At 47.4% G+C, this 56551-nt stretch overlaps 1 protein-coding gene across 2 annotated transcripts; it reads right to left on the bottom strand.

Moving 5' to 3' along the window:
* Nucleotides 1-7409: 7409 nt before the first annotated feature.
* GALT (galactose-1-phosphate uridylyltransferase) lies at nt 7410-49529 on the bottom strand. 2 transcript variants are annotated; one of them, XM_077490552.1, is made up of 11 exons: nt 49438-49529; nt 35179-35348; nt 34240-34315; nt 32581-32629; nt 20886-21015; nt 19119-19175; nt 18859-18981; nt 17783-17915; nt 16225-16308; nt 12521-12675; nt 7410-7725 (listed from the first exon to the last, which is right to left on the bottom strand). In XM_077490552.1, the coding sequence occupies exons 1-11, from the start codon at nt 49475-49477 to the stop codon at nt 7645-7647; spliced, it is 1098 nt and encodes a 365-aa protein (XP_077346678.1). In that variant the 5' UTR covers nt 49478-49529; the 3' UTR covers nt 7410-7644. The 2 variants fall into 2 exon arrangements, with proteins under 2 accessions (XP_077346678.1, XP_077346679.1); XM_077490553.1 differs by lacking the exon at nt 49438-49529 and adding an exon at nt 37523-37829.
* Between the last annotated feature and the right edge of the window lie 7022 nt (nt 49530-56551).

The raw sequence follows: 56551 nt of genomic DNA on the forward strand, positions 1-56551 counted from the left end.
CAGTTCGGGTTTGGAGTCATGCGTCCGGGTTTCAGACTGCTTGAAACCCGGACACATTATTCAGACTGGACTATGGCTTCCCAGCAGGGCTGCTGGCTGCAGTTGTGTAAGCTGAGTGTCTGTTACATTCTCTTTCGCACTGGACAAAGCCAACACTAACAATCCCCCCATATACAGTTGGGAGAGGAGAGAGGGATCGACCTGCACCTCGTCCTACCCCTCTGTGTCTGCCCACGCACCAATCCTGTGCCTCAGAAAAGGAAAGTGGGGGCCAGAAATCTGAAGTCCAGCAGCCTCAGATACATCTGGATGAGAGGTGCTGACTGCCAAGGGGTGAGTGAGCTCACCATCCATCCCTGTCTGTGACTGAAGTCTCCCCCCTTCTCTTTCCTGCCTCTGAGTGAGTCAGGGTTCTCCCCCTTACTTCAGAGTTTCACTTTACACCAGAAGCCACAGTGTTCCCCCTTTCATCAGAGTTCTCAGTGTCCCCCCTTAGATCAGGGTTCCCAGAGCAACCCTTATGGTAGAGTCTCCAGAGTTCTCCCTTACATCAGAGTCTGCAGAGTCCTCCCTTACAGTGAAAGGGAACTCTGCGAGTTCAGATGTAAAAGAGGAGCTCTGTAGATTCCGATGTAAAAGGGGAACTCTGTGGACTCTGATGTAAAGGGAGACTCTTGTTTTTAACTTCATATGATTAGGAATGTTATTTAATAGCAAAATATATGCATGGTTTATACTATAAAAAAAAAAGAAAGTTGCTGTGCGCCGCTAAAGTGTTCGGGTTTGACTTGAAGAAAAGGTGGCAACCCTAGGTCCTCTCCGTATCTCAGTTGAGGAAGCACATAGTCAACCAGAGGGATACCTAAACAAAATGGTCCACTAAGAGAAAAGCAGATGAAGACATTGCTGAGGAGCGCTGTGTTCTCTGTGAGAGGTAATACAGTGCCTTGAAAAAGTATTCATACTCCTTGCAATTTTCCACATTCTGTCATGTTACAACCAAATACGTAAATTTATTTTATTGGGGTTTTATGTGATAGACCAACACAAAGTGACACATAATTGTGAGGTGGAACGAAAATGATAAATGGTTTTCCAAATGGTTTACAAATAAATATGTGAAAAGTGTGGGGGGTACATTTGTATGGCGCCCCCCGGAGTCAATACTTTGTAGAACCTCCTTTCACTGCAATTACAGCTGCGAGTCTTTTTGGGATGTCTCTACCAGCTTTGCCCATCTAGAGAGGGACATTTCTGCCCATTCTTCTTCTTTAAAAAATAGCTCAAGCTCTGTCAGATTGGATGGAGAGCGTCTGTGATCAGCAATTTTCAAGTCTTGCCACAGATTCTCAGCTGGATTTAGGTCTGGACTGTGACTGGGCCATTCTAATCCCTTGAACACACGGTCAGAGATTCCGACGGAATGTGTCCTATCGGACCGTTTTGTCAGATAATCCGACTGTGTGTGGTCTCCATCGGACTGTTTCCGTTGGAGTATCTGACGGACCAAGTTTTCCAACTTGTCCGTAAAATTTTCCGACAAAATGCTCCGATCGGACATACTCTGATCATGTGTAGCCTACTCCGACGGACAAAGTGCCATGCATGGTCAGATCAAATTCCTACACCAAAGCTATTGGCTACTAGCCTGAACGTAGTCCCGTTGTAACAAAATAACGTCATCACGTTATGTACAATCGGATATTCCGACAACTTTGTCCGACCGTGTGTATGCAACAGTTTCGGACAAAATCCAACGGATTTGGTTGTCAGAATGTCCGACCGTGTGTACAAGGGCTGACACATGAATAGGGTTGCCACCTGTCCGGGATTCACCCGGACAGTTCGGGTTTGGAGTCATGCGTCCGGGTTTCAGACTGCCTGAAACCCGGACACATTATTCAGACTGGACTGTGGCTTCCCAGCAGGGTTGCTGGCTGCAGTTGTGTAAACTGAGTTTCTGTTAGATTCTCTTTCGCACTGCCCAAAGCCAACACTAACAATCCCCCCATATACAGTTGGGAGAGGAGAGAGGGATCGACCTGCACCTCTTCCTACCCCTCTGTGTCTGCCCACGCACCAATCCTGTGCCTCAGAAAAGGAAAGTGGGGGCCAGAAATCTGAAGTCCAGCAGCCTCAGATACATCTGGATGAGAGGTGCTGACTGCCAAGGGGTGAGTGAGCTCACCATCCATCCCTGTCTGTGACTGAAGTCTCCCCCCTTCTCTTTCCTGCCTCTGAGTGAGTCAGGGTTCTCAGAGAACCCCTTACTTCAGAGTTCCACTTTACGCCAGAAGCCACAGTGTTCCCCCTTTCATCAGAGTTCTCAGTGTCCCCCCTTAGATCAGGGTTCCCAGAGGAACCCTTATGTTAGAGTCTCCAGAGTTCTCCCTTACATCAGAGTCTGCAGAGTCCTCCCTTACAGTGAAAGGGAACTCTGCGAGTTCAGATGTAAAAGAGGAGCTCTGTGGACTCTGATGTAAAGGGAGACTCTTGTTTTTAACTTCATATGATTAGGAATGTTATTTAATAGCAAAATATATGCATGGTTTATACTATAAAAAAAAAAAAAAGTTGCTGTGCGCCGCTAAAGTGTTCGGGTTTGACTTGAAGAAAAGGTGGCAACCCTACACATGAATATGCTTTGATCTAAACCATTCCATTGTAGCTCTGGCTGCATGTTTAATAGAACTTTGATGGGACTTTGAATGAGGTGTGCACAATTGGCTGAGAAAATTGACAAATATAAATACAGTGGAACCTTGATTAACGAGTAACGCGATTAACGAGCGCTTTGAAAGATGAGCAATTTAAAAAAAAAATTCTGACTCAGATTGCGAGTGTTGTCTCTCAAAACGAGTAGAAGTTAAGCTAATGGGGTGTGCAGTACCACATTTGGCCAGAGGTGCAGGGGTGCCGGTGACACTCGCAGCCGTTCGGAGCCACTCGGAAATACTTAATTCCCGAGTGTTTCCGAGCCTTTCTGAGGCTTTCCGAGTTCAGCCAAGCTCTCCTTGAGTAATAAATGATGAATGAATGGTAAGAAGGGCCTCACAGAAAAAAAAAAAAAAAGAAAGACCCCAATACTGACCAATCGGCAAGGCCTAGGTGCCTGTGGCTATGTTCACAGAGGATGGCAGCAATATATGCTTGGAAAGGGAGCTGAGGAAGCAGTGACAACAAAAAAAAACCAGACCAAGAACAATGGGAAGGTGGACATGGCATGTCATGGGTAGAAATGCATGACCTTAGAGATCCTAAATGATCTGTTCAGCAGGTCCTCAGCTCATTAGTACCCTCGTTCAGCAGGTCCTCAGCTCAATAGTACCCTCGTTCAGCAGGTCCTCAGCTCATTAGTACCCTCGTTCAGCAGGTCCTCAGCTCAATAGTACCCTTGTTCAGCAGATCCCCAACTCATTAGTACCCTCGTTCAGTAGGTCCTCAGCTCATTGGTACGCTCCTTCAGCAGAACCCCAGCTCATTAATACCCTCCTTTAGCAGGTCCCCAGCTGATTGGTACCCTCGTTCAGCAGGTTCCAGCTCATAGGTACCCAGCTTCAGTAGATCCCCCAGCTCATTAGTACCCTCATTCAGCAGGTCCCCAGCTCATTGTTCATGAGGTCCCCATCTCATCGGTTCCCTCCTTCAGCAGCCCCCCAGCTCATTAGTACCCTTGTTCAGCAGTAGAGATGGCCTTGCGGTTCGCCCTGTGGTCGGTTTGCGGCGAATTTTGCCTGTTCGCGATTTGCCAAACCGGCAGACTTCTGGCACTGTTCGCCCGGAGGACATATGCGTTTACATTGTGAAAGTAATTTGACCCATGATAACACATCCATCATGGGGTACAGGACAGCCAATTGAGACATTTCAGCACATGAACAATTGGACATTCCCCCTACCTTATAAATAGACCTGATCTGGTGGCCATTTTACATTCTGTCTTATGTCATTATAGGGAGAGGTTGCTGTGTGGAGCAGGGACAGACTGTAGTGACATAAATTGCTAGCTATTAGGTCCACAAAAGTCCTTTTAAGGACTGGTATAGGTGTAGTACAGTATATAGGGTTCTGGTGCACTGCTGTGCTGGTGATTGCTGAGTGCACTGCTGACCGATTCTGCAGCTGTCTTTTGTCAGTGTAGGGACAGGACGCTGTGTGGAACAGGGACAGTCAATTTAATCACTAGCTATTACTATTAGGCCCACAAAGGTCCTTTTAAGGACTGGTATAGGTGTACAGTATATAGGGTTGTACATGTATAATCAGGGGTCGAGTCCTGGGGAAAAAAGTGTGGGAACTCCCACCAAAGATCCACTCCCCCACCAAAAAAATAAAGAAAAAAAGTACGCTCATATGCATATATATTTCACAGAAAATACAGTACAACATTTACTGTAAAGTGCCAGTTTACAAAAACAAAATAAGTTAACTTGTCAAACAAAACAATCAACACAATGGGAATTTCTAACACAAATACAACCTGTTCCAAATTCTGTTACACAGCCCATTAGAAAATATCCTACAAACTGGAATAACGTTGCCCTTGCCATTTAAGATTATCAACTTTGAGCGGCCGTTTACCGTGATCCGTGATGCGACCCGGCGGTCACAGATGCTCTCGAGTGCGCACACCTCGGGGCACGCGAGAGCAGAATTCTGGGAGGCCGTTAATTAACGGCCTCTCAGAGTTAAACAACCCCCCTGAAGCCGTTAATCGGCAATGGGCAGTTGTTAAGTGGTTAAAGATAGATCACTAGCTATATAGGTGAGGTGAATATAGTGGTGTATACTGCAGTCAGGGCACAGACAACAACCACTACACAGCAGCAAGATAGGAAATCAGCCAAAAACGATTGGTGTGTACTGTGTTGAAGGTACACAGAACACCCACTGCTTCAGATGCTAAGTAACACACTACACGAGGCCGCCTCAAAGGCGGCCTTATATAGTGTGGGGCGTGCACTACACAGCCTGAGCTATGATTGGCCACAGGCAGGATGCCTGTGGCCAATCATGGCTCTCCTCGCTGCCGGCGCTGCGATTGGCCAAGCATGCGGGGTCACAGTGCATGCTTGGCCAATCATGGGGCAGCAATGCACTGCGCCACCGCAGTGCATTGTGGTCCGCGCGCTCGTCACTCGAATTTTGACGCGAACGGCCCAAACGTTCGGAATTCGCCGAACAGCCAATGTTCGAGTCGAACGTACGTTCGACTCGAACACGAAGCTCATCCCTATTGCAGAGTAATGGTAGGGTATTGCAGAGTATTGGCAGGGTATGTATTGCAGAGTATTGGCAGGGTATTGCAGAGTATTGGCAGGGTATTGCAGAGTATTGGCAGGGTATGTATTGCAGAGTATTGGCAGGGTATGTATTGCAGGGTATGTATTGCAGAGTATTGGCAGGGTATTGCAGAGTACTGGCAGGGTATTGCAGAGTATTGGCAGGGTATGTATTGCAGAGTATTGGCAGGGTATTGCAGAGTATTGGCAGGGTATTGCAGAGTACTGGCAGGGTATGTATTGCAGAGTATTGGCAGGGTATGTATTGCAGAATAATGGTAGGGTATTGCAGAGTATTGGCAGGGTATGTATTGCAGAGTATTGTCAGGGTATGTATTGCAGAGTATTGTCGGGGTATGTATTGCAGAGTATTGGCAGGGTATGTATTGCAGAGTATTGTCGGGGTATGTATTGCAGAGTATTGGCAGGGTATGTATTGCAGAGTATTGTCGGGGTATGTATTGCAGAGTATTCGACTTCCTGCTGCTCCACACTGCACACCAGATGTGATGTTTGCAGCAGACAATCCCACAGTAGCGGGGTGCCCTCTCTCCACTCCCTCTCTCCACGTCACCCCCTACATGCAATGGATAGATTCATGTATAGCATGAATCTATCCACGGCAGCTACGGCCACCACCTATTCATGCTTCTGGTCCCTTTCAAGGCACCGGGTGCATGAATTACCATGGCCAGTGTTTTGTTTTTTTTAAGCACCTGATTAGAGCCAGAGGCTCTAATATGCTTCAAAATAGGATGGGCTCGGGTCGCAAAGAATGCGCTCTGATCCCACCCAGGTGTGTCACGACAGCAAATGAATATCCGCTGTTGAAACACTGATCCTCAATCTGGCCAATCGGGAAGCAGGTGTGAGCCCCGTTTTCCGATTGGCTGAAAAGAGAAGACTCCCGATTGGCCGCCAGGGAGGAGGGAGGAAACAGAAGCCGCTGCCGTGATGACTCATGGAGAGCAGGAGGCCGCCGCTGCCGAGTAGGGGAAGCCACGTTGATGGGGTAAGTGCTACCGACCGGGGGGGGGGGGTGGCATACTATTTTCCGCACCCCAAGAAAAAATTCTACCAACCGCCACTGCACTCCCAGAATATACAAACATGAACCCCCGGAAGGGACTGCTGATGACGGGTATATGGATCACTTGTTGGTTTCCCAGTGCATCCTGGGATATCTCATACCTGCAATACCTACAAAACAAAGCGAAGCTTTAGGTGCTGTAAGCGAGCGAACGTTGTCATAGACTTCTATGGAGGCTTCAGAGATGCTTTGAAGCACCAAGAAAGCCACATGGGGATCATTTCTGAAGTGAAGCGAAGCAAACACAACGTATGAACAGGACTGTAAGGGAACCATTTTATTTAGTGACAGAGGCTTTGATTGGCATTCAGAGTGCTTTAAAAAAGCGTGTCCACTTATGTCCAACTGGAACTACCAAATTCAACTAAAAACAGAGGAGGGGAGTCATAGACGGCCCCTCCCCACTCTCTCCTCCCATACCTTACCCCTCATCCCCCCCCACCGCTCCTCCTGCCCCCTCCTTCTTCACCCCCACCACACCCGCCTCAGGCACCCACTTTAAATACCCATACACCCGCATCACATACCCACTTCACACACATCTCAACCACCCGCCCCAGAAGCCATGCACAGAACTAACTCATAGCTAATCCTCTCTAACTACTGACCACGCTTGTACCCAAATGGAATTATACTATAACCATATCCCATATCCATTGAGCCTTCACCTTCCAACACAATACCAGCAAACTGAACGTATTTTGGACACTCCCCTAAGGGATCGCAAACTGGCGAACTTTAGAATATGAAGAATCACACGGCGGGTCCAAATCCCCCCACCATGTACAAATTTTGTCCCGTGAGCTGGAAAATCTCTGTGTAGAATGAAGATGTGAATTGAATCCATGATTTATTTATAGTCGGGACACATAACCCTCTTCCAGAAACTCGGGTCATTAAATATTCAAACCACGGCCCCTAGTGATCCAAAATCTGCCAAAAATGTGTTACTCTTACAAACCCCAGCTGTCCATCAGAGGGAATCTCAATGATCAGGATACCTTTTTGTTTTAATTGTAACAATCACATTTATAAAATCTCTTTAAAAAATAGTATTTTATTTTATAGTAGCTTTAATATCCCTTTGATACAATTCCTATAGAGCAGATCAGTGTGACCCGGAGATAAGCGTCCGCCGATACGACTGGCCCAGGGTACAGACGTTGTACCCCGCTGCATTTGGAAACGCACATCCTCAAGCAGGTAGAATTCCATGTCCGGCTGGAAAATTTTATCTGATATTTCCATCTCTAACGTTTCGAATCAGGAGTACTACTCTGTATCTTCACCCTTCGGCTCCGTCTGCCTCAACTTGTAATGCTCCTCCGGTAAATTCCGAAGGCGTTCAGCTGCCTGGAGAAAAAAAAAAAAAAAAAAAGAAGAGGAAAAAATAAATATTATTATTATTATTATTATTATTATTATTATTAAGAATTAATATATAATAATATTGGATGACATTTTGGACAAAATGTCATACGCATGTAAATTTAGTTTTTGTCTCAGAACAGTAGTGGGGTTCTAAGGGTTAATTACATAGGTTGGCCTTAACATCAGTCTGGCCGGGCTGTGTTTGGAAGTTCTGCCTGGTCATGTGTATGTTGAGGTGCACATGACAGGCCAGAACCAGGCCTGGTTGGACGTTTTGAGTGTCAGCCTTCTCAGAACCAATCAGTGGGAGTGCCGGGGCCCGCTGAGGAGTCTGGGAAGGGGTACTTAAGAGGTGTGGGTCACATGTTGAGAGAGAGGAGTTTGTGAGGCCAGCGGGGTCTGTTCTGGTTCCAGGACCGGGGTAGCCCCATGAGGGGTCCCGGTCATGGGGTGTCTGACATCCCACAACATGTTCCTGTTGGAGGCCCCTGATAGACCTGTCTGGTCTGGGGTAGGGATTCGTCTGTTCCCGAGTCTCGGAACCAGCCGATCCGAGGCGCAGTAACTGAGGGAGGATTCAAGGTGTCCGGGTGTGCTCTCGGCTTGGAGGGACAACACAGCTCATGGAAGTGACCAGGGGGAGGACTCTTTGGAGGAAGGCCGGCAAGTGGCATCCTGAGAAGTGCCTGGGTACTGAGTTGGGAAGGACATTGACGAATTCACGTTTTTCAAGTACCATTGAGGAGACGGGAAACGTTCCAGGTACTGATGAAAAAGGTTCCTGTTCACCCTTAGTTACAACTTATTCACGTTCATAGAATTGCTTCAAGTTTTGAGTCAACGTGCGGACAGCCATGATCTCTGGCTAGAGATCTGTTCAGCCTTGAAGTACCCAGCTGCGAGTGGCTACTCTCTGGGTGGAATTAGAAACTTTGCTAGACCTGCAGTTCAAGGTGCCTGAGTTCTCCACCCGTGCCCTCTGTTCCCACAAGAGACTGTGTTATTGGATGTTATCACTGCAAAATACAACCTTTGTTAAAAGGACTTTATCTGTGTCAGTGTTCAAGTCGTTGGGTATCAACCCTGGGAACCCCTAGACGTGGAAGAGCAGGCCAAGAGAAGGTAACTGGTAAGCCCAATAAGTCAAGGCCGCCCTGCAAGGGCTATGGCTGCTACACACACACACATATATACAATATAAATATATATATATATATATATATATATATATATATATATATATATATTATGCATTGGGGATTGTTCTGCTCAGTTGTTAGATGTGTTTTGTTTACAGGCATTTATAGTAAAAGACCTGGTAGCCCACGTTTAGGGAAAAACAAAAAAGTCCATCCAGGAATCCAACGCAGGGGTCCAAGCTTCAATTAATTACACTACATCCAAATGAAAATACTAGCCCACCTGGCCACTCCTCAGCAGTACTGCAGCTATAGGTACTTGCCCCTCAAATAAGCTGCTTGGATGCACACAGTCTTAGGCTCCTTGGACGCACACAGCTTTGAGCTTCTTAATGCACACGGCATCTATCCTCACACAGAGGCACTTACTAGCAGCCACTGCTCCAACTCCACCTTCCTTCCCCCTCTGCTCTCAGCAGCCCCTCATTATATGGGCTGTGTGTACCTGGGCACACACCCTGCTGGCTGTCCACAAGACCCGGACACAGGGTTGGAGATCCCCTCCAACCCAAGACTTTGAAGGATCTCCAAACTACAGAGCCACCCCCCCCCCCCCCCCAATTATTCTTGTTAAAAAAAAAAAAAAAAAAACTACAGAGCCCCTTTCAGAAAAAGCAAGATCTGGAGAAAAATGCCAGAGCAGTTATCTCTGTTTCAAATCTATGCTCTGTAGCTCTGAAATCCGCTGATATGCAGACTCTGTGTCCACTTTAACCCCATTTTCATAGGGACAGAGCCTCACTCTGCCAGAATATTTATGTAATATATATATATATATTATATATATTATGCAGTGCTTTACAACATAAAAAGGGAGACAATACAGTTATAATGCAATAAAATACAATAGGATTAAGAGGGCCCTGCTCAGAAGAGCTTACAATCTAATAGGGTGGGGCAGGTGGTACAAAAGGTTGTAACTGAGGGGAATGAGCTGATGGAAGTGGTAGGAGATTGGTTGGAGACGTGGTAGGTTTCCCTGAAGAGATGAGTTTTCAGGGATCACCTGAAGAGTAGGGGTTAGCCAGACAGGTTAAGGTAACGAGTTCCAGAGGATGGGAGAGGCTCTGGGGAAATCCTGGAGATGAGCATGGGAGTAGGAGACAAGGATGCTTGAGAGGAGGAGGTCTTGGGAGGAGCGGCTTCAGGGTGTGTGTGGATGTAAACAGAGAGGAGGGGGAGGTGGTCTGAGAGGCCTAGATCAGGGCAGTGGACGGTGTCAGCGGTGCCGCTATCCATGGGTGTCACCCCTCTGGCGTCCCGCACCCAACCCCCCCAGCGACGCCACTGCTTTCCAAGACTACAAAATTGGTTGGATTTTGAATTTAAGGAGCTGCAGTGATGGGACATTCTAGTGTAAGGACCTTGCCTTAAGATGGAGTGTCCCTAGGCAAATTTAGTGCTTGCTGCTAGGCTGTAGCCAGCCTGAGCTTTGTCTATATTTTCTGTGCTTGTTGGGTTTCTCCTAAGCTCAGGACATTCATTATTTCTGCCTGCTGAGGTTTGTCAGGTGTCTGGGGTAGCGAGCCCTTGTAGATCGCCAGCTGGGGGTTCCCCGAGGGTGTGGAGTCTAAACTCCAACCTGCTTCTTCATCAGGGCTCCTGATGGTGGGGGATGGCCTTGCAGAAAGCTGCAACCAGGTTGTGGCCCCCAGGTGTGCACAGGTGAGGATGCAGAGACCACTCATGCAGAGTACAACGGAAGACGACAAAAGGAAATCCAGGAAACAAGCCGAGGTTAGGACAGGCAGCAGGCAAGCAGAGATGGTAGACAAAGCTGTAGTAGACACGGGACATCAGACACAGAATACATGTAATATAAACAGGACCTCAGAGAACTGGGAAGTTGCTCAGGCAACACGGGTTTCACCGAGCATGTCTTATAAAGGAAAGCGAACTGGAAGACGGGCCAGGAAGTGATGGAAGGGGAAGGAAATATATACCCACAGAGTAGAAGGTGACGTCAATAGGTGTGCACAGAAGACAAACAACAAATATGAAAGTAATCCAAAGTCTAACAGAGCCATTGCAACAAGAAGGCAAGAATTACACAGGCAAGAAATATGCAGGCTGGAAACACTTCTCCTCAAGGGCCACCGACAGTCTCTTCAGCACTCCGTCTTCCACCCAACTCCCTTTGCCAGCATCGCTCATCCATATTTAAGGGCTGGCTTAGACTCCATGCCAGGCCTACTGCCTGAGGATTGGCTGAGCTCCCCTAAGTATGCAGATAATTACTCCTGGCCTCTGTCCCCCAGTTTCCAGAAAGTTCTCCAATCTTCCAGAAACAGGAGGAGGCACCAGAGTCCTGCCTGTATGAGTCATCCAGCCCTGAACTGTGGTAAACTTTTGACCCAAATTCAAAGACTAATTATTTTACCATGAGCCAAAACATAAATTTGCCTGCACTCACACTAGTAGCACACTAGAGGGTGCTACACTTACTTTGGTGGTCAGTGGGGAGAAGATAGTACCTTACATTGGTGGTCAGTGAGAAGAATGCTCCCTACAGTGGAGGTCAGCGGGAAGAATGCTTCTTACATTGGTGGTGAATAGAAAGAATGCTCCATATATTGGAGGTCAGTGGGAAGAATGATCCTTACATTGGAAGTCAGTGGGAAGAGTGGTCCTTACATTAGTGGTCAATGGGAAGAATGCTCCTTACATTGGTGCCCAGTGGGAAGAATGCCCCTTACATTGGTGGTCAGTAGGTAGAATGCTCCTTACATTAGTGGTCAATGGGAAGAATGCTCCTTACATTGGTGATCAGTGGGAAGAATGTCCCTTACATTGGTGATCAGTGGGAAGAATGCCCCTTACACTGGTGATCAGTGGGTAGAATGCTCCTTACATTGGTGATCAGTGAGAAGAATGCCCCTTACATTGGTGATCAGTGGGAAGAATGCCCCTTACACTGGTGATCAGTGGGTAGAATGCTCCTTACATTGGTGATCAGTGGGTAGAATGCTCCTTACATTGGTGATCAGTGGGAAGAATGTTCCTTACATTGGTGATCAGTGGGAAGAATGCCCCTTACCTTGGTGATCAGTGGGAAGAATGCCCCTTACATAGGTGATCAGTGGGGAGAATGTTCCTTGCATTGGTGGTCAGTGGGAAGAATGCTACTTATATTGGTGGTCAATGGGAAGAATATCCCCTACAGCAGTGGTCATCAACGCTGTCCTCAGGGCCCGCTAACAGGCCAGGTGATATAATTTGCTGCTCAGTGATTGCAGTTTTCTAGTCTGCATCTCCCCAAGGTAATACACAAAACCTGCCTTGTTAGTGGGCCCTGAGGACAGGGTTGATGACCAATGCCCTACAGTACTGGTCAGAAGGAAAAAAAAGACTCATATAGCTAAAAAATACCATTTGTGTCCGTGGTTATTTTTCTGGGAGGCAGAAATTGCTCAAGGAACCCCTAGCAACATCTGGTGGAACCCTAGGGTTTCATGGGACCTTGGCCGAGAAAGGTTGGAGTAGGAAATAGCAGCCCTAAAGACCACATCATTTTGCCATATAAAGAAAATATCTTTCACCTGATTTCTTGCATCACACCAATTAAAGCATAAACTCACCTGCTCTGCTGTCAGGTCCCTCTGAGCTTGAGCCAACATCTCATACCCCACCATGAATTTGCGCACAGAGGCGGAACGCAGCAGCGGCGGGTAGTAGTGAGCATGGAGCTGCCAGTGGCTGCAGTCCTCAGTGAGATGAGAGCCGGTTGGAGCACCTGGAAGAGAAAAAAGATCTATAGAAGGTCTCAGGACAAAGTTTGTCTTTCCTGATCTGATCTGATCTGATATGCAATTGGTTCCTCTGGGTTACTGTACTCTGCACACCAATACGGATATCTTTGTGGTTGTACTGAAGGGCGGCCGCGCTTCGCAGGATCATGTATATACAGTATACAGGTGATCCGGCATTTCCAGGTATCGGATGTGATGGCACGCCGCCTGCAGCTCACTCCGGCAGTGATTTTACACAGTGGGAGCCAATCAGCGGGTCCCATGGACGCAATGTCCGATGGCACCCGCTGGTAATTCCATACACAGGCAGAACAGCAGTCTGTCTATGTAAACAAGGCAGATTGCCATTCTCTCTGTAAGGAAGGCATGGACCCTGTGTTCATGCAAAGCAGGGACATGAATCCCAGTCTTCCCCTAATACAAGCACCTCCCCCACAGTAAGAAAACACAGGCTAGGCACACCGTTAACCCTTTGCTCACCCCTGATGTTAACCCCTTTCCCAGCCAGTGTACGGTGATAGTGCACTTTTTTTTTAGCACTGAACACTGTATTGGTGTCACTGGATCCCAAAAAAAGTGTAATTTGTCTGCCAAAATATCACAGCCCCGCTATAAGCTGCTAATCAACGCCATTACTAGTAAAAAAAATAATAATAATAATTCCAGGATGTATCACATAGTTTGTAGTCGCTATAACTTTTGCGCAAACCAATCAATCTACGCTTATCAGGATTAGTTTTTTTACCAAAAATATGTAGAAGAATACAGTACACATTGGTCTAAATTTATGAAGAAATTTAATTTTTTACATTTTTTTATTGGATATGTTTTATAGCAGAAAGTAAAAATATATTTATTTATTTTTTCAAAATTGCTTGCTTTTTTTGTTTATAGCGCAAAAAATAAAAAAACTGCAGAGGTGATCAAATACCACCAAAAAAAAAAGAAGCTCAATTTGTGGGAAAAAAAATTACATACATTTAGTTTGTATACAGCATTGCACAATGGCGCGATTGTCAGTTAAATTAACGCAGTGCCATGTCGCATAAATAATAATAACCCAACAGAGGTTCTGACCCTTCCCTATATTTATGACACAGCCCTACTAGAGGGATTTCCCATCACTTCCTGTCCTGATAAGAAAACTTCCTCTATGCCACCCTCTAAAAAATCTTACATTGAACAAGGCCCCAGCTGTTCTCCAGGAGATAAAATATACAATTGTTACAATTATGTTATTTACCAAGAGCAGAAACAAAGTATCTTTTATAATAAAGTGAGATCACCCATCCATTTTATAAAAAAATAAAATCGCCCACTGTTTAAAAAAAATACGGAGGTTATAGCAGCTAGCTGCCGCCATAACCACGGTATAAAATGTCAAAGCAGCGCCGTCTTTAACACAGGGCAAAAGGGGCAGCTGCCCTGGTCCCAGTCATTGTGTGGCCCAATGCAGCTTCCTCTTGAGCCCAGTTGATAATAGTTGATAAGTGGATTCAGGTGGACCCAAGAAAATGCTTTGTCCAGGGTCCAATCAATATTAAAAGACAGCTCTGCATCAAAGTAATGATGTATATATACAGTGGGCGGACCAGAAGTTTGTTAATCCTGGTCTATATTCCAGTTAAATACAGTGCCATGTATGTAATACCTCTGCCCCAGCTTTGCTGGTTCACCCTACGGAGTCACCCTTGTATGCCGGTACTGGAGTTGTGTCTCCTTGCACTGTGCGCATCAATAGAAACACACAACCCCCCATAGCCTAAGATGACAAGGCACTTCCCTGCTTCTCCCTCCTCCCCCATCTCTTCTCCAAGATAACAGACTGGATGGAGACTGCGCTGTCCACTGTTTCCTTTGAAAACTAGATATTCAGAGAAGCGGTTCTGAAACAGCAGGAGTCAGCAGAATGGTAAGTTGTAAACAGCTGGGGTATGAATTTCACTGGGGAATTTTTATTTTATGGCGTGGCAAGCTAAAAAAAATGCAGAGAGTTTAAACACTTAAAGCAGAGGTTCACACAAAAATTGAACCGCCGCTTTTCGGAACCCTCCCCCTCTCCGGTGCCACAGTTGGCACCTTTCAGGGGGGAGGGGGGGTGCAGATACCTGTCTAAGACAGGTATTTGCACCCACTTCCGGGCATAGACTCCCACAGGAGTCTATACCTCTTCCTGTCCCGACACACTGTCTGCTGGGACACCCACGGGTCCCAGACACAGCGCGGACCATTCCCATTGCGCTGTGCGACTCGCGCATGCACAGTAGGGAACCGGGAAGTAAAGCCGCAACGCTTCACTTTCTGATTCCCTCACCACGAATGGCGCCGGTAGCAGCCGAGAGCCGAACGATTGCTCGGCCTCGGCTGCCGACATCGCTGGACTCCAGGAAAGGTAAGTGCCCATTTATAAAAAGTCAACAGCTGCAGTATTTGTAGCTGCTGACTTTAAAAAAAAATTGCCGGACTCCCTCTTTAAGGGACCGTGAGGATTTAACCACTTCAGCCTGGAAGATTTGCCTGCTCAATGACCAGGCCATTTTTGCAATGGCACAACATCGCTTTAACTGACAATTGCGCAGTCGTGCGACGTTGTACCCAAACAAAATTGACATTTCCCCCCCCCCCCACAAATAGAGCTTTCTTTTGCTGGTATTTTATCACTTCTGCGTTTTTTATTTTTTGCGCTATAAACAAAAGAAGAGCGACAATTTTGAAAAAAAAAAACACAATGGGGGTTGTGAGACATTGCCCCGATGCGCTGCTGCAGAGATCAGGACTGCTTGTGATTAGCGCAGCGCTACGCCGACTTCCTCGTGGGCTCAGCACGTGGAGCATCATCCTTATTCCTGATCACTAGGAACAGACGATCGCTCTGTACTTCCTTGACAGAACCTGGATCTGTTTGTTTACATTGACAGATCCCCATTCTGACCCTCTGTGGAGCGATCGCGGGTGGCCAGTGGACTTCTGGCGCCGTGCGCATGCCCACTGTATCTATTACACAAAGCGTCATACCAGTACAGCGATTCAGACAATAGAGCCGACCTGCCGCAGTATAATGACGGCGGCTGGTTGGCAAGTGGTACTACTACTTTAACCCCTTTGCTGCTGGAGCCTCTGTTTTGTGCACATTTTAGGCCTGGAGATTACTGAAAACCTTCCAAAACATCATATATTTACTGGAAGCAGAGAACCTGGAGAATAAAATGGTGGTAGTTGCAATTATTATGTCGCATGATAGTTACATTCTTTTTATCAAATCTAGATTTTCTGTAAAAAATACACTTAGCCCCGGTACACACTGTCAACCGCATGTGAATTGCACAGGAACCACACCCGGCGGGCACAGACGAGGAGGGCACACAGTCGCTTTGTGTGAAGTAGGTTTGTGGCCCAGTGGATGGGCTGGGAATCCCACACAAAGATCTTAGTACAGTTCAGCCCTAATTCTAAAAAACATACTTATACAATCAGATTGTAAAGTGAGTGGGCAGCTTTAGTTTTTAGTGTGTTTTCCTGCCTGGTGGACGCACCGTGCCAGCCCATGGAGTACGGGAAGGAGACCTCAAACAAGTTGTCGTATTTGCAGAGTAAATGCTTCATAATAGAGGCCAGACCTGAAAAATAAGATTTCAACATTCACATGGGGTTCATAGTGATGGGAATTCATATACAGTAACCAAAAAAGAGTTTTTGTGAAAGGTACGAGGAAAACCAGATGATGGTTACTCAACATCACAGTATACAGGGTGCCAGGGAATAGGGGGCATTGGAGGCAGGAGGTATGGAACACAGGGGGTAATACTGTGCCGCCAGGGAATTGGGGAGCATTGAAGGCAAGAGGTATGGAACACAAGGGGTAATACTGTGCCTTCAGGGTGCCAGAGAATGGGGAGGGGCATTGGTGGTCAGAGACATAGAACACAGGGGGTAATACGGTGCCTCCAGGGTGCCAGGGAATAGGGGGGCATTGGAGGCCAGAGACATTGAACACAGGGTGTAATACTGTGCCTTCAGGGTGCCAGGGAATGGGGGGGGGGTGACATTGGTGGTCAGAGACATAGAATGCAGGGGGTAATACTGTGCCTCCATAATGCCAGGGAATAGGGGGGCATTGGAGGCCAGAGACATGGAACATGGTATAATACTGTGCATTCAGGGTGCCAGAGAATGGGGGGCATTGGTGATCAGAGACATGAACACAGGGGGTAATACTGTGCCTTCAGGGTGCCAGGGAATAGGGGGGCTTTGGAGGCAGGATACATAGAACACAGAGGGTAATATTGTGTCTATGGGGTGCCCGGGAACAGGGGGATATCAGAGGCTGGAGACATGGAACACAGGCTAGAAAATGTGGAGGGCATTTGAGGCCAGAAATATGGAACATAGGGGTTAATAGGTGTGGCGACATGGGACACAAATTGTAGTATTGTGTCTCCAGGGTGCCAGGAAATAGGAGGACATTGGAGGCCAGAGACATGGAACACATGGGTAATGTTCTGTTCTCCAGGGTGCAAGGAATCAGAAGGTCAGAGACATGGGATACAGTAGTAAAGCTGAGGCTACATTCAGGGCTGGACTGGGACAGAAATTTGGCTCTGGACTTCATCCAGACTGGCCCACTTACATTTTGAGTGTCCCATCAGCACTCCCTTACATCAGAGTGTCCCATCACCAGCCCCCTAACATCAGAGTGTCCCATCACCAGCCCCCTTACATCAGAGTGTCCCATCAGCGCCCCCTTACATCAGAGTGTCCCATCAGCGCCCCCTTACATCAGAGTGTCCCATCAGCGTCCCCTTACATCAGAGTGTCCCATCAGCGCCCCCTTACATCAGAGTGTCCCATCAGCACCCCTTACATCAGAGTGGCCCATCACCAGCCCCCTTACATCAGAGTGGCCCACTGAGCCATCGGCCCACCGGGAAACTCCCGGTAGTCCCAATGGCCAGTACATGCCTGGCTACATTAGCAAAAGACAGAAACAAAGATAGGTGAAACAAATAGGTGCAAAGTGGTATGGGTGAGTGGCAGAGATTCAGAGGATAGATGTCAGAGGAGGAAATGTGAAAGGGACATATAGAGCCTCACTGTCTCTTTCTGCACTGCTCAGATCCTGCAGGCGGGTCACATGACGGCGAGGCAGCAAAAGGGTCTGAAACGGCCAAACTGCCCAATACGGGACAAGTACCAGCCAGTGGTCATTACTCAGAACCAGGCGCTCCTATGGAGAGAAATCATCAGAGAATGAATGTGGGTTACAGAATGAAAGGGAGGGGTAGATAGAGGGGGAGATTTACTCTTGCTGAATCTAACCGCTACATGTATGTGAGTCTAAAAATTACCCAAAGTTTCTAGCCAGCCATAGAGGCCCTGAAAGATCCAGTGGGGGGGGGGGGGGGAGAAAGAGAGCGAGAGAGGGGGGGAGAGAGAGAGCGAGAGAGGGGGGGAGAGAGAGAGCGAGAGAGGGGGGGGGAGAGAGAGAGCGTGAGAGGGGGGGAAGAGAGAGAGCGAGAGAGAGGGGGAGAGAGAGAGCGAGAGAAAGGGGGAAGAGAGAGAGCGAGAGAGAGGGGGAAGAGAGAGAGCGCGCGAGAGAGGGGGGAGAGAGAGAGCGCGAGAGAGGGGGGAGAGAGAGAGCGCGAGAGAGGGGGAGAGAGAGAGCGCGAGAGAGGGGGGAGAGAGAGAGCGCGAGAGAGGGGGAGAGAGAGAGCACGAGAGAGGGGGAGAGAGAGGGGGAGAGAGAGAGCGCGAGAGAGGGGGAGAGAGAGAGAGCGCGATTGAGGGGGGGAGAGAGAGCGTGAGAGAGGGGGGGAGAGAGCGAGAGAGGGGGGGAGAGAGCGCGAGAGGGGGGGAGAGAGCGCGAGAGAGGGGGGGAGAGAGCGCGAGAGAGGGGGGAGAGAGAGCGAGAAGGGAGAGAGCATGAGAGCGCGAGAGGGGGGGGGAGAGGGAGAGGGGGAGAGAGAGAGAGGGGGAGAGAGAGAGAGAGAGAGAGAGAGAGATAGATAGAAAGGGGGGAGAGAGAGAGGGAGGGGGGGAGAGAGAGAGAGAGAGAGAGAGAGAGAGCGCTGCCCCCATTATGCCCGCACAGAATTACTCTCATCTCAGTACAGACACTTCTGACTCTTGAACTTCTTATACTTCTCATTTATATATATATATGATCAGACCTTGCTCTTCTCCTCCAGTCTCCCATACTCCAATAACATGGGGGTCCCATGTGTCTGGAAGTATTCTCGCTGTGTCCGATCCTCTGTCTGAGCCTCGTTTGGAAGGAAATTGCTCGCCCATATCTATAGAAAATAAATTAAATTATCAAATAGATTTTTAAGAAATTGTGATATTTTCTAAAACTTTTATAAAGGAAAAACACATTAAGAAATGTCTACAGTTAGCAAATTGTCCACTAGGTGACAGTAGTGCAGCGTACCTGGCAGTGCGGGTGAGGATTTGAGCATCCCATCATTTCTCCTTTGTTTTCAAAGATCTGGAAACGACAGTTAAAAATTTCAAATCTACAAGCAAGATTCCAGTACAGGTAACTATGATAGATAGACCTCATCTGTGGCATCCTCAACAGATATAAGAAGCCAAAAGGATACCCAGAACACCCCATGTATACCCCATGTATACCCCATGTATAGTGTGACTAAAATATCACTTTTGGGTGGTTTCACCACTTTAGGCTGGGTTCACACTACCGCATGCGGCTCACATCAGGGAGCCCGGTGTGTTCCGGTGTATTCCGGTTCACCATTTCACCCCAAATTCTGAGCTGAATTCGGACCTGAAACAAACCAAAAGACGCACAGCGCAAAATGCACCGGACCTGCTGCGGAGATATGTGAACCGGCTGCACAGCGAGCCTGTCAAAATCTCCTGCTATTGCGAATTGGATGCGGAGATCCCTCATCCTGTTCGCAACGGTGTGACCCAAGCCTTAAAGTGGACTTGTAGTCTGCTTGATATTTGGATTTACCCACTTGCTTACTGGGCACTTTTACCCCCTTCTTGTCCAGGCCAATTTTCAGCTTTCAGCGCTGTCACACTTTGAATGATAATTGCGTGGCATACAACACTGTACCTATAAGAAATTTTTATCATTTTTTTCTAACAAATAGAGCTTATTTTTGGTGGTATATAATCACCACTGGGTTTTTTTTTTTTTTTTGCTAAAGAAACAAAAAAAGACCGAAAACTTCGAAAAAAAACTCTCATAGTTTGTTATAAAATTTTGCAAACAGGTAATTTTTATCCTTCACTGGTGTGCGCTGATGACGCTGCACCGATGGGCACTGATAGGTTGCACTGGTGGGCACTGATGAGGCTGCAATGACAGGTGGCACATATGGGCTTTGATAGGCGGCACTGAAGAGCACTGAGAGATGGAACTGATGGGCACTGGTAAGTGGCACTGATGGGTGACATGTAAAATGAGGCACTGATGAGCACTGATAGGTGGCACGGATGATGAGGCACTGAAAGGTGGAACAGCTGGGCACTGATAGACGGCACTGGTGGGCACTTGTAGGTGGCACGAATGATGGGGCACTAATGAACACTGATTGGCAGCATTGATAGGCAGCAGCACTGAAGGGCACTGAGAGGTGGAACTGATGGGAACTGGAAGAAGGCACTGATAGGTGACACGGATGATGAGGCACTGATGGGCACTGATAGTTGGCATTGGTGGGCACTAATAGGTGGCACTGGCGGGCACAGATTGGGACCTGTAATAGAAGTCGGTCTATTCTCCTCACGCCGATTATGAGGAGAAAAAAAAAAGCTGATGCCCTGCTTCTGTTTACTTCCACAATCAGCTGTCATTGGCTGACAGCTGATCACGGCAGCACCCAGCGCCTTCCTGGCACTGGAACCCCATGCTGTAACTATCTCTAAGCTATATCGAGGGTGGAAAGTGGTTAAAAACAGACCCCAATCTCAGGCAGAACTACTGATTGGTCAATTAATCCCAAATGTCAGTTGCCCAGTCCTCTTTCACTGAGGCCGTGTGGCCAACTCAGTGTCTCCTTGCGGAGATTTCTCTCACTTCCTGTCCCTTAGATACGGCGGGTATCCTGGGATTCAAGGTAATTATTATTCATGCATAACACTGTATCAGCCGTTCAGAGAAAATATTGGCTTCCGTTCCCCTCCGACATTATCATAGGTAGGCTGACCAAGTGCCATCACTTACCTGAACCCAGGGGTAAGTGGCTCCCAAGTCACTGTTTATCTCCGCCCACTTGTCAATCACAGCTCGGACTTCCTCGGTGGTCATCAGAGGGAGAGTGATATCTGACCAGGGGTGGAAACACATTACCTGGCTGGGCACAAATAAAGGCTCATCAGTGTTGGAACGTTTCTAGTGAGACTTCCAGCCCTCTTCCCTTTCCCTAGGATTTTTATATTCACTTTTAGCGCTACCCAACTTAGGATCCAGTGGATTTTTGGGTCCCTCATTACATGCATAGCCAGGCAACAGGAATTTTCCAGCATTAATTCACTAGTCAAAAATCAGTCCAGGGTGCTTTGCTTTATTTTTGGTTTATTAGGACATTGGAACCCAACGCCCCTGCCACAGACCTGTGCCAGCTCATGACCTGTTGGGGGCCAGGCAGCACGGCAGGGGGGTTGGCGGCAGCTTGATCTCTATTGGAGGCTGCTTGCATTGCTGCCCAGGCTCCGCCTCAAGTCTGGTCGGCAGCGGGGGACCTGTTTGCTGTGCTCCCCCCCCCCCCAGGGTGTCAGAAAGTGGAGAGCAGCTGCCACCTATTGACAGGGGGTGGAGCTTCACTCGCTCACCCGCCGCTCACAACAAGGGGTGCGCGAGTGAAGCTCTGCCCCCTATCAATAGGTGTCGGCTTCTCTCCTCCTTCTGATGCCCCGGGGCACAGCAGACACATACAGGACTTCTCCCAGGTGCAAGGTGAGGGGAGATGAGCGGATGCAGGAGCCTGGTGACCTGAGGGGCTCCGGGAGCTCTGTGCAGTAGACATGTGCAATCCGTTTAGTTCCAAATTCATTTTTTTTTTTTAACAAATTTAGACAAATTCGTTAATTCAGGAATATCTGAATTTTTCACAACATTCGGAAATTCGAAAATTCTAAATTTTGGAAATTCGGAAATCCAAAAATAAGAATGAAAATCCGAAAATGCAACACAACGAAAATAAGAACGAAAATACGAAAATCTGAAATAATAACTTAACTATTACTAACTATTAAATTATAGGTATTATTATCACTATACAGGATTTAGATAGCGCAGTACTTTACAATATAGGTATTGGAATTTCAAATTTGTCAGTTCGTGAACATAACGAATACGAATTTCTCCTAAGTTACGAATGATCTGTAATAACGAATGCCGCATCCAAATGAATGGAACGTAACAAATGAATAATAATAAATAACAATAATAATAATAAAAACGTATTATTAATTATTATTTAGTTTTGTTCCATTTGTTTAGATGCGGCATTCTTTATTTCGGATAATTCGTAACTTCAGATAAATTCGTATTCGTTACGTTCACTAACAGCCAAATTTGAAAGGAAATTCCAATACCTATAATTTAATAGTTATTATTGGTTACTATTTTGAATTTTTGTATTTTTGTTCTTTCCGATTTTCGGATTTTTCCTTCTTATTTTTGGATTTTCTAATTTCCAAATTTTAGAATTTCCAAATTCATACATTTACGAATTGCAAATTTTCTAATTTACGGATTTTCTAATTTACGAATTTCTAATTTTCTAATTTCCGAAAAAAACGAATGAAACAAAAACGAGCAAATTTTTCAGCAGTGAACATGTCTACTGTGCATTTCTATAGGAGTCTCTGTGCAGAAAGAGATTTGACTGTACAGAGATTCCTGGTAAAACCCCATCATTGAGTGACAACAATATCACCCAGCCAAGGTCGGGACAAGGGGTGGGCAGGAGGGAGGCAGCTGCCCTGGCCACAGTGAGACAAAGGGCAAAGAATGGACACCGGACAGTTAACCCATTCTACGGCATGCATTCACAACAGTGGAGGAGGGTAGTTCAGTCCTGCATGCTTGCCCTGGGCGCTACATGAACTTGTCCCAGTACTGCACCCAGACCCCATCGCCACCAACCACACTCCCTGCCGCCGCCTACATCCCTAAAATTGAAAAATTGGCTGCACATTACCGGTCCCTGGCACAAAAAAGGTTGGGGACCGCTGTATTAGGGGATGAACTTGGATAGGGATGGGTAGCTATGGGATGCCCAGAACTGTAACTCAAATACAACTTGAGGACTTGAAACGGTCTCTGGCTACCAAAAAAATAAAAATAAATCACGAGGCTGTCCTCCTGAAGGATAAACCGATCAGATCAACTGGTAAAGAAAGGTCTCCAATTACTGAATACAGGTGCTCAATCTCCGTAGACAATGTCAAGGCACCTGGCTGTTCCTTAGATCCCCAAGCAAGAGGTGTAGGATAGCTGAACTGGCTTTGCATGGCTCTAACTCTAAGCTGTCCCTTGTTAGAAGGCTAGTTGGGCACTGCACCTAGCTGCTTCTCCACTAAAGGATCTAAGGTTTGGTGTTTGAAGATACTCACTCAGTCCTTTAGGTGTATCCTGAGGCACATGTGACTGCTGAACAGGCCTCCTGCTGGACAGGTCCCTATGGCTCCTAGGATGACTTAGCTAAGCTTAGCTGAAGCTGAAGGGTGTGAGGATCCCTCTTCTGCTCTCTCTCTCTCTTCCTCCTCCTCTGGCTCCTTGTGTTCACCCAGGGGCAGAGCCCCTCAGCACAGGGGTCCCCTCCAGGCCACTGGAGCTAGGATTCTGCTCAAATGTGGCCAAGCTCCAGAATATTTATGGGCCATCTCTACACCTTCTGGGCCATCCTCACCCAGGGATTGGAGGAGACCCCATAAATATCCATGCCTCATCTCCGCCTCTCCACCCTCTGAGTTTAAGAACTCTCCAGTGTCAGGGCTAGGCTCAGCCCTCCTTTCTCTGAGCTGGCCGCTCAGCTGTTGGCTAATTGCCAGCTCCTATCTCTCCACAGTTACTCAGCTGTTAATTATATCCTGCTCGTCAGTCCTGCCTACTTAAGTCGTCCAGTCCAGAGGAGTTCTGCCTTCACCTTGGTCAACATCACAGAGCCCATCTCCTGCGTTCCTGTTTAAAGGTTTGCTTTGCCGACATCCCTTCTGGCTCCAGATCCTGCTTGCTGTTCCACTACATTGATCCCTGACTTCTGGCTTGGCTGACTATCCGTTCCGGTTACTGAACTTTGGCTATGTTTTGACTATGTTTGTTCTTTTTACTTTTATTAATAAACAAGTGTGATTTAACTGTACTTCTGTCTCAGTCTGATTTCATGGTTTCTGACATCCAGCAGTTCTAGAAGCTAGGGGGAGTTGACAGAGACTCAGCCCCTGGAGCTCTGACAAATAACTCTGGCTCTCCTGCCTACAGAGAAGCCCAACTAAATAGTCCTACTGTACATAGAGGCAGGGCCGGTGCTACCACTAGGCAAACTAGGCAGCCGCCTAAGGCACACTGCTGCTTAGGGGCGCCCAGCTGCTGGTTTCCCTACACATTTTGCATGCTCTCCAGGCTGTAGCATGTAACTAACTCAGCCTGACTTGTAGTGTAATAAGAGGTGCAGCAGAGCACTGGAGCCAGTTCTAGAGGAAGCAGAGCCGATGCTTCCTTTATAGAAGCGCCTTCTGTCAGATGGGCAGGGCAAAGAGGGTGGAGTCAGGGGTGGAGTCAATGGGGCGGCAAATAAGGTTTCGCCTAGGGTGTCAGAAATCCTTGCACCAGCCCTGCATAGAGGGTGCTACACACAGTAAAATTGTTTTCTTGGAATCCATTGGGGGGGGACATAGGAAATCGTAAAATGTATTTAATACAACCGCCTACAGGCTATTTAAAGTGCAAGTTCAGCTTTTTACAAAAAATGAGAAAGAGAACTAACTCTCCAAATATCTTAACCACCCAATATCTTGGCCCCCTGTTGCACATAGCTGTGTTGCCCAATGCTGACGGTGTAGTGGTCTATACACGTATGCCCCGGAGAGAGTATACATCATAATGCCAGGGCCGGTGCAAGGATTATTTTCTACTTCGATGAAAGTGCATTTTGGCACTCCCCCTCCCAACACCATCCTCTCACCACACCCACCATTGTGACAGGAGAGGGGTACCTGGGCAGTGTGACAAGAGGGGGGTACTGGGATAAGAGGGGGCGGCAATGTGGGGGCAGTGTGACAGGAGGGGGGCAGTTTTAGTTTGCCTGCTGGGGGGCACAGAAGACATAATAATCTTAATTCACAGCAAGTGGCTTGGGATAAGGATTTTACCGCAGAGGAAAGCGCAAAAGATCAGGGTGTACTAATTCCACTGAGCCACCAGGGCACCTACTACTTCTGCTAGAGCAGTGATCTCCAAACTGAAACCTGGGGGCCAGATGCAGCTCTTTGCTTGCTTTTATCTGGCCCTTGGGGCACCATTCTATCCACTGACTCCAACAATGGGACATAATTCCTCCCACTGACACCAACTATGGGGCAAAATTCCTCTCAATGACATCAACAACGGGGCACAGTTTCTCACACTGACACCAACAATGAGACAATTCCTCCCACTGACACCAACAGTGGAGCATAATTCCTCTAACTGACATTAATGATTGGCCACCATTTCTCCCACTGATACCAATGATGGGGCAAAATGTCTCTCACTGACATCAATGACTGGATACAATTTCATCCAATGACACCAACCATAGGGCACTATTCCACCAATTAACACCAATTATGGGGCACTGTTCCTACTAATAACACCAACGATGGGCCACCATTCCTCCCACTGACACCAATGATGGGGCACAAGTCCTCCCACTGATACCAATGATGGGGTAGCATTCCTCCCCCAATTTCAAAGATGGGGCATGGTTTACTCATTTTCTACTCCCAATTCCCACAGTCTGCCCCCCCCTAAAGTCTGAAGGAGAGTAAACTGTCCCTTTGTTTAGAAAGTTTGGAGACCCCTGCGCTAGAGGATCCCCATACCCATCTAGTTTGTCGTTGAACCTGAGGTCCAGAAGGTCCAGATTAGGTGACACTGGTCCTTATACACCTCACGGGTGTCCAGTGGCACCAATAGTCTACACCTGAAAGATGCATGGCTGACAAGGCTGGAACGTGAGGCTCTGCCCAGGACAAGATCCCATCTGCTTCTCGTGTTGTGTTGAGACTTCTGGAGAGGCGCTGGAAGAAGCAACAGCCTAATCCTCTCATTTTAGATTGCATCAATGAGGGTCCTACACATTCTCCTTTAATTTGGAAGGGATAGAAGTACACTGGAACTCCTCAGGTAAGCTCTTCAGCTGGGGACTGGAGCAACTCAGAATCAGATGGAAAGCCTCCAAAGCCATGTGCAAATCAAATATACTAAAGAAAATGTTGGCGCTTGCATCTACCTTGGTGGGGATCCACCTGACTATTACTATTACACACCTAGAATTGAAAGGGACTAATGGGAAAAATAATTGCAAATGAGTGACTGTATAAAGTCCATAAAGTCCGTAGTATGGCACTTGAAGGCAGCCCAGTGAAAATAAGAAGCAATACTCTGGAAAGGCTGGGAAAAGAATCCCAAGGCACCACTCTAAGTGCGGTAAGTTATGCAGTTTTAATAAGCAAATGGTGCATATGTACTCACAAGAGTAGGTTAAAATCTGCATGCTCTTTTCCAACATACAGTACAGAGGAAGCTCCTCCATTCTGCTGCTTCTGCTTACCATGTCCATGTGGAATTTCAATCCAAAGTGTTCTGCTGCCCGCCTACAGTGACACTGGTCACCAGCGGAAATCCAAACCCATACCTACTACTAGCTGTCTGGGCTACCTGAGGCCTTGCCCCTTACTCTGAGCTTATATGTTGGTCATCCCCCGGCATTCTGTGTGCTCGAGGTCCAGGAAACGTCGGCAACCACCGGTGCAACCCGCTCCACTTCACCAGCGTTCTGCCTTGGATGGACTTCCTCCCGGATGGCTGTTCTCTCCTTTATGACATGCTTGTTTTTAACCTACTCTTGTGAGTACATATGCACCATTTGCTTATTACAATTGCATACCGCACTTAGAGTGGAACCTTGTGCTTCTTTTCCAAGCAAATCAAATATAGAATTTGCTGCATGGGACATGGAAGAATGCCTGTGGCCTCCACAATTAACATTAGCAAGTGACTGGGGGATTTGGGCCATCAAGTCTTGCATGACAGTAGTAAAGACCTCAACCATTAGGGATGAGACTGCGGTCATATGCAACAGAACTAAAGAGGATGAAATCTAAGAGTGGAAGGCAACATGACTTCAGGCTGCAGTAGAGGCACTGAGTGGAAGTCATCCAGTATAGCGGGACTGTGCCCCCGTGTCTAGATTCAGCAACCATGTGGCAGGAAAAGCAACATATAAGCTCAGGGTAAGGGGCAAGGCCTCAGGTAGCCCAGGCAGCTAGTAGTAGGTATGAGTTTGGATTTCCGCTGGTGACCAGTTTCACTGTAGGCGGGCAGCAGAACACTTTGGATTGAAATTCCACATGGACATGGTAAGCAGAAGCAGCAGAATGGAGGAGCTTCCTCTGTACTGTATGTTGGAAAAGAGCGTGCAGATTTTAACCTACTCTTGTGAGTACATATGCACCATTTGCTTATTAAAACTGCATACCGGTAACTTACCGCACTTAGAGTGGTGCCTTGGGATTCTTTTCCCAGCCTTTCCAGAGTATTGCTTCTTATTTTCACTGGGCTGCCTTCAAGTGCCATACTACGGACTTTATGGACTTTATACAGTCACTCATTTGCAATTATTTTTCCCATTAGTCCCTTTCAATTCTAGGTGTGTAATAGTAATAGTCAAGTGGATCCCCACCAAGGTAGATGCAAGCGCCAACATTTTCTTTAGTATATTTGATTTGCACATGGCTTTGGAGGCTTTCCATCTGATTCTGAGTTGCTCCAGTCCCCAGCTGAAGAGCTTACCTGAGGAGTTCCAGTGTACTTCTAGCACAAGGTTCCACTCTAAGTGCGGTATGCAATTGTAATAAGCAAATGGTGCATATGTACTCACAAGAGTAGGTTAAAAACAAGCATGTCATAAAGGAGGGAACAGCCATCCGGGAGGAAGTCCATCCAAGACAGAACGCTGGTGAAGTGGAGCGGGTTGCACCGGTGGTTGCCGACGTTTCCTGGACTCGAGCACACAGAATGCCGGGGGATGGCCAACATATAAAGCACAGAGTAAGGGGCAAGGCCTCAGGTAGCCCAGGCAGCTAGTAGTAGGTATGAGTTTGGATTTCCGCTGGTGACCAATGTCACTGTAGGCGGGCAGAAGAACACTTTGTATTCAAATTCCACATGGTAAGCAGAAGCAGCAGAATGGAGGAGCTTCCTCGGTGCTATGTTGGAGAAGAGCGTGCAAATCGTGCGCATAGCATTCCACCCAACTGAGGTAAGTGTTGGTGCAATGCCAGAAGATCTGAACTAGGGATGAGCTTGGTGTTCGAATCGAACGTATGTTCGACTCGAAAATCAGCTGTTCCCACGTTCAGCAAATACCAAACGTTATGGGCCGTTCACGCCAAATTCGTGTGGCGCTCACGGCCCACAATGCACTGCGCCATCACAGTGCATTGCTGGCTCATGATTGGCCAAGCATGCACTGTGACCCCGCAGGCTTGACCAATCATAGCACCGGCAGCATGGAGAGCCATAATTGGTCACAGACCGGGCGGTCAGCGGTAAGGTGCATATTACCACTGACTCATGGTCCAGCAGGCACGGAAGGGACGTTACCTATCCTTCACGGCCCATTGGGTCATTCTTCTGGCAGCTGGGAAGGATGCAGGACAAGGTGCAGTAGTGTTGGAGGTTGTTCCGCCACCACGCCTCCAAAATGCTACTACTGGTTGTGACACACCTTTCTCCTCCACCCCCTCCTCTTCTTCTTCCTCCATGGCCTCTTCCAGTGCTCTGTCCTCGGAACCAGCGGTGCTCCGTAGGCGTTCAAGGCGACACGCAAGTACGCAGGCAAAAATATGCCATGCCGTGCTTGCGCTTATTTGTTTGGGGGACAGGAGCCACACTGGGGCAGATATTTTGATATTTTGTCAGCTCTGCAGGGGCAGGCCGAGAGGTGGTTGACGCCACGTCAGCTTAAGCCAAGAATGGTGGTTTGCCACAATGACACCAACCTCCTCTCCGCCCTCTGACAGGGACAACTGACCCATGTGCCCTGTGTGGCTCACGTCCATAACCTGGTGGTGCAGCGGTTCTTGGGCAGGTAACCGGGCTTACAGGATGTCCTGAGGCAAAGGAAAGTCTGTGTGCATTTCCGCTGATCATTTAATGCCTGTGCTCGGCTGGCTGAGCTCCAAAAGGAGTTGAACCTGCCCAAGAACCGCCTTATATGTGACATGCCCACCAGGTGGAACTCAACGTTGGCCATGCTTCAGCGGCTGCACATGCAGCAGAGGGCCATCAATGAGTACCTGTGCGACTACGGTAACCAGGACAGGGCCAGGGGAGCTCTGTTTTTTTTCACCATGCCAGTGGGGCATGATCAGGGATGCATGCACTGTCCTGTCACCATTTGAGGAGGCCACGAGGATGGTGAGCAGTGACAGTGCATGCATCAGTGACACTGTACCTCTTGTCCACCTGTTGGAGCATACGCTGCGTGGAATAATGGACAGGGCACTTGAGGCAGAACAGAGGCAGGAAGAGGAGGACTTCCTTGCCTCTCAAGGCCCCCTTTATCCAGACAGTGTTCCTGCTGTCCCACCCATCACACAGGAAGAGGACGAGGGACAGAGGAGGAGAGAGGAGGAGGCTTGTGTCAGCATGGAGGTGGAGCCTGGCACTCAGCATCAGCAGTCTTTTAGGGATGATTTACAGTCCCAAGAAACACGTGGACTTGTACGTGGCTGGGAGGAGGTGGCTGCTGATCATGTTGTCCTTAGTGACCCAGAGGACTCCGGACCGAATGCCTCAGCTAACCTATGCTGTATGACCTCCCTGATCCTGCAAAGCCTGTGGAAGGATCCTCGTATTATTCGGATCAAGGAGAGGGACCATTACTGGCTGGCCACTCTCCTTGATCCACGGTACAAGGGTAAGGTTGCGGACCTTATCTTGCCGTCATAGAGGGAGCAGAGGATGAGACATCTCCGGGAAGCCTTGCAGAAAGGTCTGTGCAACGCGTTCCCAGAGACTGGGAGGTTACAAACTCCTGGTCCTGGACAACGTATTGCTGAGGCTTCGGTCAGTCACAGAAGGAGCGGTGGAGAAGGTGGCCGTCTGACCGATGCGTTCAGACAATTTTTTAGTCCGCAGCCCCAAGGTATGATCGGTTCCAGCAACCATTGCCAGAGTCTGATTTACATGGTGCAGGAATACCTAGGGGCAAGGTCAGACTTGGACACCTTTCCCACCGAAAATCCTCTGGCTTACTGGGTCTTGAGGATGGATCACTGGACAGAGCTTGCACAGTATGCAATTGAGCTACTGGCCTGTCCTGCATCCAGTGTTCTTTCGGAACACACCTTCAGTGCTGCTGGTGGCTTTGTAACCGATCCCAGGGTGCGCCTGTCCACCGACTCGGTTGATCGACTGACCTTCATAAAAGATGAATCAGTCTTGGATCACCACCAGCTACCAAGCACCTGAAGCTAATGTAACCGAATATTTTTTTTTTTTAAATGCAACATCCCTTCAAGACTGCCTATGCTGATGCTGAGTGACTTTCCTGTTATGTTGACTGACTATCCTCTTCCTCCTCAATGATCCTGCTTATATCTTGGAAGAACATTTTTGGTTCTGGGTGATGCCACCAGCCCAATTTTTCAGCCCCTGTTTAACAGGGGCGTGTAATTACAATTTTGATGCAATGCTTTGCAGCAGGGCTCATTCCTGCACTCCAACTTGAGTATATGGGAGTGGTTGCAGTGTCATGGCACCAGCACCAGTGTCTAAGGCCCAATTTTTCAGGCCCTGTTTAACAGGGGCATGTAATTACAATTCTTGATATAATATTTCACAGCAGGGCCCGTTCCTGCTTCCACCGAGAGTAACTGTGAGGACTTATAGTGTTGTGGCACCACCACCACAACCACCAAAGGCCCAATTTTTCTACCACTGTTCAACAATGGCATGTAATTAAAATTCTTGATATAATAGTTCACAGCAGGGCGCTCCAGCGTCCACCAAGAGTCACTTTGAGGGCTTACAGTGTTGTGGCAACACCAACACCTTAGGGCCACATTTCTGCAGAGCATATAGGGCAGGCCTCTACTTTCAAATATCCAACTTACAAACGTCTCCTACTTGTAAACGGAAGGAGACAACAGGAAGTGAGATGAAGGAAGACGGACGGCAAAACAAACTATACAGGGTCGATAACCCTTCCCTATGTTTTCCAAAAAGCTTAAAAATTGATTTTTTGACTGGAGCTACACTTTAGAAATGTAGCAGTTCAAAATTACACACAGATTCTACTTAACACAACAAACCCACACAGTTCCTGTGTTGTTTTCACCGCCTGTATACTGCTGTTCTGAGTATATAGGGCCTGGGGGCCTCACGCCTTTCCTTTTTTTAATATGGGTACAGGGTTCCCCTTAATATCAGCAGGGGGGCTACCTATGCCATTTTTCTCAATGATTTTCATCCATATTGCCGGAACCAGATATTACATTAAAACCGCAAGCAGTTTTAAATGATTTTTTTTCCGTTAAATGTCATTTTGTGGAGGGACTGTTCTAAACATGAGAAACACGTGGCACTTCACAGGCATACTATAGACACCCCCCAGGCACGATATTTAAAGGAATATTTCACTTTTTTTTTTTTTTCACTTTAATCGTGTTAAGTGCTCCTGAAAAAATGTCCTTTTTAAAAAAAAAAAATTGCCATTGACCCATGTCCCCTGAGGATGGAGCCAGGTCCCCAAACCCTTTTTAGGACAATATCTTGCATATTAGTCATTAAAATTAGCACTTTTTATTTCGAATGTCAAGTCCCATAGACTTCAATGGGGTTCTAAAGTTCGCACAAATTTTTGGTCCGTTCGAAAGTTATGGCGCGAAAACCGAACCGGGGAGTGTTCGGCTCATCCCTAATATGGACCTGAAAAGCTTTCCACGACCCACGTTTATCAGAACAGATTCTGGAAAGCACCCCATTCAGAACCCAGTGCCCAAAGTTCACTTTCAGGCTATCCCCACATCATCCAGTCAGGTTTAGGACAACCATGGTGAATAGCGGTAATTGAACACTCAAAGCTCCAGAAGCAATGCAGAGAAGAGTCTTCACTAAAAAAAAAAAATAAGAACAAAAAAAATAAAAAATATTGGTGAAGAAAAGACATCCCTCCTTCTGGGACACCAACAATAAATTGAGGCATACTAGAGGTAGGAGTGGCTTTTTTTGGCTAACCTACCTTTTTGTTTACCAGTGTCCAATCCTCCTGTAGGTGGCAGTATAATCTGAAAGACTTTTTGTGTCCCTCAGTGGATGAGAAAGAAAAACTATTTATATTATGCAGGAAGGAGGCTGATGGAAATCTCTGGCAGGGGAGGGGTATTCTGACAATCGCCATAAACTTACCAAATACACAACTGCAGACAAGCAGTCGGAGACCACATTTGTAGTCAGTGTTGCCCGAGACACCCCTTCCCCCCCCTTTCTCCCCCAAAGACTACCTCCTCTAGCAAGGTAGACTGGCTACTCTCTACAACACCACAACACAGCATCTACTGGCACACCCACCGCCAGACTGATTTTAGGGGCACAGAAAGGTATAGGAAGTTAATATGACAGAACACCAATTTAACAATATTACCAAACACCACGGGAAGATTTTGCTTGCAGCAGGGGGTGATTGCTGGGACCTGGGATGGAAAAAACATTTATTAAAGTCCCATTGAGTACCACCTTGTTCCCTGCTGACCACCTCCAAACCCCCTCTACCCTCACAATGACCACTCTACCCTCTCTATTCTTACTTATCAACTCACCTCCTCTTCCTACACTGAACACCCCACCTTATTTTCCTTTACTGACCACCCCTCCTTCTCTTCCCTTCTTGACAACCGTGCCTCCTCTTCTCCATTGACCACCCCACCTTCTCTTCCCTTGCTGACCAACTCACCTCCCCTTCCCTCACTGACCTCGCCATCCACTCTTCCCTTGCTGACCACCCCACCTCCTTTTTCCTCTCCTCTTTGCTCCTTTACCACCTACCCCCCCCCCCCCCCGCACTACTTTTCTGCAACTTTGGTACAATTAGAGTGCCATAGACTGCAATGTTAAATCAAAAAAGTCACAGGCAATCGCAAGCAAGTCCCAAAGAAATCATAATCAAGTCGTATGACTTTCAGGTCGCAGTAGTGTGAACTGACCTTTACCTCTTGCTGCAGAACCCTTTCACATGTTCTACAGTAAGCCCCCTTCCTGCTGTCTTGGATCCCCAGCCCCCACAGTGGCAGAACACCAGGGCCTGGATCACGATTGCGACCTTTGCAACCCGGGTAGATCTGCCACTGCCACCATGCCTCCTCTTTCCTCACTGATCACTCCACATCCTTTTCCCTGATTGACAAACCACCTCCTTCCCTCACCAATCCCCCCACATCTTTTTCCTTGATTGACCAACCACCTCCTTCCCTCATTGACCACCCCACATCTTTTCCCCCCCAATTGACCAACCACCTCCTTCCCTCACTGACCACTCCATATCCTTTTCCCTGACTGACCAACCACCTCCTTCTCTCACTGACCACCCCACATCTTTTTACCTGGTTGACCTTCCCTCACTGACCACCTAGACATCCTTTTCCCTGACTGACCACCCCACATCTTTTTCCGATGATTGACCAACCACTTCCTTTCCCCCCCACACCCTGATTGACCAACCAAACCACCTCCTTCCCTCACTGACCACCTACACATCCTTTTCCCAACTGACCACCCCACATCGTTTTCCGCTGATTGACCAACCACTTCCTTCCCTCCCCCCCACCCCGATTGACCAACCACCCCACATCCTTTTCCCTGACTGACCAACAACCTCCTTCCCTCATTGACCACCCAACATCCCTTTCCCTGATTGACTAACCACCTTCTGCCATCACTGACCACCACACATCCTTTTTTCCTGATTGATCAAAACCACCTCCTTCCCTCACTGACTACTGCACATCTTTTTTCCTGACTGACCAACCACCTCCTTCCGTCACTGACCATCCCACATATTTTTCCCCCCATTTGACAAACCACCTCCTTCCCTCACTAACGACCACACATCCTTTTCTCTGATTGACCAACCACCTCCTTCCCTCGCCGACTACCCCACATCTTTTTCCCCTGACTGACCAACCACCTCCTTCCCCCCATTAATCCCCTCAGATCTATTTTCATGACTGACCAACCACCTCCTTCCCTCGCTGATCACCCTGCCTCCTCTATTTAAAAGCTGTGGTCACATCTTATTCAGACTCACCTGGCTCTGGGGCATTTGGTTGCATGGCAGGGAAGTCATTTTCAAAGACAAATGTCCCCTTGTAATCAGGATTTACCTAAACCCAGAGGAGAAGGAAGAAAATTATTAGCTCCCGACACCGAACAATGTTTTTACCAGATAACAAACGCAGGTATGAAATGTAACCTAGGCTATGCTGACTTGTCATCTACAGCCAACCAATCAGGTGTGGACTTTGTGCAACTGACTTCAACTCACGTCATACTACACAAAGTCAGTATCCGATTGGAGACCGTCTGCTTTGATCTGTTGGAGAGCATTATGTATAGTACAGCAGTGCTCAGCTTGGGAAGATCTGAACATCAATTTTAGATGGATTATAGATCAGGCAATTCTGTCTGTGTCAGGACAAGGGGTGGGCAAGATAGGCAGCTGCCCAGGGCGCAGCTGTAAGGGTGTGAGCCCCCTCAACGCATTCCAGCTATGGATCAGTGGCTAGCAACCAGGGAGTTGCAGTTTGATGTCTACGCTGATGGCTACTGGTGTCACAACATGCTCCGCAATACCCGCTTTCCACCCCATCTGCCCAGGAGGTGATGCAAAAATACCCCATGCATGTGCAACTACTTTCTAGCCAAAAGACAGCAAGTGAATAGCCATGCAGGGGCAGTGCACACTCCATGACAACCATGGGCAGTTGGAGCAAGTAGGCAAAAAACAGGCACAAGCTGGTACACCCGTTCTATAGCAAGCATTAGGAGGGGGGCGCAGTTCCTTGCCTGGGCGGTGCTGGATGAACCTGTTCTGATGCTAATGTGCCCAGTTTGGCACCTGGCTTTAGTTGGCGATGACCTGGCCAGGAATCATTTGAGCCTTAGACATTTGTTGCCTGCCATTTGTACTGCCCCCATACAAGTCTTTCTTTGAAAACTTTGATGAATGAAGTCTGCTCTCCATTACCTGGCCTCCACCTCTGCGGGCTCCAGGGCACAGCGGGTTCTTGGGGTCGTTCCTGGGGACGTTCTCCTGTGGAGGCTTCTCCAGCTGCCCCTGCCAGGGTCTCTTCATCCGGTGAGCGGAGACCAGCACCCAATCATCACGGAGGGGGTTATACCGGATGTGTTGATGTTCTGTGACACGGGGGGGGATGAAATATTAGATCTGCCAATAATTACCCCAGATTATACAAGTGGGATGAAAATTCATTATCTGGAGGTTCAGATGTATCCAAATCTCGAGTCACAATAGTAACGAATTTCAATGAATCTGCAATAAATTATGACAAATTACAACAACATTTATTCAAATTCATTCCTTCTATTTGAATCTTTTGTTAATGTTTAACAACTTCAGCTCCGGTAGATTTAACCCCCTTCATGACCAGGCCATTTTTTGTGGTACAGCACTGCTTTATTTTAACTGACAATTGCGCGGTCATGAGACGCTGTATCCAAATATTGATGTCCTTTTTTTTTTTTTTGATCACCTCTGCGTTTTTTTTTTTTGTGCTATAAACAAAATAAGACCAACAATAAAAAAAAAAAAAAAAAAAAAAAAAAAAAATAATAAAAAAAAAAAAAATAATATATATATATATATATATATATATATATATATATATATATATATATATATATACATACATACATATATTTTTTTTTCTGCTATAAAAAACATATCCAATAAATACAATTTTTTAAAATCTCATTTCTTTATCAATTTAGGCCAATATGTACTCTTCTACATACTTTTGTTAAAAAAAAATCCCAATAAGCGTATATTGATTGGTTTACTAGTAATGGCAGTGATCAGAGACTTCTAGCAGGACTGCAACATTGCGGCGGACAAATCAGACACTGACTGACACTTTTGAGGACCAGTGACACTAATACAGTGATCAGTGCTAAAAAAAATATACACTGCCGCTGTACTAATGACACTGGCAGAGAAGAGGCATTCAAAGGGTTAAACGTGTGCCTAGGGAGTGCTTGCTGTGTGAGAGAAGTGGCTGTACTATGGGAAGGCAGAGATCTGTGTTCCTGCTTTGTAGGCACACAGGATCACAGCCTTCCCTTGTCACAGAACAGCGATCTGCCTTGTTTACATAGGCAGACCGCCATCCTGCCTGTGTCCTGAACAATCAGCAGGCCCCAGCGGACTGGCTGATTGGCTCCCGCTGTGTCCGATCACAGGGGGAGCGGATTGCTGACAGCACTCCTGCACGCCACAGACCTGGAAGTGCAGGATCAGGTACAGGTATGTGATCCTACCCAGAGGAGCCGCTGTATATTTATTGTATACAGTCGGCAAGCAGCTAAAGCATCCGGAAAAGGTAATGCTCCAAAATACACAAAACAAATCCAAAATACACAAAATAAAATACACAATACGCCAAACAAATCCAAATACACAAATTAAATATACAAAACAAATCCAAATACATAAAACAAATGCAAATATACAAATTAAATAAACAAAACAAATCCAAATACATGCAACAAATCCAAATACACAAAGCAAAAATCACAACACGCCAAACAAATCCAAATACATGCAGCAAATCCAAATACACAAAACAAATCCAAATACACAAATTAAAAATGCAAAACAAATCCAAATACATGCAACAAATCCAAATGCGTCAAACAAATCCAAATACATGCAACAAATTCAAATACGCCAAACAAATGCAAATACACAAAACAAATCCAAATACATGCAACAAATCCAAATACGTCAAACAAATCCAAATAAACAAATCCAAATACATGCAACAAATTCAAATATGCCAAACAAATCCAAATACATGCAGCAAATCCAAATACACAAAACAAATCCAAATACACAAATTAAAAATGCAAAACAAATCCAAATACATGCAACAAATCCAAATACATGCAACAAATCCAAATGCGTCAAACAAATCCAAATACATGCAACAAATTCAAATACGCCAAACAAATGCAAATACACAAAACAAATCCAAATACATGCAACAAATCCAAATACGTCAAACAAATCCAAATACACAAATTAAATATACAAAAACAAATCCAAATACATGAAACAAAATCACTATACACAAAACAAATGCAAATACACAAAGTAAATCCAAATACACAACAATTCCAAAATGCACAAAACAAATCCAAACAAACAAAACAAATCCAAATACACAAAACAAATCGGAAGATACAAAACAAATTCTGAAAACAAATCATTCAAACATAACAAATACGATGAAATGAAATGAATAACTTAACAAAACTAAACAGATGTTCCCATGGCGCACATCTCTACTCACTGGCATCTGGTGGCTCTTGCGCTTGCATCCTACTTATGCACAATGTGCCTCCTCCGCCGAGTTGTGATGTTTGGGAATGAAAAGGATTCTTCTCTGGGCTCGTTTTGTAGGGTTAGCACACGATTGTCTCGCCACCCTCTCGGCGCTGTGGGGAACCTTAAGCAAACTAGAAAACAAAAGAGAGGGCGCACCGACCTAGTGCAGTACTATAACTCAGCAACGATTAGATCGATAAATGACAAGTGAATAACTCACAAATGCATATCTTGCACAAGCGTCTGCATGACATGCGTCTGTGAGTATTCACTTGTCATTTATCTTACTAATTGAATTGAGTTATGATGGAGAACTAGGTCGGTGCGCCCCCCCCCCTCCTCTTGTTGTTTTCTAACCTGCACTTTAATTGCCTGTGTGATAGTATCAGGCCAGTAAGCCATTCCAACAAAGGAGCTTAAAGTGGTTGTAAACCCTTACAACACACTTTGACCTACAGGTAAGACTAGATTAAGGCTTACCTGTAGGTCCAAGAAATATCTCCTAAACCTACATGGTTTAGGAGATATTTGCCGAAAGACAGGCACTGCCGTCTACGGCACGCAGGCGCACTGAGCGCGGCATTGTCAACCATGAAGATGCCGCGCGTGTCGGCTCCGGTGCGCATGCGCGGGAGTGACGTAATCGCGGCTTCGCCGAATGACAGCGGCGGAGCAGCGAGACCCACCGAGAAGATGGATGTGCCGGACTACAGGGGACAGCGGTGACATCGCTGGCTCCTGTGTCAGGTAAGTGACACATAATGGACTACTATGCGATGCACAGTAGTCCATTATGCTTTGCCTTTGCAGGGAATGAAAGAGGAAGTAAACTCATCAGGGTTTACTTCCTCTTTAAAGCCCAACTCCAGGATCATTTTTTTGGTCCCCTGTCCGGTATAAAAAATAAGCTCTGGTTGTGGTACTTACCTCTACTTTAGCGCTGTCCCTCACAGTAATTCTTCACCTGTATTTCTCACGGTGAGTAAAATTGATGGGCTGCTCTACCCACAATATGCGCATGCCAGAATCAAGCATAATTTCACAATCCCATTCTTATATCAGCATCCTCAGCTCTCCCTTCACATCAACCCCCCCTCACATTACTGCCCCCAGTGTTTCTCCCCCCCCCATTACTGTCCTCAGTTCCTCCCCCCTCACAATACTGACCCCAGTCGCCCCCCCATTACTGGCCTGAGCCCCCCCCATTACTATCCTCAGTTCCTCCCCCCTCACATTACGGACCCCAGTCGTCGTCCCGCATTACTGGCCTGAGCTCCCCCATTACTGTCCTCAGTTCCTCCCCCCTCACATTAATGCCCCCAGTCGTCGTCCCCCCCCCCATTACTGGCCTGAGCCCCCCTCCATTACTATCCTCAGTTCCTCCCCCCTCACATTACTGACCCCAGTCGTCGTCCCGCATTACTGGCCTGAGCCCCCCCCATTACTGTCCTCAGTTCATCCCCCTCACATTAATGCCCCCAGTCGTCGTCGTCCCCCATTACTGGCCTGAGCCCCCCTACATTACTATCCTCAGTTCCTCCCCCCTCACATTACTGACCCCAGTCGTCGTCCCGAATTACTGGCCTGAGCCCCCCCATTACTGTCCTCAGTTCCTACCCCCTCACATTAATGCCCCTAGTCGTCATCGTCCCCCCATTACTGGCCTGAGCCCCCCTCCATTACTGTCCTCAGTTCCTCCCCCTTCACAATACTGCCCCCAGTCGTTCCCCCCCATTACTGGCCTGAGCCCCCCCACTACTGTCCTGAGCCCCCCCAACCCCTCCATTACTGTCACCCCATTAATGATCTCATCCCCTCTATTACCGTCCTCAGCCCCCCTTCACATCATCCGCCCCCCCATTTCTGTAGATTTGGCGAGAGGGCGAGAGCTGCAAGCTGGTGGTTGGCTGCTAGGACCGCAGCGTCCTGCACCCTAGCAACCAATCACCTGCTTGTTAACTCGGGCAACCCCTGCGCCCCCCCCCCCCCCCCCATCCAGAGTGGGACAGCTCTGGGCAGAATGACTCTAATTTTACAACAACCTCAATTACTTCCCCCATTGGGGTATTACAGCTCCCCTCCGCAGTTACAGTAACACTTCACCCCCTCTCCGAACTCTGCCCTTCCCAGAAAGCACCAGGCTGCCTTATACTGCCCACAGTCAATGCAGGTGGAGAAGACAACATAACATATTCTGAATCAAAATTATACTGGATAATAGGGATAAAATTGCAACAATTTTACCATTATTAGTTACAAGCACTAGGAAGTATCATTGTATCATTATACCGATACTTCAAAATATGCCATTGGACAATTTTTTTTAAAGCACTCTGAAAGCCAATCAAAGCTCCCATCACTCTATAAAATGGTTCCATTATGCCGCGTACGCACGATCGGAAATTCGGCCAGAAAAAGATGAGAGCGTTTGGCCGGAAAATGTGACCGTGTGTACGCTCCATTGGACTTTTGCTGGCCGAATTCCCGCCAGAAAAAGATTGAGAGCAGGTTCTCAATTTTTCGGTTGGAAAAAGTTTCGATCGAAAATTCCAATCGTCTGTAACAATTCCGACGTGCAAAATTCCTACGCATGCTCGGAAACAATTCGATGCATGCTCGGAAGCATTGAACTTCATTTTCTCGGCTCGTCGTAGTGTTGTACGTCACCGCGTTCTTGACGGTCAAAAGTTTTGTGTGACTGTGTGTATGCAAGCCAAGCTTGAGCGGAATTCCATCGGAAAAACCATCCAAGATTTTTCCAACGGAAAATCCGCCCGTGTGTACGGGGCATTACAGTCTTGTGTTTGCTTCGTTTCACTTAGAAAAAAAAAAAAAAAAGACCCCCCCCCCATGTCACTTTCTTGGTCCTTCCCAGGTGTCTCCAAAGCCTCCATAGATGTCAATCACACAGCTCACTTACTGATCATTTTTTTTTTACGTTTTTGTACATATCCATAAATCTTTTACATTTTTATGAGAGGGCTTTTACTGGATTTTGTACAATAAAGCAATAGGTTTTATATCGGGACGTCTGCCCTTACACGCACGCACATGAACTTTAATAGCATCCCACCCTTTACAGCTATAACAGCTTCAACTCTTCTGGGAAGGCCGTCCACAAGGTTTAGGAGTAGTGATGGCCGAACAATTCGCCCGGTGGTCGTTTCGCGGCGAATTTCGGCTGTTCGCGGTCCGCCCGTTCGGCGGACTATTGGCGTCGTTCGCCCGGCGGACTTCCGTGTTTTTACTGTGTAAAAGAACTTTGACCTGATGACACATCCATCATGGGGTACAGGACAGCCAATTGAGACATGACAGCACATGGACACTTGGACATTCCCCCTAACCTATAAATACACCAGATCCGGCGGCCATTTTACATTCTTTCTTCTATCACTATAGGGAGAGGTTGCTGTGTGAAGCAGGGAGAGATAAAACGCTAGCTATTTGGTACACAAAAGTTCTTTTCAGGACTGGTATAGGTGTTAGGTGTATATAGGTTTGCTGTGCTACTGATTGTTGCAGCAGCCTGAGTGTCTTTTGTCAGTTTAGAGAAAGGGACAGGGCTCTGTGTGTTGCTGTTGTAGGGACAGCCAGATTAGTCATCATCATCATCATCATCATTAGCTGTTACTATCAGGTCCACAAAAGTGCTATCCCAGTAACCAGTTATTGTTCCAGCAGCCTCTGTTTTGCCAGTTTGTATAGGGACAGGCAGGAAGCAGTGTGTCAGGCAGTGAGGGTCAGTTTAAACAGTAGCTGTTACTATTAGTTCCACAAAGGTTCTTTTCAGGACTGGTATCAGTAGTATGGTAATAGGCTTGTACACGTATAATATTCTTTCTTCCAAATATAGAAAGAATATTATACTTGACTGCTGCCCTTCTGCTGCAGTCTGCTAATCAGTCACAACTCACTTGTTCCACAAAGCTCTTTATCAGGACTGGTAACTTGGTCTGTCTAGGGTGCTACAGTACATAGGGTTGAGTGAGGTACAGTCTGCTATTCTATAAGGACCGCTATCGGTCCACAATACATAGGGTTGAGGTGCACTACTGCTGACCGCTGCCCTATACTGCAGCAGTCCTTCATTGGTATAGGGACTGAGAGTTTTGTCACAGGGTCATTTAAAAAATGACAGGCAGAGGCAGGCCCTTCCGCAGGGGTGCTATACAGGGGTGGGTCATATTTCTACTGGGGCTGCTTATTATGAGGGGCTCACACCATCCCTGTGCTGTGCTGACTTCCTCCTGGGGCTGCTTATTATGAGGGGCTCACACCATCCCTGTGCTATGCTCATTATGAGGGGCTCCCACCATCCCTGTGCTATGCTGACTTCCTCCTGGGGCTGCTTACGGTGCAGGTGTCAGTGCTGTATATCACAGTGCTGATGTCAGTGCTCTCTGTCACGGTGCTGCTGTCAGTGCTGTATATCATGGTGCTGGTGTGAGTGCTTTATGTCACGCTGCTGATGTCAGTGCTCTCTATCACAGTGCTGCTGTCAGATGACTCTATCACTGTCCTCAGTCCTCCCCCCTCCCATTACTGTCCTCAGTCCTCCCCCCCTCCCATTACTGTCCTCAGCGCTCCCCTCCCATTACTGTCCTCAGCGCTCCCCTCCCATTACTGTCCTCAGTCCTCCCCCCTCCCATTACTGTCCTCAGTCCTCCCTCCTCCCATTACTGTCCTCAGTCCTCCCTCCTCCCATTACTGTCCTCAGTCCTCCCCCTCCCATTACTGTCCTCAGTCTTTCCCCTCCCATTACTGTCCTCAGTCTTTCCCCTCCCATTACTGTCCTCAGTCTTTCCCCTCCCATTACTGTCCTCCTGGGGCTTCCCCCTCCCTTTACTGTCCTCAGTCCTTACCCCTCCCATTACTGTCCTCAGTCTTCCCCCCTCCCATTACTGTCCTCAGTCCTCCCCCCTCCCATTACTGTCCTCAGTCCTCCCCCCTCCCATTACTGTCCTCAGTCCTCCCCCCTCCCATTACTGTCCTCAGTCCTCCCCCCTCCCATTACTGTCCTCAGTCCTCCCCCCTCCCATTACTGTCCTCAGTCCTCCCCCCTCCCATTACTGTCCTCAGTCCTCCCCCTCCCATTACTGTCCTCAGTCCTCCCCCCTCCCATTACTGTCCTCAGTCCTCCCCCCTCCCATTACTGTCCTCAGTCCTCCCCCCTCCCATTACTGTCCTCAGTCCTCCCCCCTCCCATTACTGTCCTCAGTCCTCCCCCCTCCCATTACTGTCCTCAGTCCTCCCCCCTCCCATTACTGTCCTCAGTCCTCCCCCCTCCCATTACTGTCCTCAGTCCTCCCCCCTCCCATTACTGTCCTCAGTCCTCCCCCCTCCCATTACTGTCCTCAGTCGTCTTCCCCCTTCCATTACTGTCCTCAGTCTTCCCCCTTCCATTACTGTCCTCAGTCTTCCCCCTTCCATTACTGTCCTCAGTCTTCCCCCTCCCATTACTGTCCTCAGTCCTCCCCCCTCCCATTACTGTCCTCAGTCTTCCCCCTCCCATTACTGTCCTCAGTCCTCCCCCTCCCATTAATGATCTCATCCCCTCATTACTTTCCTCAGTCCCCCCTCCCCCCCTCTATTGTCCTAAGTCTTGGCTATTACTGTCCTGAACCCCTCTTAACTCCCAGGCCCCTCCATTACAGTTTTTAGTGATTCCATTAATATCCTCAGCCCCCCTTCACATCACCTGCCCCCCTTCACATCTTCCGTCCCCCATTTCTGTCCTACGTTACACAAACAGCGAGGGCAGGGGGCATAGTAGATTTGGCCAGAGGGCGGGAGCTGCAAGCTGGTGGTTGGCTGCTAGGACCGCAGTGTCCTGCACCCTAGCAACCAATCACCTGCTTGTTAACTTGGGCAGCCCCTGCCCCCCCCCCCCCCATCCAGAGCTGTTCCAGAGCTATCCCACCTCCCACTGTTGGCTCTGTGAGAATAAGAATGGCAGCGGTGGTGGAGACAGCTCTGGGCAGAATGACTCTAAACAACCCCAATTACTTCCCCCATTGGGGTATTACAACGCCCCTCCACAGTTACAGTAACACTTCACCCCCTCTCCAAACTCTGCCCTTCCCAGAAAGCACCAGGCTGCCTTATACTGCCCACAGTCAATGCAGGTGGAGAAGACAACACAAGATATTCTGAATCAAATGATACTGGATAATAGGGATAGAATTGCAACAATGTTACTATTATTAGTTACAACCACTAGGAAGTATCATTGTATCATTATACCGATACTTCAAAATGTGCCATTGGACAATTTTTTTAACTCTCTGGATGCCAATCAAAGCTCCCCATCACTCTATAAAATGGTTCCATTATGCCGCGTACACACGATCGGAAATTCGGCCAGAAAAAGACAGATGAGAGCTTTTTGGCTGGAAAATGCGACCGTGTGTACGCTCCATCGGACTTTTGCTGGCCGAATTCCCGCCAGCAAAAGATTGAGAGCAGGTTCTCAATTTTACGGTTGGAAAAAGTTTCGATCGGAAATTCTGATCGTCTGTAGCAATTCCGACGGATGCTCAGAAACAATTTGACGCATGCTCGGAAGCATTGAACTTAAGTTTCTCGGCTCGTCGTAGTGTTGTACGTCACCGCGTTCTTGGCGGTCGAAAGTTCTGGGAACTTTTGTGTGACTGTGTGTATGCAAGCCAAGCTTGAGCGGAATCCCGTTGGAAAAACCATCCAAGATTTTTCTGACGGAAAATCCGCCCGTGTGTACGGGGCATTACAGTCCTGATCACACCTTGTCTTTGCTTCGTTTCACTTAAAAAAAAACAACCCCCCCCCCCCCCCCATGTCGCTTTCTTGGTCCTTCCCAGGTGTCTCCAAAGCCTCCATAGATGTCAATCACACAGCTCACTTACTGATCATTTTTTTTTTACGTTTTTGCACATATCCATTAATCCATAAATCTTTTACATTTTTATGAGAAGGCTTTTACTGGATTTTGTACAATAAAGCAATAGGTTTTATATCGGGACGTCTGCCTTTACACGACCATGAACTTTAATGGCATCCCAGTCTAGGGCTCAATATTGAGTTGGCCCACCCTTTGCATCTATTACAGCTTCAACTCTTCTGGGAAGGCCGTCCACAAGGTTTAGGAGTGTGTCTATGGGAATGTTTGACCATTCTTCCAGAAGAGCATTAGTGAGGTCAGGCATTGATGTTGGATGAGAAGGCCTGGCTCCCAATCTCCACCCTAATTCATCCTAAATGTGTTCTATCGGGTTGAGGTCAGGACTCTGTGCAGGCTACTCATGGTTCTCCACCCCAAACTCGCTCATCCATGTCTTTATGGACCTTGCTTTGTGCACTGGTGCGCAGTCATGTTGGAACAGGAAGGGGCCGTCCCCAAACTGTTCCCACAAAGTTGGGAGCATGAAATTGTCCAAAATGTCTTGGTATGCTGACGGCTTAAGAGTAAGTAAGTACGCCCCTCACATTTTTGTAAATATTTTCTTCTATCTTTTCATGTGACAGCACTGAAGAAACGACACTTGTAGTAGTGTAGTAAGTAGTGAGTGTACAGCTTGTATAACAGTGTAAATTTGCTGTCCCCTCAAAAATAACTCAACACACAGCCATTAATGTCTAAACCGCTGGCAACAAAAGTGAGTACACCCCTAAGTGAAAATGTCCAAGTTGGGCCCAAAGTGTCAATATTTTGTGTGGCCACCATTATTTTCCAGCACTGCCTTAACCCTCTTGGGCATGGAGGCAGGGCCGCTGATAGAAATCATGGGGCCCCGTACAGCCTACCTGACGGGACCCCCTTCAGCTCCACCCTGGCCCCGCCCCTAGTCCATCCTCCAGCCCCACCCCTGGCCCCACCCATTGCCCCTCCCCAGACCATACATAGTAAAATGTAATGTTAGTTCAACATCTTTAGGCTGGGTTCACACTGCTGCGGCTACGAGAACCGGATGTGATTTGCACCGCACTGCAGTGCAAATCACATGCGATCTCTGTGCGATGCGAGTTCAGCCATACAGATAGTATGGCTGAATTCGCATCGCACCCAGCCCAAACTCGCACAGGACCCCTTTTTTTGGTCCGCAGCAGAATCGGATCGCATGGGTGTTCACACCATGCGATCCGATTTCTGTCCGAGTTTGCAGATCGCAGCTGGGTTCAAACTGCAGCGATGCGGGAACGCCGCAAATCCGCGGCGGGTTCCTGCATCGCATGCCTCCCGGCGGCAGTTCACACTGCCCTATGCGAACTGCTGGGAGTGTCAGTGAAATGTTAATGACACCCCCAGATCAGTTCGCATATCGCAGTGCGATCTGCAAACTCGGACAGGAATCGGATCGCATGGTGTGAACACCCATGAGGTCTGATTCTGCTGCGGACCAAAAAAAGGGTCCTGTGCGAGTTTGGGGCCGGGTGCGATGCGAATTCAGCCATACTATCTGTATGGCTGAACTCGCATCGCACAGAGATCGGATGTGATTTGCACTGCAGTGCGGTGCGAATCACATCCGGTTCTCGTAGCCGCTCCAGTGTGAACCCAGCCTAAAGTACAAAATTGCTTAAGATTTTTAAAATACAGGATTCTAATCACTATGAGTATGACATAAAAGCAGGTCAGTCCAGTTTTGTGTCATCTTTTAGGCCTCATGAATACACCCCTCACCTTGTCCACCACAACTTCAAGATCTGGACTCGATCGCCCGGCCCCTGCTCTCTCTGCTTCTTGTTAGTCACGCGTAGAGAGAGAGAGAGAGGATTGGGCATATCACTCTGCAACCTAACCTTTCTATGCTAATGCTGTGCGGTGTGCGGAGCGGGTGCAGAAGGTGTATTCCTCCGCGCCCGAAATAGAAGAAAGAGTCCCCCCCACTGCAGCCGCATACACAGCGTAGAGCACATCTAAAAAAAACAAAAAAAAAAACTGTACCGAACGGGGGGGATGGGGGTGGAGGCGTGTGGTGGCGAGGTTGGATGTTATCTGCTGATAGCGTTATTTATGGCGATCACTGATCGGTGGAGGAGGTACTTTTTTTTTTTATATACATAGCATTTTTTGCAGTTCAGGTTGCCCAGGCCCCCCTGCTGGTCAGGCCCGGTACAGCAGGGCCAGATGTACTGGCCTATCAGCGGCCCTGCATGGAGGTCACCAGAGCTTCACAGGTTGTCATCGGAGTCCTCTTCCCCTCCTCCATGATGACATCACAGAGCTGGTGGATGTTGGAGACCTTACTCTCCTCCATCTTCCATTTGAGGATGTCCCACAGATGCTGAATAGGGTTTAGGTCTGGAGACATGCTTGGCCAGTCCATCACCTTTACCCTCAGCTTCTTTAGCAAGGCAGTGGTCATCTTGGAGGTGTGTTTGGGGTGGTTATCATGCTGGAATACTGCCCTGCAGCCCAGTCTCTGAAGGGAGGGGATCAAACTCTGCATCAGTATGTCACAGTACATGTTGGCATTCATGGTTCCCTCAATGATCAGTAACTCCCCAGTGCCGGCAGCACTCATGCAGCCCCAGACCATGACACTCCCACCACCATGCCTTACTGTAGACGAGACACACTTGTCTTTGTACTCCTCACCTGGTTGCCCCCACACACGCTTGTCACCATCTGAACCAAATAAATTTATCTTGGTCTCATCAGACCGCAGGACATGGTTCCAGTAATCCATGTCCTTAGTCTGCTTGTCTTCAGCAAACTGTGGGCTTTCTTGTGCATCATCTTTAGAAGAGGCTTCCTTCTGGGGTGACAGCCATGCAGACCAATTTGATTCAGTGTGCGGCGTATGGTCTGAGTACTGACAGGCTGACCCCCCCACCCCTTCATCCTCTGAAGCAATGCTGGCAGCACTCATATGTATATTTCCCACAGACAACCTCTGGATATGACGCTGAGCACGTGACCTCAACTTCTTTGGTGGACCATGGCGAGGCCTGTTCTGAGTGGAACCTGTCCTGTTATACCGCTGTATGGTCTTGGCCTCCATGCTGCAGCTCAGAGTTTCAGGGTCTTGGCTAAGAATGAACCGAACACCCCCCGGTTCGGTTCGCACCAGAACTTGGGAACAGACCTAAACCTCGTGTGAACTTTAGAACCCTATTAAAGTCTAAGGGACTCCAACGTTCAAAATCTAAAGTGCTAATTTTAAAGGCTAATATGCAAGTTACTGCCCTAAAAAGTGTTTGGGGACCCGGGTCCTGTCCCAGGGGACATGGATCCATGCAAAAAAAAGTTTTAAAAACGTCCGTTTTTTCGGGAGCAGTGATTTTAATAATTATTAATGTGAAACAATAAAAGTGTAATATTCCTTTAAATTTCGTACCTGGGGGGTGTCTATAGTATGCCTGTGAAGGAGTGCATGTTTCTGGTGCTTAGAACTGTCCCTGCACAAAGTGTCATTTCTGCAGAAAAAAAAGTAATTTAAAATCACTCCCGGCTATAATGAATTGTCGGCTCCCGTAATACAGAGAACACTCATTGAAAGGGATCTGGGGGTCCCCTTGTTAAAGGGGGCTTCCAGAATCTGATAAGCACCCCCGCCCGCAGACCCCCACAACCACCAGCCAGGGTTGTGGGGATGAGGCCCTTGTCCCCATCAACATGGGGACACGGTGCTTTGGGGGGGACCCAAAAGCATCCTCCCAATGTTGAGGGCATGTGGCCTGGTACGGTTTAGGACGGGGGGGGCGCTCTCTCGCCCCCCCTCTTTTCCTGCTGCCTGCCAGGTTGCGTGCTCGGTTAAAGGGTCTGGTATGGATTTTTAGGGGGACCCCCACGTAATTTTTTTTTTATTTGACGCGGAGTTCCCCTTAATATCCATACCAGACCTGAAGGGCCTGGTAATTGAATTTGGGGGAACCCCACGCTTTTTTTTTTTTTTTTTTTAACAATGACTTTCAATGACTGTTCTCTGTGTTACGGGAGCCGACAATCCATTATAGCCGCGAGTGATTTTAAATTACTTTTTTTTCTGCAGAAATGACACTTTGTGCAGGGACAGTTCTAAGCACCAGAAACATGCGCCCCTTCACAGGCATACTATAGACACCCCCCAGGTATGAAATTTAAAGGAATATTACACTTTTATTGTTTCACTTTAATCATTATTAAAATCACTGCTCCCGAAAAAACGGCAGTTTTTAAAACTTTTTTTTGCATTGATCCATGTCCCCTGGGGCAGGACCCGGGTCCCCAAACACTTTTTAGGGCAGTAACTTGCATATTAGCCTTTAAAATTAGCACTTTAGATTTCTCCCATAGACTTGTACAGGGTGTTCCACGGCTTTTCGAATTTGCCGCGAACACCCCAAATTGTTCACTGTTCACCGAACAGGCAATGTCCGACTCGAACTCGAAGCTCATCCCTCGTCTTGGCAATCTTCTTATAGCCTAGGTCATCTTTATGTAGAGCAATAATTCTTTTTTTTTTTCAGATCCTCAGAGAGTTCTTTTCCATGAGGTGCCATGTTGAACTTCCAGTGACCAGTATGAGAGAGTGAGAGCGATAACACCAAATTTAACACACCTGCTCCCCATTCACACCTGAGACCTTATAACACTAACGAGTCACATGACACCGGGGAGGGAAAATGGCAAATTGAGCCCAATTTGGACATTTTCGCTTAGGAGTGTACTCACTTTTGTTGCCAGCGGTTTAGACATTAATGGCTGTGTGTTGAGTTATTTTGGGGGGACGGTAAATTGACACTGTTATACAAGCTGTACACTCACTACTTTACATTGTAGACAAGTGTCATTTCTTCAGTGTTGTCACATGAAAAGAGAGAAGAAAATATTTACAGAAATGTGAGGGGTGTACTTACTTTTGTGACATACTGTTTATATATATATCTATAAAGTAATATACAGAATATATACTGTACCGTTGGGCTGGAAGGTGATGTGCGGCTCCATGACTCCCATACGCTGTCACCTAGCAGCCAGACGTGGAAGTAGTGAGGGGGTCATGTGATCAGACAGTCATGTGATCAGGATGTCACATGATAGATATCGCACGCTTGAGAGCAGAGAGTGTTAACTGTTTGTTACCCACAAGGCGTTGAGTGCAATGGCAGCACTACGAGGAAATGTGAAATGATACAACTTGTTTATTTTTTTGTGTGTTTATTTGCATTTTTTTGCATTGTCTTTTATTTTTCTCTCTCTGCTGATCTCTCCTTGCAGAGTATAGGGAGAATGTAACTCACTTATAAAGTCTGTACAGAGATTCCCGGAGATGTAAAGTCAAATCTTTTCATTGTACTTTTACATGTGGGGTGTAGGGGAAGAGTTAGGCTCGGTTTCCACTAGTGCGACTTTTCATGCGATTTGGGACTGAAAAGTCGTATGACAAGTCGTTCCCCATGATTTCCAATGAGTACCGTTCATATCTGTGCGACTTCAAGATGCAGCGACTTCAAAGTAGCCCCCCGCACTACTTTGGTCCCACTTTGATGCGACTTGAGGTCCATAGACCTCAAGAATACACAGGCATTGCCAGGGGCGGACTGACCATTTGGCCACTCGGGCACTGCCCGAGGGCCCCGGGCCACTAGGGGGCCCCGTCAGGGTTGCCAGCCTCAGTAAAACCAGGGACAGTATGTAAAAATCTGTGTTGTTTTTTTTTTTTTTTTACATCTGAAATGTCCCTTACCGACATCCTTTTGGTCTAAAAATCCTGAGATTATAGCTGCCCCACCTCTCCAGTACCTTCTCAGCCAATAGAAACATGTCTGTGTATACTGTGTGTACATGTATGTGTATACTGTGTGATTCTATACGGTGTGTGTGTGTGCATATTTTGTGGCCCCATAATCTCCGATTGCATGGGGGGCCCATAATCTCCTATTGCCTGGGGGCCCCATAATCTCATCTTGCCCGGGGGCCCCATGAGTTGTCAGTCTGCCCCTGGGCATTGCTTCAAGTTGCGGCAAAAAAAAAATTGTGCCAAAATCACGCGTCTTTGGGGACGCAATAGTGGATACATAGCCTTAGACCCTCCGTCGGGTTCCGAATGCTGTCTGTGTCCCCACTGGGAGGCAGGCATGTACTGGTCATTGGGACTACAGGGAGTTTCCCGGTGGGCCGATGGCTCAGTGGGCCGGTTTCAGTGAGTAATGGCTGTGCGGCTCGCCCTCAACTTCACTCAGTGATGTGAGAAAGATGAGAAGAATACAGAGGAGAATAAGTGAAATAATAAAAGAGATTAGTGAGGACTCCTTATGTTATGCTACTTATGTTTTTTTTGCACAATTACGTATAGTTTTATATACTGTTTATGTGCTTGTTTGCAAAATTAAAGTGGTCTGGTCTGGATGAAGTCCAGGGCCAAATTGGCCAAATTTTTGTCCCAGTCCAGCCCTGCTGGGAGGATTCAAGGTGAACTAATCCTTTAAATAAAGAGACTTGTTTATTGTATATTTTCCCCTTCAAATCCATTTTCTAGCCTAAGGCTGTATATAAATACAAACGCCGAACTCCTGATCCACAATACCAAATAGAGCATCTCAACAACATAGGACAGCACAGTGGTGTAGTGGTTAGCACTCTCACCCAGCAGTAAAAAGGGTTGCTGGTTTGAATCCCAACCACGACTCTACCTGCCTGCACTTTGCATGTGCTCACTGTGTCTGCGTGGGTTTCCTCCCACACTCCAAAGACATGCAGGTAGGTTAATTGGCTTCTGTCCAAAAGTGGCCCTAGTATATGAATGGGGACCTTAGATTGTGGCTCCTTGAGGGTAGGGACTGATGTAAGTGTGTAATGTACAGGTATGGGGACAATTGTAGACTCTCCCTCAGGATGGACTGGTGTCTTTATTCAACCTTACTTAACCACTTCCCGACCAGCGCACGACTATGTACGTCGACAGAATGGCACGGGCAGGCATATTGGCATACAGGTACGTCCAATATTCGATGCCGCCCTGCCATTGGGAGCGCGCCGCCGGCGGCGCGCTCCCGCGCTGGTCGGGACCCCCGTGAGTCCGGTCACGGGATCCGCGGACTCGATCGCCGCGGGCATCCCCGCGATCGTCTCACGGAGCGGCCGAATGGAGGAAATGCTGTGTAAACAACATTTTTCCATTCTGCCTAGCAACTAGTGACGCTGATCTCTGCTCCATGTGATTGGAGCAGAGATCAGTGTTCACTAAATGAAAGCCCATCCCCCACAGTTAGTAACACACCCCTAGGAACACTTAACCCCTACACTGCCACCCACTGGTTAACCCATTCACTGCCAGTGTCATTTACACAGGAATCACTGCATTTATATAGCATTGATTACTGTATAAATGACAATGGTGTCAAAAATGTCCGATGGGTCCCCCACAATGTCGCAGTCACAATAAAAATCGCAGATCGCCGCCATTACTAGTAAAAAAAAAATAATAAAACATTATTAATAAAAATGCTATAAAACTATCCCTATTTTGTAAACGCTATAACTTTTGCGCAAACCAATCAATAATCGCTTATTGCGATTTTTTTTACCAAAAATATGTAGAAGAATACGTATCGGCCTAAACTGAGGGAAAAAAATGTTTTTTTATATATTTTTGGGGGATATTTATTATAACAAAAAGTAAAAAATAATGCGTTTTTTTCAAAATTGTCGCTCTATTTTTGTTTATAGCGCAAAAAATAAAAACCGCAGGGGTGATCAAATACCACCAAAAGAAAGCTCTATTTGTGGGAAAAAAAGGACGTCAATTTTGTTTGGGAGCCACGTCGCACGACCGCGCAATTATCAGTTAAGGCGACGCAGTGCCGAATCGCAAAAAGTGGTCTGGTCTTTGACCAGCAAATTCGTCCGGTCTGAAAGTGGTTAATGTAACAACTACAACTTTTTTTTTTTTTTTTTAATAGACTTGATCCAATTCTATAAAAGCTTTCTACCATGTAACACTCAAATGTAATACAATGTATATTATAAGGCTGTTTTTTAGTAGGTTTTGTGGTTTGCAGAAACGCACAGCAGTCCATTTAACATGGTCTCCTATGGGACACGTTCACATTGGTGCGTTTTTCCGCCGCTGCATTATCAGAAAGGGGCAGGTACTTTTCTTTCCCGAGGCAGTTTGCGCTTTGCGCGTAAAAGGCTTCAGTGGACCCACACGAAAAATGCTGCGTTTTTTGATGCGTTTCTACATGCGCTTTCTTTTTTTCCCATAACAAACTATGAATAGCTGGTTGTTAAGGAGAGGGCAGCCGCCGCATCCTTTACACCCAATGAGTCAACAGAATTTCCAGCAATAAAGGAATTGTAAAATAAAATGTGTGGGGTCCCCCTACACCCCTCCTCCAAATCATAAGAGGGTCTTTAGGTCTTATATGGGGCTTCCAGATTTCGATAAGCTCCTAGCCCACCGACCCCCACAACCAGGGTTGTGGGGAATAGGCCCTTTTCCCCATCAACATGGGGAATCCTGCTCCAAAGCACACCCCTATGTTGAGGTCATGTTGCTTGGTGTGGTTCAGGAGGGGGCGGGGCTCTCGCTCATCCCCTCCCCTTGCTTACCTACTGGGCTGCATGCTCGGATAATGGTCTGGTATGGATTTTTAGGGGGACCTCATGCCTTTTTATGGTATGGGGTTCCCCTTAAAATCCATACCAGACCATTATCTGAGCATGCAGCCCGGTAGGTAAGGAAACGGAGGGGACGAGCGAGTGCCCCATCCCCTGCTGAACCACACAGAGACACATGACCTCAACATAGGGGTGTGCTTTGGAGCAGGAGTCCCCATGTTGATGGGGAAAAGAGCCTCTTCCCCACAACCCTGGTTGTGGGGGTCGGCGGGCTAGGGGCTTATCGAAATCTGGAAGCCCCATATAAGACTAAAGGCATTGGAGCGGGGGGCTCTACCCCCTCCCAAATCACCTTGTCCCCATGTTGATGGGGAAAAGGGCCTCTTCCCCACTGGGGGTCTGCGGGTTAGAGGGCCTCTTCCCCACTGGGGGTCCCCAGATCCCAGCCCCCTTCCCCCATGTAAATAAGTATAGGGGAAAATAGCATCTCTACCCACTCAGTAAAAAAAAGTGTAGTGTAAAAAAGTACAGTAGGTGTTTTTTGACAATTAATTAAAAAAAAACAAAAAAAAAAACAATATCCCCCGAAAGTAAATCCATTGTCAATCACGGTTCCTGAAAAATAAAAAGTAAAAAAATAAAAAGAAGTGGGACTTTATATGAAGCACATCACTAGACCGAATGAGCCAATCAATATACACATTGTTTATTGTCAAAAGTCATACACATGTATATCACCATAAATAATAAATTGATATAACAATAAAATGATGGATCTCAATTGATAAATATAAACATAATATAGTATTACATGATTAGTTCAATATAGAAACATTGTTAAAAAAAAATTCATAAATGTCAATAAATAAAATCTAAACATTTCATGATAATACACAATTAATTCAATATAGTATACACATATAGTAATAGACTTTTAGTATGTAGACCAAGGTATACATAGTAATAACATTTGAAACGTTAGCAATAATAGTAGATTGGTTCATTAAGGTAGGATATAGTCCAGATATGTATACATAAATACTGTGACAACGCATCATAAAAAATCTCTACGCGTTTCGTGGTTACAATACCACTCATCAGGAGCAGATGCAGGATTTTTGGGGTATCTATAATGAAATAAAATTACCAAGTGAATATAATACTCTAGAATATACTGATATAGAAGGGAGAGGGGAGCCACACAAGTCCCAAGCAATCTCACCTATCTGTAGTATATAGGTACAAATGTTGATAATGGCGTCAGAAGGTAAAAAACATTTTAGATTTTAGAGAAACGTTCCTCCCGGGAGCTGAGAAGGAAAACCCTAAGGCACGGCCATAGCACCACTGATCAATGGTAGATGTAGAAAGGAAGTGAATAGTTTCCAGCCATGGTGTGTGTACTTAATGGTGTGCATAATTCATCTTGTAATTGGTTCCCACACATATCTGTAGGGATCAAGATAATAAAAATAAAAATTAATAAAAAAAAAAAAAGAGAAGAAAAAAAAAAAACGAATTCCACAGCTGAAAAATAGGAGACTTCCCATAGTAAAAAACGTGCCAGGAGAGAGTAAACAGCCAAGTAATAAAGAAAAAATGATCAGGTGTAATTTAGGTAAAACAAGAATGTTAAGCGATAGTAAAAGATAAAATAATGTGTAATGTCGCCAAGATACCTTAACAGGCACATAAAAAAATGCAAAAACGTGCAGTGGTGGCTTGTAGATAAGGTCAGCTAGTGTGTCAGCATTGAGACCAATGTGGTTTAAATAGTAACCGTGTACGAAGGACATCCCTCAACGTCACGCGGCGTGATGACGGGGAGGCGGCGTCATCGCCCAGGCAACAATGTGTACCCGGCGTTTGGCGCCTAAACACCCCACGTGTAAAACGCCGAAGGACAACCGTGCCGGTAAAGCGGCGTCATGAGTGACGCTGCTCACTCGGCATGTGGGCGTGGCGTCGACCCGCAGCAGACACCTGACCCGCTCCCCATAGGAGGAGGGGAGGGGGGAAAGGCCATGGTGCGGGTCGCAGCTCCTGGAAGTAACGAGGCAAAACCTAACCCCAACTATCAAAGCTAGTGTCTAGATATAAAAGAGACATAATAGCAAGACTGTGTCACAGTATACAATATGGACAATATAATGAATATCACGGTTCCTGTCACCCACCGCCGACACAAAAAAAAGAAAGATAAAACAAACGATCCACTCCCGCTGTCTGTCAGCTCCATGGTCTCACAGTTCTTAAATAACTAGTGGGCGAGGGTCACCCGTTGATGTCACAAGGTCACCCCGCCCCCTTGTGACGTCATTAGCCCTAAGTGCTCTGCGCCCCGAGCCCACCCTTTTTAAAAATAATTCGAGCCTCAGGCTCTAATCACGTGCTTCCAAAAAAAAAAAACCCATTGCAATCCCGGCGTCCGGCACTCTGCATGTAGATTAGGGACCGGAGGCATGGATTAGGGGAGCAGTACTCCTGTGCCCCAATGGAGCGACCACCACTGCGGGAAGTCATCTCCCACCCTGCATCACTGCAGTTCCGCCCTCACTGTTCAGCCGCGGGCAGCAGAGCGAGTGTATCATCTCTGTGCTGTCTGTTTTCACTCTGGCCAGTGACAATCTGCACCTTAGCAGGCCAATTACAATCAGCAACGTGTGGCAGGTAACTTGGCAATCCACCGTTGACCCTATAAATTGCCCACAAAAAAAACATATTTTCTGGCAGTGCCCCTCCCGAGACTAGACTGGATCTCCCCTCCCCCCATGCTCTCAGCTTCTCCAGCACCCCAGTGCTCTCTGCCCCCCCCCCCCCCATTTTCTCAGGCTCCCCCCAAGTGCTCTTAAGTCCCCCCAGTGCTCTACAAACCCCCCCCCCCCCCCATACTCTCCAGCCCGCTAGTGCTCTTCAGTCATCCTCCTGTGCTCTTCAGCCCCCCTATGCTCTTTGACTCCCCCTGTGCTCTCAGAACCAGTGTTTTTAAGCTTCCCATGCTCTTCAAAGCCCCCCCCCCCCATGCTCTTCAGCCCCCCAGCCCCCCAGTGCTCTCATGCCCCCCAATGCTCTCATCCCCTCCCTATGCTCTCCAGCCCCCCAATGCTCTCATCCCCTCCCTATGTTCTCCAGCCCCCCAGTACTCTCATCCCCTCCCTGTGCTCTCCATCCCCCCAATGCTCTCATCCCCTCCCTGTGCTCTCCATCCCCCCAATGCTCTCAGCCCCTCCTCGTGCTCTCCAGCCCCCCAGTGCTCTCGTCCCCTCCCTATGCTCTCATCCACTCTCTGTGCTCTCCAGCCCCCCAGTGCTCTCATCCCCTCCCTGTACTCTCCAGCCCCCAATGCTCTCAGCCCCTCCCCGTGCTCTCCAGCCCCCCAGTGCTCTCACCCCCCCCCCCCCCAGTACTCTCATCCCCTCCCTGTACTCTCCAGCCCCCCAATGCTCTCAGCCCCTCCCCGTGCTCTCC

This window comes from Lithobates pipiens, unplaced genomic scaffold, assembly GCF_037356315.1.
Source record: "Lithobates pipiens isolate NorthernLeopardFrog02 unplaced genomic scaffold, aLitPip1_a1.2 Scaffold_19, whole genome shotgun sequence".
Taxonomy (NCBI): domain Eukaryota; kingdom Metazoa; phylum Chordata; class Amphibia; order Anura; family Ranidae; genus Lithobates; species Lithobates pipiens.

Bases quoted from the DNA above. Each gene is read 5' to 3' on its own strand.
- GALT (XM_077490552.1), bottom strand. From the start codon at position 49,477: ATGGGAGTCATGGAGCCGCACATCACCTTCCAGCCCAACG. The intron at 21,016-32,580 runs GTAATATTGTTA...ATTTGTGCCCAG, and splicing joins AAATCTTCCCGTGGTGTTTG to CCAGGTAATGTGTTTCCACC. The intron at 16,309-17,782 runs GTGAGGCTCTAT...CTTATTTTTCAG, and splicing joins GAGCAGTGCAGAAAGAGACA to GTCTGGCCTCTATTATGAAG.